Consider the following 72,089-nt stretch of genomic DNA (forward strand, 5'->3'; position numbering starts at 1 on the left):
AGAGGAGCCTGGCAGGCTGTAGCCACGTGGTCACAAAGAGTCAGACACGAAAGACACTCATGCACGCACCATGGACCAAAATATTTACCAATTTTCCATTATATTGAAGGACTATGATCATATCTCCATTCTCATGGATTGTCAACTTATTTGCCTTTTTGAATTAAAGCAATCATGTTTGGAACTAGAATTTAAAAATAAGCATTTAAAAAAAATAAGCATTTAACATACCTTTACTCATTACATAGCATGTGAAAGGAAAATAATTCAAGATCACAAGATGGTGTTCTTGATAGTTTTCCTCTGAGGATGTTTACTGGGTTTGTTAAGTAGATATTCTGTCTTGAAGCAATTGAGCTTCCAGATCTTTGGGAAAAAAAAAATTCTAGTCCCATTTCACATATCTCTTAATAGTTCTATGTGAAACAGCAACAGTAATATTTTTATTCTTTTGTGCTTCATGGATCTTTTTAATTACTTAAAAGATAGCACTGGGTACTTGTGTAAATAAATTTATTTAAATTGATTTAAATGTCATTCACTTAAGAAATGCAATCATATTTCTAATTACTGTTACACAGGATATAAGTTTTAAAAATTACTGCTTTTATACAGTTTTCATAGTGAAAAATAACTTGGTTTAATTGTAATGGAAAGGTTTTGTTTTTTTTTTTTAATCTTCTCTATCCTGGATTTTTGTGTAGTTGAAAACTATAAGCAATAAACAATACTTGAAAAGAGAAAGCCCCTCATACTTAGTGTTTGAGAGCAGTTCAGTTTTGCTTTGCTTCTTTCTCCTCTTGACTTTTTCAATTAATGCATGTTCTCCCATGAGTCCCTCCCATAGCACCACCACACCCATCCAGATTCTGCTGGCTTCAGAAGAGACCTAAAAATTGAACTGACAAATGTATCACTCACATCACAAAAGCTATAGGAGCTAGATAGGAGTTAATGATTTCCTTATTTCAGAGATGATGAACAGTTCAGAGTCAGACTAGGACTAGAACAAAGGGTCTTTTGATATCACATCTAATTTTCTTTCTGCTAAATCATATTTTTCTAGCATGAATGACCTGACAATGCCCTGAATGTTCTGTCCTTACATGATCTCCTAACTTCCAAAAGAATCTGATAAAAAATGAAAGGCCAGTCATTGTGAATATCATAAATTGGTGGGGGTTGCTCTGACATTAGGTTAGCTGTGGACATCTGCTGAATTTTCAGTGTACTCTCTGCTCACTCACCCCTTACACTTTACCCAGAATGTTTGCTGTTAAAATAAGGTCATGACTGTAAGGCAGAGGACCTAGAACACAGTTCCCACAGTTGTAGTTGCTGTGCCCAGTGGTATTTATTAAGTCCCATGTAATATTTCTAAGAGGGTAGGTAAACTCTTAGTCATATACAAGTGTTCTGCCCTAGGAGACTAGTGTGTATGTATCAAGTTTTAAAAATTAAACTTATTATTTAACATAGCATCACAGCTTTCAAAGCTAAATGATTATTACTTGATTTTATGCATTCTGATAATATAGCAGTATTTAAGGTGCAATTTGAAGGAAAAAATAATACCTAATTTTGTATTAGTACACTTTAATCACTTTCAAAGTATCGCATATTCCATATCTTTGTTTCCAGTGTTTGTGCTTGTAAACTTCAAAGCTATATGTTGTCCTTCTCTACATGTTTTCTTCTTTCCACTTTTTTCCTAGATTATATCTGATGTCTTGTTTGTTCTAATAACCCAATTGTTGGTCCACATGCAGAGATCTCACCACAATGGGTGTATAACTAAAGTAGTGTAGTATGTGTGTGGTCAAGATGACTTAATCAGGACAAGCGCACATCACCAAAGGTGCTCAAACGGCTCCAGATACTTACTGGTGTGCACTTGTTGTGTCTACGTCCTTGGGCTAGTTACCATTCTGAGCTTTATATGTCTAGTTCGTAAAGCTAGGATCATTCTAGGACTGTCTGCCTCATGGAGTTCTGAGGATAATATGGGGTAGGATATTCATACACATTGTAAAATAAACTGCGAAACACTAATAATTGCATTAAGGACTCTCTTCTAATAAGATATGAAAAGCAAATGGGAAGAGAAGTAGGGAGGAATGAGGGAATGAGAAGAACTAAAGAAATAAGAGATGGGGAGGACCAATGATTTAGGAAGAGTCAGGATTGTGGGGGCAGCATGGATTCTTTCCTTCAAAACTTGGAGTTTCAGCCCACGTGTGGCTGTGAAAAATGTACTGAAAGTTTTCTCACATATTGCAGAAGCAGTCTTTGATAGAGGTGTTGGACAGTGACATTAATTTTATTCTTGGCATTATTAAAAAGATTATGCATGCATGCACATGCATTACAATCATCTGGATTATCATTATTTTTGTCAAACGATGTGTATGGAAGTTTAGGTTGAATGCAACATGTATTCACTGGGCAAGGGGAGTCTTGTAGATTAAAATGGAGGGCTGCCTGTGACAGGTGATTCTGGAAAGCAACTGTTCCAATTGTTCAGATATCTTGATATTCCATAAAAGTCCTTTATTTTTATGTGTAAGTTTCAGGTAAAGGATAGGGGAAACAGAAAAAATTACTTACTTTAGTTGCAGGGTTGATATCCTGTGATAAACATTTGTGGGGATTTTTTAATTTGGTGTTTTGAATCCTAATAATTTAGTGGTTTCCACATATAATTTTATATTTCTATTGCTGTTATCATTAATCATTTGTTGGATCTTTCTCTTATTCTCTTTATAAAGTGTATTTCCATTTATTCTCCATTCTAGTTGGTTCCCTCTTTAGTCATTATGCCAGGTGACCTCTGAAAGTAGCCATAAATGAACATGTAAAAATGACATGTGAATAGAAGTAGTTCTGTCTAATATTTCCTTTCCCACAAAGTTTTCTGCAAACCAATAACTAAAGCTTTTTGCCCTTTTCAAACCCTCCAGTCCTCAGGAGGTTATTTTCAGTGAAGTGGTGAGAAGGAAGAGTTCAAATAGGATTGATTTAATAGAGCTATGATGTGAAAAATCTCACAACACACTGCCTGCCTGAAATGGCCAATCATGGAAGCATTAAAATCAGAGTGGAGAAGGAAGCTGAGGCATCCCAAAAGGCATCCGAATTAAAGAATGACAGCAGCTTGACATTCCCATATAGAGAAATGAAAGTATTACAGGACAAGAAATAGCCAGACACATTTGAAGAAATCATCATCTGTGAGCTACAAACAACCTCAGCCATAAATTTAAGGCAGGAAAATGTCCCCACTATTCTCCTGCAACCAATGACCCAAGAAATTAAAAGAAAACCTTCGTATTTATTTTGTTTATCTATTTCCACCATGGGATCTATTTTCTCTTCCTTACCTGTATTCTATTCCTATCCTCACAAAGTTCTACTCTCTTTAATTTTTTTTTTTAATTTTTTTATTAGTTGGAGGCTAATTACTTCACAAAATTTCAGTGGGTTTTGTCATACATTGATATGAATCAGCCATAGATTTACACTTATTCCCCATCCCGATCCCCCCTCCCACCTCCCTCTCCACCCGATTCCTCTGGGTCTTCCCAGTGTACCAGGCCCGAGCACTTGTCTCATGCATCCCACCTGGGCTGGTGATCTGTTTCACCATAGATAGTATACATGCTGTTCTTTTGAAACATCCCACCCTCACCTTCTCCCACAGAGTTCAAAAGTCTGTTCTGTACTTCTGTGTCTCTTTTTCTGTTTTGCATATAGGGTTTTCGTTACCATCTTTCTAAATTCCATATATATGTGTTAGTATGCTGTAATGTTCTTTATCTTTCTGGCTTACTTCACTCTGTATAATGGGCTCCAGTTTCATCCATCTCATTAGGACTGATTCAAATGAATTCTTTTTGACAGCTGAGTAATATTCCATGGTGTATATGTACCACAGCTTCCTTATCCATTCATCTGCTGATGGGCATCTAGGTTGCTTCCATGTCCTGGCTATTATAAACAGTGCTGCGATGAACATTGGGGTGCACGTGTCTCTTTCAGATCTGGTTTCCTCAGTGTGTATGCCCAGAAGTGGGATTGCTGGGTCATATGGCAGTTCTATTTCCAGTTTTTTAAGAAATCTCCACACTGTTTTCCATAGTGGCTGTACTAGTTTGCATTCCCACCAACAGTTTCTAACACCATACACAAAAATAAACTCAAAATGGATTAAAGATCTAAATGTCAGACCAGAAACTATAAAACTCCTAGAGGAGAACATAGGCAAAACACTCTCCGATATAAATCACAGCAGGATCCTCTATGACCCACCTCCCAGAATATTGGAAATAAAAGCAAAACTAAACAAATGGGATCTAATGAAACTTAAAAGCTTTTGCACTACAAAGGAAACTATAAGTAAGGTGAAAAGACAGCCCTCAGATTGGGAGAAAATAATAGCAAATGAAGAAACAGACAAAGAATTAATCTCAAAAATATACAAGCAACTCCTGAAGCTCAATTCCAGAAAAATAAATGACCCAATCAAAAAATGGGCCAGAGAACTAAACAGACATTTCTCCAAAGAAGACATACAGATGGCTAACAAACACATGAAAAGGTGCTCAACATCACTCATTATTAGAGAAATGCAAATCAAAACCACAATGAGATACCATTACACGCCAGTCAGGATGGCTGCTATCCAAAAGTCTACAAGCAATAAATGCTGGAGAGGGTGTGGAGAAAAGGGAACCCTCTTTAATATTTTAATGATGCATTTGGTTTCTTTCTTTTGTGCTATTATGGGCTTCTCCAGTGACTTAGACAGTAAAGAATCTGCCTGCAATGATGGAGACCTGGGTTTGATCCCCAGGTTGGGAAGATCCCCTGGAGAAGGGAATGGCTACCCACTCCAGTATTCTTGCCTGGGAAATCCCATGGACAGAGGACCCTGGCAGGCTACAGTCCATGGTGTTGCAAAGAGTTGGACACAACTGAGCAACTGACACTTTTTTATGTCATTAGCTACTCTCAAAGAGTATTGTTTATATATGTACTCTTTAAACCTGCTTATCAGGGCATGACAAATCATGGTATGACAAATCTTAGAAAGGGACTTTCTAAAAGACTGTAGAAGTCATCCAGTATTCACAGGGGATTGACTCCAGGACTCCACCCCCATATCAAAATCCTTGGATGCTCAAGTCTCTCATGTAAAATGGCATAGCATTTGCATATAACCTACACACATCTTTCTAGATATTTTAAGATCATCTCTAGATTACTTATAATACCTAATACAATGTAAGCACTATGTAAATAGTGGCCAGTATCAGCAAATTTGTTTGCTTTTCAAAACTTTCTAGAATTTATATATATATATATATATAGAGAGAGAGAGAGAGAGAGAGTTTAATTTTATATATATATTTTTAATATATATAATTTTATATATATATATATATGTATATATATATATATATATAGTTTGTTTGTGTGTTTTTGTTTTTTGATCTCTAGTTGGTTGGTTGAATTCAAGAATGTAGAAACCTCTGAGTAAAGAGGGCCGGCCGTACTGCCTCACAAGTATGGCAGTAATGAAAACTAGCATGCAGGATTGCAGCTCACTGAAATACAATATGAAATAACTAAATAAAATGCTATCAGTGCATCCTGCTAGAATTGTGGGAATAGACAGTATTGGTGCTTACCTCTGTACCAAGATCTCTTACCCCAATAAGACAAATCTGGAAACTTGGTTATCACTGGCATGACACGAATTCATGAAATGTTCAAGAAATTGCTTTGCAAATATGAATTCCAGCTTCAGCAATATCTTTATTATTAAAAATTTATGTGTGTATATGTACACAAATATAGGAAATGACTTCAAGCATAAAGAAAACAATAAATAGGTGTAATCTCATCACTTGGAGAGAACTACAGCTTTTCTGATGTTTAGCTTTACAATCTATATATACATCAGTATATCTTCTTTAAAAAGAAGGTGGTGTAATATGTACTTTGATTTATAATGTACTTTGTCTAGAGTACATTGAAACATGAAGGAAGGAATTAGAGGAAATGTGTATACAGATCTTTGAAGTGTGTCTGTGACTGAAGCTGGGGGGGAAGGAGGGAGAGGGAAGAACTGAAGAATGGTTGTCTGTGAGATGGTGAGAATGAATAGGATCCACAGAAACTATGGGCCTTGGTGGAATGAGGACCACCTCCTCTGTAATGGCAATAGCAAGAAGTATAGTTGCAGTGGGTTTAGAAATAGATAAATGACAAGAAAGTGAATAAAGTTTATTTCAGTGATTTATCCTTGTCTTCTCTAATGAAATCCAAGGACAAATCTTCAAGTAATCAAAAATGGAGAAGAGAATGTAGGGGTTTTGAGGGAAGAAGAGAATATATGAAAGTTTTTTTGTGTGTGTGTGTGAAGAAAATAGGGTGAATTTTCTAGTATACTATGCTGGGGTTGCCAGACAGTATTGAGCTCCTATTTGAAGTTCACGATCACACAGTTCAAAGGAAATCAGTCAGCTTAGCTTTTTAGATGCAAGTACAGAAAAGGTGAATTGTATACGATTGACCCTCAAATAGCACGAGTTTGAACTATGCATGTCCACTTAAACATGGATAGATTTGTTTCTTTCAGTAAATTCTACATCACGTACTACATCATCCATGGTTAGTTGAATCCTCAGGTGCGAAACCATGGATGTGGAGAGCTGACTATGGGACTTGATCATGAGTGGGTTTGGGGCTTTGGTATCCACAGTGGCTCCTAGAAGCAATCTGCAGATACCAAGGAATGAGTGTACTTCTGTCAGAGCTGGAGTTTTGCCAAGTGACTATAACAGAGGAAGCTAAGAGCATTTATGAGATAATATAAGTAATCATAGAAAAACAGGAAAGTAGAGACAGAGGAGGATAAATGGGATATCTTGGAAATCAAAGATTTGTGGCAGCTGGAGTGCCAGAGCAAATTGGCGGGGGAAGAGTTTAGCAGTCAAATATCAGAATGCTGAAAATTGAGTTTCTCATGAGCACAAAGTGCACAGGGTGTCTTTGACCATGTACTTGAATTGATGGGAGGCCATAGAGGAAAATGAAGACTTGAAGGAAAGGAGAAGCAAATTGAATGATTCATGAATGTGGACATTGAACTCACTGTGAATAATGGCAACCATTGTGGTGAAGAGGAGCTATATGGTAAAGTTTTTTGAGGAAATAAAGGAAGTGAAAAGAGATAAGGAGACAACAGCAGCACATAGGGTAAGACTGTAATTTATTGAGATGTTGTGCATTTTAAAGGAGCAGTGGTTTTTGTGAGGGGAGGGGTGGTAATAGTCTGGAAGCCACAAGGGGAAGCAAGGAGGGACACTAACCTCAGTTTCTGACCCTAACATAATAGAGTGTATAAGAAAACACAGTCACTACTTGAGAAGGTTAGAAAATAAATTTTGTTCTCAGAGGAGAATTTAGGTTAGGGTCAACTAATGTAAAGTGGTAAAAGGAAGGGCCTCTTGTCTCCAATTCTGAGAAATGAACAGGAGAGAGATTGTTAGGGGAGTGAAGAGGTGGGAATTGATTATGAATTGGAGATGAGCAGAAAAATAGGGAGATGGGTCTGGGTGAAAACAAATGTCCAGACAGATGTAGGTTACTGGTGGTGACTGAGGCAAGCAAGGGTAAGAGGCATTGAATCTGAGACAGTATTCACAGGACTGTCACTCTTTGAGCACAATGGGACTCCTTAGGCTGTAGAGCCCCTAAAAAAGGGGAAGGGCTGAGCCAGCACAGACTCACTTCATCTTTTTTTGTGAGTGGGCTTCCTCGTAAAGTTTTGTTTAAAGGGCATGTCATATGGCTTTAAACAATTTTAAAAACTACTGTCCCAGCCCATCGCTCATCAAGCCTAATCTAGACAAATCCCTACATACTCAAGAAAGGAACAGGTGAATGTTTTTTCTCCCATTTGCCCTTTCACGCTGAAATGGTAGATGTGATTGGGTCCTAGTTGGGTCTACAAGTGAGAGTTGAGGCAGAGGAAGTCAGAGTTATCAGGAGACAGGGAGTCAGGCTGAAGAGGCAGAGACTTCTGATTTTGTTTTTCTTGTCAGACAAGATGTTGGATCTCTTGTCATGGAATAGCATGGCAAACTGTAGAGACAGCCCTATCCATTAGGGAAGATTTATACACATCAACTTTCATTCCAGGCTGAAAAGAGGGCTGAGAGGCAGGACAGACACGTCTTAATGGTACTGATTCACAAGTAAGTTGAAATATGCCCCGTCCCCTCCCTCTCCACTCTGCACAGCAGATGACAGCAGCTTCTATTAGCTAACATTTCATTCAGTGGACAAAGGTTAGGCAGTAAGACAGGCCATTTTATTCTTCCCTAGTCTAGTTATTTTCCATCACAGAGGCTGTGCTGTCAGTGACATCAGGGCTTTTAGTAGCTCCCAACCTCCTCCTCCTCATTCTTTTTTTTTTTTTTTCAAATCCAAAGTAACAACATCTGGATAATTAGAATGATTAGCATTCCTTTTATAGCTAGAATTCTTGAACATTTGTGTTGGCTGAGATCATGGAATTTCCCCCTCACATAATCTCCTATCTTCAGCAATGCTCAGAATCATAATTTTCATATTATGAGAACTCAGTTCTCCCTTTGGGGGCAAAAATCCAAGTTATCTTTCAGCATAGATGAGAAGTAATATCCTAAACCAACACTCTTCAGCTAAGTTTCTCTGTTAAGAGGTCTTTTTTAATATATTACTCTGATTATTTTCACTATGATTACCTGATCATACCATTTAATCTATAATATTAGATATAATTTTTATGCTCCCTTCCTGTTATTCTATTGGACTGACTTCCTCCTCCCTATCCTTCAGTTCTTTCCAAGGAAATATGATGTGCTGTTGTCGTTTGTACCCAGAACAGTGCATTTTTTCCCTATCTCATCACTTACGTAATTTCTTGTTATTGCTTATTTTTGTTATCTGTATGTCTAAGAGGGAGGAACATATATCTTGTTCATTTTATATCCCTGATATGTTGTCTCAAATATATCATTAATGAATATTTATTGGATGAATAAATGACACATTTTTGAATTTGTAAAATTAGTAAGAATTCATCTTGAAATGGCTCATTAAATTACTTAAAACTAAATTCTCTCACCTTCAGTGTATTTATTTTACTTTCTAATACTAGGCTAATTTCAGTACCAGAATCCTGAAGGCATTCACTATTAGCTGACGAAGCAGTAGAAGCACATTTACAGTGGGTATCCCAAGTTGAGAAAGGTGAACTTTGGAAATGAAACCAATGGTATAGTTCTTTTGAAGGTTCCAAATAGTTCCATGTTTATGAGAAACTGCTTCAGGATTTCACTTCTATTCCCTTTAGTTCCATCCTCTTTCTTCCTCCATTGTGTGTAAAGAAACTAGATTTTTACTCTCAGAGTATTTTTATTATTTTTCTCCATTCAGACAGTGTGGAGTGAATATTTGTGAACAGATCAATTTTGATCAAGAAAGGTTACATTTATTCAGGAAACGGACCTCTTTCCTACCTTTCATAAACTTCCCATTGAACTTCAAGTCAGGATATAGTACTTAGGCTCAGAAAGTGAAATTGCTTACTGCTGTGCCAAAGGACAAATCAAAAACTGGGTTCCTTGTGGGTGTGAGGCAGTTGTTTCACATAAGGGACAGGATTATGAATGACAGTTGTAAGTCGTGGCAGTTGAGGTTTTAAATTAAAAGGGTAACATCAAATATATAATCAATATAAATCAATATAAAATCAGAATTCTGTGCAAATGTCCCTGTGGAAATGTAATTATCAGGTAAGGAACAGGCCTAGGTAAGCAGGTCAGATTTTTAAAAATGAAAAAAAAAGCACAAAGAACTTACTGTCAAATGAATGAGAGCCTTCACCTGCCTTCCTCTCTCAGCTGGAATCCGTAGTATGACTGAGTCAGGTATGATTTGGCAACAGATGATGTTCACCATACACTGGTCCTTGCCATAGAGTGTGTTGTCTTGTAGAATCTAGTCAGGGAAGAATATACCTGATGTGATGAGCTGTTTGATGTTTAAGTTCAGGATACATTTTGATAATTTTGAAATATCAGTGAGTATTTTAAATTTATGCTGGCCAATAAGCTTGTATTTCAGACTTTATATGTTCTTAGAAGCTATGCTATCCTCATTGTATCGAGGGCCCACTGTCTACAAGAGTACTGTATCCAAGGGTACAGTTTAACTAAGATCTTATTCTTGTGAGAACAGGTATGTAATCAGAAATTCAATATCATGTATAAAGAAAACATAGAGGAAAAGCACTAAAACCCAGTCTACAGCTTCAGAATAGGCTGCTTGAGCATGCTTCAGTTCAGTTCAATTTGGTTGCTCAGTCATGTCTGACTCTGCGACCCCAAGGACTGCAGCACGCCAGGTATGGTAGCTAACCTAATTGTTAAGAATCAATGTACTTTAGCCTTATAAAGAGGAAGGGAAAGCTGTTCTAAGTAGTGAGAACTTTATGAACTGGGTATGGAGATATGTGCATGTGGTGGTGTGTATAGGGTAATTAAACACCTCTTCAAAGACTATAGGAAAGGAAATGGTGAGTTAATCAAAGTTTTGTTATGAAGGTCTTTTATGCTGTATTAATGAACTTGGAATTTATTCCAAGACAATGATTTAAACATGAAGGATATAATATCAAATGTTTGTTCAGGAGACTCTGAGAAGTAGATATTTGAAGAATATAAGACAGTGTAGAATAGTAATCTAATGTAGTAATCTAGGTGAGAACTACAAACACTCCCAGTAGAGTTTTTGAAAAAGGGGTCAGTAGGAATGGTTGTGCCACCAATAATACAATTCTTTTGTCATTACTAATTAGTAAACTAATTATAAGAGATTTTTAAGACATAAAATACTAAAAATGTATTTAGGTAAATTGGATGAAAGGTACATACTGGGTTCTTAAAACAGCTAAGGTATTTGAGGGATCAGCCATTGGGATGTACATGAGAATCAAGCCAAGAATAAGTTATAACCTAAACTGAGATAGATGAGTTTGAATCTATGTGCCAGGAAGTAGATCATGGTGGTTTATTTATTTATTTATTTTCATGAATTCAGTCTATAGGTTGTTGCAGTTGACAGTTACTTGTCTGCATAAAAACTACTGTAAGCCGGGCGCGGTGGCGCGCGCCTGTAGTCCCAGCTACTCGGGAGGCTGAGGCTGGAGGATCGCTTGAGCTCAGGAGTTCTGGGCTGCAGTGCGCTATGCCGATCGGGTGTCCGCACTAAGTTCGGCATCAATATGGTGACCTCCCGGGAGCGGGGGACCACCAGGTTGCCTAAGGAGGGGTGAACCGGCCCAGGTCAGAAACGGAGCAGGTCAAAACTCCCGTGCTGATCAGTAGTGGGATCGCGCCTGTGAATAGCCACTGTACTCCAGCCTGGGCAACATAGCGAGACCCCGTCTCTTTAAAAAAAAAAAAAAAAAACTACTGTAAAACACCCTCTAATATTCCTATGGTACCCATTTATACCTATTCTAGTATAAAATTAACATTTTCAGTTTAGATACATGAAATTCCAGAAGAAAGTAAGTTTACTTTTACTGTAGTACCTAAAGACATTCATCCTATCTTCCATAATTTTTGTTAAAACCCCAGTAGTCATTTTTATAGTTATTCATTCAAATGCAGTCTATCTTTTTAATCCCCTCTTTGGGCTTCTTTAAACTCTTCTCTTTGCCTTTTGTTTTAAGTAGTGTTGCTGTTCTCTCATCAAGGTGTTGTTTTCTTTATATTTATCCTACCTGGAATTTGTATAGCTTCTTAAATAAGAGGCTTGATGTTTTGATCTGATTTGAAATGTTCTTTGCCAGTATCTCTTCAAATATTGCTTCCGTTTCTATTTTCTATCCATTACTCACATGCTAGAGTTCCATCGGCTGTTAGCCATATATTGAGCTCATAATTTCAGTTACTGAATTGTTTTTAATTCTAGAATTCCTGTTTCATTGTTCTTTAAAAATCCTGTTTCACAGGTGAAATTCCATTTTGTTCTGTTATCTATGTACTGGTTTCTAGTCTAGTTGTTTAAACCCACGCCTGACAGCTCTAGCTTTTGCTTTTCACCTGTGAGTGTTTCTGTCGTCTGTTCTTTTTATCTTTTTTATTTCTATATTATCTTTCCATTTCCTGACATAGTTGGTGATATTTTATTAAGTGCCAGACATTGTGAGTGGTGACTTTTGGAGGCTTTGGATGATGGGAGGTAAAAAATTGTCTTTCTTCAGAGAAAATTTAATTTTCCTCTGCAAGACAAACTAGTGTTTCTTAAACACCTTAAACTAGTCCCTTAATAAGAGACAGTTTGTTTCCTAATTATTCACCCATAAAATTGTAATAACTTAGGTATACTGTATATATATATATATTTATGAATGTCTGTATATCTATGTTTTATACAAAAAAAGAGTAAGTATATATCTTAATTTTATTATATACAAAACTAAAAATGACAATAAAAATTAAGAGCTAACATTTAAAAAGTTATTAATTTAACATTAACACTGGCAACTTTTAATATATTAAATTACAAATGCAAATTAGATATTTAGGTAAATGCATAATAACAGTAATATAATCATATTTAAAAATCATTTAAAGCTAGTGTTTCTTCACTAAAAAAATTGAACGCATTCATTTCTTAAAACTATTTTAGTAAATTTGATTTTTAGCTTTTGCATGATATAGGAAAATAAGTTTTAATAGATATCATTCTGATATTCTTGGCATTTGTTCTTTCAAGCCCTTGACATAATTAATGATGGTTGGATAACTTTTATAGAAATAAATAATAAAATATAAACAATTTTTATTTCATTTTCAAAGTGCATGTCACATAAAAATGTGCTGAGGATCAAACATAAAATAACCTATATAAGGTACTCATGTTTTAGACACATACCAGCTTCTTCTTAAAATGACTTCAGTATTGAACAATAAAGAGAAAGTCCTCTAATTATAACCATCTAGTCCCCATAATTTTATACTACTGATCTTGCATTCACTTTATGTATCTTTTGTGAACTCAGTGTCGATATTATTTATGCAATATTCAAGAAAACCAAATGACAGAAAATAAATATTAAAGAATAAGATTTTATTGCATAGAGTTGGGTTTTGGAGGAAAGTGAACTACTATTTAAGATTTTCTCTTACCACCAAAAGGGTCAATCTTACCTCCCTTCTGTTCAGTTTAGTTCAGTCATTCAGTCATGTCTGACTCTTTGCAGCCCCATGGACTGCAGCCAGGATTCCCTGTCCATCACCAACTCCCGGAGCTTGCTCAAACTCATGTCCATCGAGTCAGTGATGCTGTCCAACCTTCTCATCCTCTGTTGTCCCCTTCTCCTCCTGCCTTCAATCTATCAGGGTCTTCAAGGAGTCAATTCTTTGTATCAGATAGCCTAAGTACTGGAGTTTCAGCTTCAGCATTAGTCCTTTCAGTGAATATTCAGGACTGATTTCCTTTAGGATTGACTGGTTTTACAGTATTAGCCTTGTTGAGAATGCATGGATTAGAGAGCTTTCTTAATCCAGTAAGGCACTAAGATGGCTTGAGGCTAATTTTCAGCCTTTGTGACTAAACTGTATACTTTGAGAACTCCTGACAAAAAACATAGGGTATTGATTAATGATCCCTCTTTGACTGGTACTGAACTCCAGTTTTTGTCTCCACATTACCTCGAGACTGTTGAAAGCTCTCCTTAACTTTGTAGACTCTTAACATGCATGCATGCTAACTCACTTCAGTCATGTCTGACTCTTTGTGACCCTATGGACTGTAGCCCACCAGGCTCCTCTGTCCAACAAGATTTTCCAGGCAAGAATACTGGAGTGGGTTGCCATGGGGATCTTCCTGGCCCAGGGATTGAACCCACGTCTCTAATGTCTCCTGCACTGATAAGATGGTTCTTTACCACTAGTACCACCTTGGAAGCCTGTTGTGGACTCTTAGTTGCATTTATTTATATATGGATTCTCAGTCACTTGCCTAGTATAATTTTGAATCTTCAAATGACTCAAAGGAAAAAGTGGTACATAGAGAAGGCTTCCCTTCTCTGTGGTTCCCTTTTTCCTTCAATCTCAGCCCCTAGTGCTCTGACTTCCTTGGTAATTTTGAACTTTGTCTTCCATCTCCTTGATATCATAAAGTCAAAAGTTTTGAACTCCTACTTTCAGTTTTTCACTCTCAATCCTGCACAGTTTACAAGTTGGCCAATGCCTTGCAGGGAAGAACAGTGGAGAAAGTTGAATTTTCCTTGACATGTTTTTCTTCTCAGGATCTTGGATCATTACATTATGGCTGCCTTGGTTGCTCTCTGATCCACTTACTTAACTTTTTGTATTTTATTCTGGGATTCCCTGGTGGCTCAGAGGGTAAAGCATCTGCCTGCAATGCAGGAGACCCAGGTTCGATCCCTGGGTCGGGAAGATCCCCTGGAGAAGGACATGGCAATCCACTCCAGTACTCTTGCCTAGAAAATTCCATGGATGGAGGAGCCTGGTGGGCTACAGTCCATGGGGTCACAAAGCGTTCAGTTTTCACTCTCAATCCTGCACAGTTTACAAGTTGGCCAATGCCTTGCAGGGAAGAGCAGTGGAGAAAGTTGAATTTTCCTCGATATGTTTTTCTTCTCAGGATCTTTGATCATTACATTATGGCTGTCTTGGTTGCTCTCTGATCCATTTACTTAACTTTTTGTATTTTATCCAGGTTTTGTAGTTGTTCACAGTGGGGATAGTTAGTCTGTTACAAGATACTTTATCATAGCTGGAAGTAGACAGCTCAATCCAATGATGTAGATTAGTGACAGGATTGATTAGCTTCTGACAGAGGAGAATGGGAAGATCTCAAGGCTGGATAGACAGATATTAACAAAGGTTCAATGTCAAAATAACTATTATATTTTATGTTTAGTTTTTCTCTTACTATGAGCCTCACATACTTTTCATGGTGTTATTTATATGCTGTATTTTAATAGAAATCAATGGAGAAGTGGAATTAATGTTAAAAAATTTGCTTTCTATGTACCTTTAAAATATATTGAATATGTGAAATGAAACCTTTGTCTTGTTGAAGTGATGCCTCTATTTTCATAACCAGCCCTGGAAAGCTAAAGTTTTCTTGAATTATTTGGAGTGGTACTCTAAGAAATAGCGTGTTTATATCTGTTACCTTTTTTTCTAATAATTTGGGATTGGATCTATACTAAGACCTTTTCAGTTCTACCGTTTATTACTTTTTTCTTTTCTTTTATGCCTCTGGTCTAATTCTTTGTCAGCAGTCATAAATGCAAGGTTCATTTTATTTTAGTTTTATCCCATCTCCATCCATAGCTGAACTACAACACTGAATTGTTCTCAAGTCACTCACAGATGCTATTATAAAACTGTTTCATCTCTTCAGTTCCTAATGTTGTCTCTTTTTTTTTTATTCTTTTAAAGAAGATGGTACTGTGTGTGCTCCTGGTCAGTCATAAAGGTCTAATGCTGTTGTCTTCTCTTTGAGGCCTGGTTATAGCACCTAATTCCACTGATAAAATGTGACCTCATGTGTTGTTATGAAAGGCATTGTGAATATAGCTTTTACTCTTTTTTTTTCTTTGTAGTTTCCTGTGAAATAAGACAAGAGTCCAACTTATTTTCTCAGTGCTTTGCCACTTTTGGAGAAGGAAATGGCAGCCCACTCTAGTATTCTTACCTGGAGAATTCCATGGACAGAGGAGCTGGGAAGGCTACAGTTCATGGTGTAGCAAAGAGTTGGACACGACTGAGTGGCTATCACTCATTCAGTCACTTGCCACTTTTAAAGTTGTTAGTATCTATGTGTATATCTAATTAAAATATTTAATAGTTTTGTTATTTAAATAAACCAGAGTTGCTAGCCTTTTCTCTAAGTTCTTTGTTAAATAATTTTAGGTTTTTCTTCATCCCTTTAACATTATAAATTAAGCAAGTTAAGGAGTTGCTCTGTTTTTTTTTTTTTTTTTTTTTTGAGTTGCTCTGTTTTAAAGGTGGCTACCTTGGTAGCTCACATGGTAAAGAATCTGCCTGCAATTCAGAAGACCCAGGTTTGATCCTTAGGTCAGGAAGATCCCCTGGAGGAGGAAATGGCAACCCACTCCAGTATTCTTGTCTAGAGAATCCCATGGACAGAGGGACCTGGCAGGCTACAGTCCAGGGGATCACAAAGAGTTGGATTCGACTGAACGACCAATACTTTCACTTTCTGTTTTAATATCTTCTGCTCTAGTGGTAAACACAACAACATAGATGCTGCTCTTGGAGAGAGGAGACCAAAGACCCTGACTGTCTGGACAGCCTAGCCTGCAGAAAGGAGGCAGGAAATGTCCCTCTTTGATTATTTTCTTTTAAGAGAAATGGATTAAGAAAAAAATGTATGAAGTCAGGACAGGAGGTGATTTGAACACATGCCGATGGCCTGGAGCCATTTAAAAGACAATTATCTCCTAGTTCTTGGAGAAAATGGACCAGCCCCTGTTTCTGCTGCCTGTGCCTGCTTGATCTCGGAGTACAGACTGTGGTGGGAAAGTGAGGGGTGCTGTGGACTGGGTGTTTGAGTCCCCACTCAAACTGGATATTGAAGCCCTCATCACCAGTGTGATGGTATTTGGAGGTGGCCTTTGGGAGATAATAAGGCATGAGGGGAGCAAGGAATAGTATCACTATCCTCAGAAGGAGAGACATCAGAGAGATGCTCTATTCCTTGGCCATGTAAGGAAGCAACAGAAAGATGGCCATCTGCAAAGTAAGAAGTGGGTTCTCATTTACTACCAGGTCCCCCAGCACTCAGCTTTGGACTTCCCAGCCTCCAGACTCTGAGAGATAAATGTCTGCTGTTTAGGTCACCTATTCTTTGTTTTGCTATAGCAGCCTGAAAAGCTTAAGATAGCGAGAGACAGCAAAGGACATCCTCACAAAAGGAGAAAGAGCAAAGAGAGGAAGGAACCATTTCTCAAGAAGCATGTTGTGTCAGGATCCTTTTGAGGTGTCGGAATAAAATAGACTGGCCTACGGAATAGAGTCTCCCTTATTGAGAAATATCTGTTCCACTAAGTCACAATCTCATTAACAGAGTGTGTGTGTGTTTGTGGAGGATATGTGTGTGTGCTGAAGGAATACTGGTAATAATTGGGTCTAATTCTTTGTTTTCACAGAGATTTTATAGCTCTCACCATTAGCACTCCCTTAGCTGTGTCTATTCCATCATCCATTTAGATGGTGAAACACAAAAGTTGAGTTTGAACTTCAAAGTTCAGTTTCAGTATATAAAACATAATCCTTTACAGAATTACATGACAATGTGAGGAAAAAAAAATGAAAGAAAAGTTGCTTATTCATCTTTTCTATACTTTAATCATAGAAGTGACTTGAGTTTCTATACATGCAAAAAAAACTATAGAATATTTAAAAATATGTATGCTTATAGCCATTGAAATTTGTAGAGATACATAAAACACTGTTTCTAGAAAACCATAAAAAATCATAATTTCTAATTATAAATAAGAACTTCTTTTTTAAATTATTTTAATTGGAGGTTAATTCTTTTATAATATTGTGATGGTTTTTGCCATACATAAATTTGTGTTCACCATTTACAGATCACAAGGATGCTCCACTGTTAATGTCATCCCTTCTAAGATAGTAGAAAACATCAGAAACTTATATTCTATTTACTTTATTCAGTGTATTTCTAAGATGAACTTTAATATTTGTCCATAGGATTTATTCCAGATTTTAAAAATCTAGTGAGAAACATACATTCTGCTATTTGCATCTTAATTATCCAGCTCTCTGACATTGGCTGAAATTTCAATACCAAATGTCTCATTAACAGTATCTGTTTTTCTTCAAGGCAGAATTATTTTTGAAAAGCATTGGTCCTTTTAATAGCATTTGCTAATACACCATAAGTAAACCAAAAGCGTCCAAAATGTTTTTCCTCTAGAACTGTTGTCTCAAATATAAGTTCTGTGTTAAATTGTCCCATTCTTTGCCCTTGTCCCTCCAAATCCCCCCTTCAGTTCCACTTCATTTAAATAATGGAAGTAATGCTTTCTCATGTGTCTCTGCAGTAGCTTTCATGAACTTCTAACGTAGAACTCTAATAATTTACTGCCCTTTCTTGTTTGGGGGGTCTGTTTACCACCTGTTCCAAGAGTATATATTTTTTGAAAGCAGGGGCTATGTTGCGTTTATCGCAGTGATGTACAGTGAGTAGTGTGGTTGGAACTTGATTAGTTCCTCTGTACTGGTCCTCTCCTGTTTCCTTGTCCAAAAATCTTTCTTGAGCCGAGATTTGAAGCAAATCAAACAATACAACTTCAGGCAAAGTAATGAGAAAATACATTTCTAGGTCAAAAGGCAATGTGTAAAGCATTTTTAAGGACAGTGTTCTGTGTTGTTCCTCTTTGATGCAGGCAAATGGTAAGGACATGAGAAATAGCACTCTGATCATCCAGAGTGGCTTCTCGCTTAGTCTCCACTGAGAGGCCGTGCATGCGTTCCTGGGATATATGGATAATGGTTGGGTCCATGTGAGAGGCCTTGTGGTCACACTTTAGGGAGAAGGGGCTATAGTGAGAAAAGAAGATAGAATCTTAAAATGATAGATGCATATAAAATAATTCTTGTAGTTGACTAAGGTTAACAACTTTATTTCCTTCTTTTGAGTTAAGAATAATGCCTACATCCCTATTGAGTCTTTATGATGATTCTAGGGTTTGCAATCTCAAGTTTGAGGATTCTTGTGCAGGTGAGTCTTTCACTTCTCTTCAGGATTTTATGTGTATAATAGGGTCATTAAAATGCTGAGAACTTTCTAAATCATGTATCATTAATGGGGGGAAATGCATTATGTAGGTAATCCATATGAAGCATTTGTAGAATCTTAGCAGATTGACTAAATAGAAAGTGATATTATTTATTTATGCTGAGACATGTGGAAGCCTGTTCAAAGCATACAGTCCAGTGTTAAATCCAGGCCAAAATCTGAACAGATTGGCTCAATCTAAGAGAAGGGCTCTGCCAGGGAAAAGAAGTCAGCAAAATGTTGTACCCTACACTGACAGGGGACTTCCAGGTGACTCCAGTGGTAAAGAATCTGCCTGCCAATGCAAGAGATACAGGAGATGCAGGTTCAATCCCAGGGTTGGGAAGATTCCCTGGAGGAAGAAATGGCAACCCACTCCAGGATTCTTGCCTGGAAAATCCCATCCCACCAAAGAGCCTGGTGAGCTACAGTCCATGGAGTCACAAAGACTCGGACATGACTGAGCATGCATGCAGTTACACTGATTGGACAGTCACTGCCTGAGATCCCATACTTTCGTATGGTTTTCCTTCAGACCTTCCACTGTTGCCTCATCCACTACCCATTTCTTTTTCCTCCCTGCAGTCTACTTCATTTTATCAGTTTTTCAATTATTTTCTCATGATTTGTGTCCATTGCCTCATTTTTTGGTTTCCAGTTTCTTTAAACTCATTTTTGCCCTTCCATTTTATACCTTTATTTCCCTTTCCAACCATTGAATTAATTCTCCCCTGTGACTCTTCTCTAACATGACTAATCTTAGGACTGCATTATAATTTGTGAACAAAGAAATCCCCAGCAACTCCTTTTTTCATAAATCGGATGAGTAGCAGGACCCAGTGGAAAGAAATCTACTGGGCTTGTTCCACCCTTACTCCAGATGGCTCTTGGGCAGCTTCTTCACCTCCCTGGGGAGTGTCCTCTGTCCTGAAGCACTGGCTCAGAGAAAACAAGACCAAACCCCCTCCTATCCCAGTTACACTCCTTTAAAGGAGACGTGGAATATGCATCAGTGTCTTTTTCAGAACCTCTAAAATTGCGTCTTGTTTCAGGATAGCTGTTTAAATATCAGCTTGGAAATGCCAGGCCTTTCCTAAGGACACAGCGGTGAGTGATTCCAAAGCAGAACAAGATGGCCATACATCTTCGGTCATGCTGCTTGACAAAAGTAAATCTTGCTTTATGGATCTAAACTTCGCCTTTCCAAATACACGCGTCTGCAGACACTGGTGATTAATAGATGACAGTGAAGCCTGGCACCACAGGGCCCGATTAATGGTGGTGACATCATGACTTAAATATGCTATTAACGCTGGCTCCTGTGACAAATGCAGATGTGACACGTGTATTTTCATGACATTTGCATAGATGCAGAAAAAAATTTTCTGATGACCTTTCCCCTTAGATTAATCAGTGATATGTGCAGCAGCACCAGAGGACAGTGAACTCTACCTCTCCTGGCTTCCTTGGAGGAGATCTTAAGTTGTTCTCATGGTGTTGGAGTGTCTTCTTTTCACACCCTGAGGCTGACTAGGACACGAATTTATCTATAGGATTCCCAGCAGGTGGATGCGCTCCCTGAAATTTAGTATCCTTGGAATGTGAGTGCTTGTACTGAGCAAATTATGTCAAATATACTAGGTGTTGTCTAATTTATTGTCTTTCTCTATCCTTACTTGCTTGAAAGAGGAAAGAGGCAATAGCAGGAAATTGTTACTCCCATATTACCAACTGAAAGATAAGTGCCCCAGTCTGTTCTTACTGAGGTGTGGGGTGTGGATTGTTAACACTGAACAGCTTACAGGATATGGACTTAGCTCTTCCTTGGAATCCTTACAGGGAACCTAGGTCAAGTTCAAGGGTTCCTTCCTCACTCAGATACATAACCATATGGTACATCTGCAGATCACATGCATATGCTCACCCACAGCAGTCAGATTCCTGCAAACTTGTACCTTATTCTATAATGGGGTACAGCTGCCAGGAAGGTCCACTGTATGTTAAATGAGTTCTTAGACGTGGCCGAGGGCAGTGGTGGCAGTTGACAAAGGATGCCTGAGAGCTTCTGAATTCCCAGCCTGATCCCTTGGGAGAAAAAGAATGCCTAAGGATTTGGGGCCCTCAGGTTGAGGAAGATATATTAACTGGTTAAGAAAGCTTGAGGTGGTTGGAGGACAGAACTGTAGAAAGCATTATAAGTGGGAACAGATTGGAGGAATGCTTTAAACATAACTACACACAGCAACTGTAAAGGATACTATTCAAGTGTCTTCTCAGTACCAGCTGATTACCTCCATCAGCAATAAACCTCATAGCTCCCTCAAGGTAGGTATGGTCATCCTTATTTTTCTGTGGAAAATGTGTGATCTTGAGAAGGTATTTAAATTGCTGTAGATTCCAGATCTAAGAAATGGTGAACCTGGGCTTCATCTCTAGATTTGTCTGACTTTCCCAACATCCTTTATTATTTTTGCTTTTCCATTACATTCTTGCTTGCAGAATATATGTAAAATTGAAATGATATTATATGATCCATATAAATTCCTGAGTCATCAGCTGGGGGTGGGGGGTGCATCCTGTTTCCAATGTCTAGGTCAGGGTCAAAGATAGTATTTCTGACACCATGACCTCTAAGATCTTATTTAACTCTAGCATTCTGTAGTTCTATGACCATTTCTCTTAGTGAATACTATATCCTGACCTTTCTCTCACCCCGCTGACAATATCTTTCACCTCCTGCTCAACCTTTAACTGGCTGCTTCCATTACCTAGCTGCACTCTTCAGTTTGACTACAGGACACGCGTTATTTTAAGAAAAAAATAATTGGCTTCTAACTGCAAGTGTAGTAATTGGCATTCACTGCGGCCTTTGCCAGTTGGGATAGTTGTAACCTTATAAGCTGAGGAACCTGACCTCTGATTCTAGAGAAGAACAAAAGACCTGACAAAGAGGGTTTCTATGCAAAAAGTCTACATTGTAGGGACAGAAACAGGAGGCCAGGGTTGGGAGGCCTATATATAGCCTAAAATGCAAGAAATTGAATTTTGCCTCAAAGGATTTAGCATTTCACATCCTCTTGCCTAAACTTCTTGAATAGTAGCAGACCCCCAATGGTATTCACAAACACAAAATGCTAAAAAGAAAAAGGACCTTGGAGATAGTTTAATCCACCTATGTCACTTCTGATGAAGAGACTGATGCCTAGCAAAGTTATAGAAACAAACAACAGAAAAATCAGAGCCCTAATGGCGACTGTACATCTCAGATTCTTTTTAAATCATAGGTGAAATATTATAAATTAAGTCATAAATTTAGCACTAAAACATAGTTCTAATAAGCTCTTTTGACAACTTCAGTAAAACCTTATGCCTGCTCTTTGGCAAAAATGGATGAAATATCAGTTATTTTGATTCTTAGACTATTGTTTAAAAATACTGTTACTTGCTTAGAAAAATATTTTTTGATGTTTTGTTCTAGAAAACTAGCTTGTCAATTTAGGCATCTGTTTCTGGGATCTCTCTTACAAAGACAGAATAAAAGTTGCTCATTGCCAGAGTTGCTAAGGAACCACTGCTTCTAAGTAAATATTGACTGGAAAGAAAAAGGACAATCTTAGAATTCCCTTTGAATATCTTCTGTCTGGCTTTCATTTTGTTTTTCTCCCCACTTTCTGCTCTGTAAACAGATAGAGAAATGAAGAGATAAAGATATAGCCTTGATCTGGGAGGAAAATTGGCATGCAATGTCAAGAGACTTCTCCTCGTGGAGAATGAGGTGGAAGACATTGATGAAACTGAGAACCCAGAGACGAGTTTAAAGGCACATTAAAAAGAAATAATAAAGCATCTGTGAAACACCTGAATGAGTGGTACTGAGGTTTGCAGGCTTGGAGTCAGGACTGGGGTGCTGCAACCTGGAATTTTCCTGGCCTCTCTTTCTCCTGCACTCTGCTTGCCTTCTGTTAGCAAAGGGACTCGGCTTAACTTCCAGATGCATTCTGGACCTGACGATTTCTCACCACCACCACCAGCACTGATTACCTGGTCCCAGCTACCATCATCTTTGACTTTGATTGTTATGGCACTTCATAGCTGCTCTCTGGTTCTGCATTTGCCTCACAGAGTCTAGCCCAGGGGTGGCAAATTTGTCTGTAGAGGGCCTGAAAGTAAATATTTTAGATTTTGGGGGCCATGTGATCTTTGTCACAACTACTCCTATCATGATTGTGTGAAAATAGCAATAACAATAGATAAATGAATATGCATGGCTGCATTCCAAAAAACCTTGACTAAAATACTGAAATTTGAGTTTCATACTACTTCCACATGCATGGAATATTATTCTTCATTTTATTTCTTTTTGGTCAACCACTTAGAAACATGGAAAACATTCTTAGCCTGCAGATGACACAAAACAGGGAGAAGGCCAGAATGATCTTGTGAAATTATGAGTAAGTTCATATACTTCTATTCCAGACAATCCGTGTTTTAAATATCTCATCTAAAAGCCAACATTTATGATAACCTATGGTTTTTCCAGTGGTCACGTATGGATGTGAGAGTTGGACTATAAAGAAAGCTGAGTGCCAAAGAATTGATGTTTTGAACTGTGGTATTGGAGAAGACTCTTGAGAGTCCCTTGGACTATAAGGAGATCCAACCAGTCCATCCTAAAGGAGATCAGTCCTGGATGTTCATTGGAAGAACTGATGCTAAAGCTGAAACTCCAATACTTTGGCCACCTCATGTGAAGAGTTGACTCATTTGAAAAGACCCTGATGCTGGGAAAGATTGAGGGCAGGAGGAGAAAGGGACGACAGAGGATGAGATGGTTGGATGGCATCACTGACTCGATGGACATGGGTTTGGGTGGACTCCGGGAGCTGGTGATGGATGGGGAAACCTGGTGTGCTGTGGTTCATGGAGTTGCAGAGAGTCGGACACGACTGAGTGACTGAACTGAACAAGGTTCTACTTAGGTAACTGGGAAAAAAAATGTCCCTATAAACAAATGGTGCATATCTCACCATCATGCGATTCACCTCACCTGTAGCCCCAGCTCTCCTATCCATGTTACTGATAGGATGGATTTAAGAAGGTTTCCTTCTGATCTAGTAGATCATCACCTCATAACAGCCTTATGGGGGCTGACACCAAGCAGAACTATGATGTAGGTGAATGGCCTGAGCACCGTGCTCCTCTGATGTTCTATTGCCCTAGAAATTCTCACTGTGACACTTTGCTTTCCATGTCTTCACAGTCTTGCTCTCTGAAGCTCTTTCTAATTGTAGCTAATCTCTTCTTTTCAAATGGTTGAAAGCTTCCTTCTCAAAGAACAGTGACCCAATCCACCTAATATTTGTGGACTCGGAAGGATATGAGACCATTGGGGATAACATCTTTGATTGGTGATGGTTTGGTTTCTCCATGAGTAGAACTGTTGATAGCCTCATCTAACTCATATTCTGTATCCACTGAGTAAATAACATAATAATTCAATGCAGAACTCAATTTGCCAAGTTTCTATTAAAGTCCTTGTGTGGAGTTTCTCCCTGAATTCTCACCAACATTGGGAAGATACCGTTAGTATCACCATCATACAAGAAACGTGATTGATGAGATTAAGAAAGTTCAAAGACTCAATAAGGAATAAAGCCTGGACTGAGGTGAGAAACACATGTCTAAAGAAGGAAATCAATGTGTGACAAATAAATTGAAGTAATTGAAGCAGAGGTACATTTGCTCATGTTATTTCTTTTGCCCAGAATTCTTTTCTTTGCCTTATCGTTTCCTTGTATCCACCTGCAGTTACCAGCTCTCATGGCCTGATTTCTGACTATCACTCTTCCCCCTTACTGTGTATTCCCACAGGGATTCTATCTTCATCGATTTTAAACCACTCACTACCTGTATCCAGAAAGATTACTTAGACACCCATGAGCAACAGAACTTGAGTTCCCTTGACAGACAAAAATAGACCCCCTTATTTTTACCCACACTCCATCTTTATAGCACTTTTTACATAGCAGGTGTTCTTTAAAACTTTTAATAAGTGAAAGAAGTCCTAGAAATGAATTTTAAAGTACAGACAATGACATAATGAAAATGCCCGCTAATATTTAAGCCAAAATGCCAGGATTAAAGAGGGTCAGATGTCGTGTGACCTTAAGTGTCTAGCAATGATTAGCAAAAGGCATTTTAGCAGAGAAAAGACTTTTATGATACATAGGATTGCAAGTTTTTTCTTCTGCTGTGTCATTATTGATAAAATTGTATCACTCTTTATGGAAGCAATCAATTCCATTTCTCTTGCTGCCCAGTGGGCTGCCTCAGTTCTTCAGCTGACCTCTCACTCTATGCAAAAGGTTCTACTTTGCATTAGGACCTCTTCAGATAAACTTGCAAAGTGTCTGATGATTAGATCGGCAGGCTGATTTCAAGTGTTCTATTTTTATCTCCCTTGCTTCCTTTACTGTGTCACCTTGGACAAAACACTTAGTCCAGGTTTATGTGTAAGGTTATTTACTTTAAAACAATGCCTCATGATAAATTCACATCTAGACAGTAGAAAGCAATTTTCCTAAGTACATTACTCATTTGGTTTCCATCTACACGTGAAGTTCCAAGACTCTACTTACATATCCCATCATGCAATGTTGCCTCCATAATTCTCTGCCTCTCAGGAAGGTGCATGTCTCTTGTCATTTGTTTGTGGCTGCCAAGATCATTCACTGATGCTTATGCATTATTCCCTACGCTCCATCCCTGTTAGGCAGACAGCAGTGCATTGCTTACTAGGAATATGGGTTGGCCCTTAAAGTGTATTGAATACATATATAGCACTCTAGCAGTGCTATAACTGGTCAGTTACCTAAAATTAAAACACAATCTAAAATTCTGACTGATGAAATGTTCTCTTGAAGTGGAAAATAAGATCACTTTCTGAAGAAGTTGCAGGCCTTCAGGGTTGTAGACTAAGCACAGAATTGTGATGGGGAGATAGCCTTGCTTTTATTGTTAAGTCATATATTGAATGTAAACTATTTTCTGGGAGAAAGAAATATGGAACCAGTAGTGTGTTATTTCTGCTGCTTATGCATGACTTAAGTGCTAACTTGGCTGAATATGTCTATGGAGGGTAGGGACCTGGGAAGAGAGACATCCTCAAGGAGGTAATGACCATTTGAAATGAAGAGACTTTCTAATTTTTGTTAACCTTGCAGTTTTTGGGATCTATTTGCCTTGAGTATAAACCTTAAATGGTTTTTCCATTTATCTGAAGGGGTTTCTTTGTAGGGGTTTGTCATCCAGCTGCCTGAGTTAAGAATTCAGTCCATAGTCAAAGAACAAAACAAAGATGCACAGCCCTGCCTGTTGCTATATTTACTCCAGTTCTCATAGTCAAGTGAAAGAAGTTTGTTGGTAAGAGCAGTGAATAGTGAGGGCTTCGTGAGGCCTACAAAGAAGGAGTTGGTATCAGAGATATAGCTCATTTTGTCCATGTGATTAGGAAATGTACAAATTGAAACAGAGCAAATGGAAATATATTTCCTTTTGTTTATTAAGCTAAGACTGTATGGAAATGGATGTTCTTAGGAATAGTCAGAAAAATTCCAATTTGTTTCCAAAAAAAGTTTCTAGAAAGACTGATAAAACTCCTTATATATGGCAAAAAAGACTATGGCCCAAATTTACATTGCTATGTTGTAGTTTTCTTTTAAAAAAAAAAATAGAAAAAGCAAGGGGAATCCTGACTATATCTATAATAATAGTAAATTTATATACTGTTCTCTGCTCTGATATTTTTGAATTACCTTTAGGTAGCACGTTTTGTGAAAGTGTTCAATATTTATCTTCCACTCACCAGTTTCACCTGTATAGGTCAGCTGACCATATCAAAAAAGTACATTCTGGTTCTGAGTTCATCCTCTGACCTTGACTGGAGCAGCTGGAATCTTTTGCCCCGTTTCATTTGGTGGTCCCCTTGATAGCACCTTGGTTAATTCTTTTGAGGTCCTCATTTCTGGAAGGTGATATTTGAAAGCACTCTTTGCCACTTGTCAAATGTTTGACCTCAGAGGCTGATTGATGAGTCTATTCTTGTGACTAATGGAGTTATTTACTTCTGATATATATTTAATCCTGTTCTTCCACCTGATGGATGGGAAAGTATATTTATTTGAAAACTAAAGAAACTCTTGTGACTTTTACTGAGTTGGAAAGGATAGACATTATCTTGTGCATGCTTCAAAAGAAGAAGAGGTAAACTCCATAGCAAAGCCAATGAGTTATGGTTAGAATTGAACTTGGGAACTATAGCCACTTGGTCTTCCCAGGTGGCACTAGTCATAAAGAACCTGCCTACCAGTGCAGAAGGCATGAGTTGCAGGTTTGATCCCTGAGTTGGGACGATCCCCTGGAGAAGGCCATGGCAATCCACTCCAGTATCCTTGCCTAGAGAATCCCACTGGACAGAGTAGCCTGGCGGGCTACAGTCCATGGAGTCAGACATGACTAAAGGGACTTGGCACTCACTATCACTACTTAGAAAAGTACTGAAACACGTATATGAAATAAATAAGTAAAACACATTTTTTGAAACTGAATTGCCTTTCTTAAAGAATATTTTTCCCTCTGAGGAAACGGCTGATGAAACTTAACTTGCATGGGGTTTTAAAAGGAGTCATCTAAATGAAACATACCTTGTAATTTTAATGTTTCAGTTAAAATATGAACTATAAAAATAATTATGTCTCTATTTTTACTTCAGAGGAAATATATTTCCACTTTACCTTAAGGACGAGACAGACCATCTATTCATTCTAAATTCATATAATGATCACTCAATAAGTGATAAAAGAAACTATATTACCAAAGGAGGAAACAATCCCTGCATTTAATGAAGGAGTAGTCTAGTGAATATGTAAGAAATTGTAATTTGTACGAGAAAGGCATGAGTGCTATGACAGAGTCACTTGAGGGTTCAGACGATTTCTCTAATGCCTAAGGGGTGTTTTAAGAAAACATTGACTTGAAACTAGGCTTTGAAAGAATATAATTTGAAGCAGCAGGTAGAAAAATAATCTAGAGAGATAGATGAGATTGGATCTCAGGGTACTTTTTTTTAATAGACCCAAGTGATTGAAAACATTTGGTACACGTTAGAAAGCCAATGCATGTGCTTGAGAGAAAATGATCACAGCTCTAGTTAAGGAAATTTAAGTGAATATCTTATTTTGGTTAAATTTAAAAACAGGAGGACCTTGAAAGCATAAAGAATAGCTATTAAAAGATCAAAATAATCTAGTGATAGTTGAAAAGGCCTGACTTTGGGTAATTGACTTGGGATTGATGGATTAGTGAAGGACTCCAGGTAAGTAGGAACATGGCAGCTCACGGAATGGAGGAAGCAAAGGGCACAGGTCAAGGATGACCCAGACTGTGATCCTGTGTGGAGTGGTTAGTAGTAGAACACTTTTAACAGTAAACCTATGAGAAGTAATTGCTTTGCTTTGACCTGTGCCACCCATTTGGGCATCAAAACATACAGTATTGCCAAAGAGCTAATAGATGCTAGATATCACTGAAATAAGACCATTATGTATTTTTTTTAACTTCTGTAAAGCCTTTGGCAGTTAGAGCCCATCTCTGATTTTATACAAATAGCCTCTGATGTAAAATTTTCAGGAATTGTTTTCCAAAATCTCTTATGTTTTCCTTTGGACAGTTTAAACAATATAATTTTAAAGTTGTTTTTGTTTTTTTTAAAGACAGGTTTGAATAAGCTTCATGACGTGTATATATAGATTTTGAAAAGCCTGGAGGGAAAGTGGGAAATCACCTAATTTAAAGCTTTATTTTGAAGTTGTGGGAACTGAGTCCTGGAGAGGTAAAGAAAAATAAATGCATACAGTCACTCAATGACAGAAATTAACTCATGGCTCCTAACTTCAAGTGTTGTGCTCTTTCAGGAAGGCATATGTGAGATTTAACCATACGATGTAACTGTAATTTTTAAGGGTCAAAATCTTTAGAATATCAGAAAGTATAGTAACAAAACAATTGATAAAGAGTAAAATATGTGACTACTTATATATCAGGCTGCGATTTCACTAATAAAGAACTGGTTCATCAGTATATTTATTTAGGGTGTAATTTCAGTGACAAATGGTAGGCACAGATTAAAGTCTTTATTAGAAACCTGGAAAAGCAATAAGCAACCTTGGTGGCACGTTTATTTGAAGGACACTGACCAAGAAGTTATTGCAAACACACTGAAGCTTGAGAAAGCAAAAATTATTTAGGATCCTAGACCAAATAGAATAAGATTTTTTAAAAAGCAAGCCAATGCATTTGGGAAACGTTTTACTTTTTGGTCTGTGCGCAACAGGGAGATAAATGCGTGTTCTAAGAAAAAGACAAAATAAGTAGTTTTTATAAATGTCCTAATATCAGTGTTCAGTAGGCAATGGGGTAGGCCCCCAAGTCACTTTTGGGTGGTTCGTATATGACTCTTTGCATCCACATGGACTATATCACACCAGGCTTCCTGGTCCTTCACCAACTCCTGGAGCTGCTCAAACACATGTCCATCAAGTCGGTGATGCCATCCAACCATCTCATCCTCTGTCATCCTCTTCTCCTCCAGCCTTCTGTCTTTCCCAGCATCAGGGTCTTTTCCAACGAGTCAGTACTTCGCATCAGGTGGCCAAAGTATTGGAGCTTCAGCTTCAGCATTAGAGCTTCTAATGAATATTCAGGACTGATTTCCTTTAGGATGGACTGGTTGGATCTCCTCGCAGTCCAAGGGACTCTCAAGAGTCTTCCCCAACACCACAGTTCGGAAGCATCAATTCTGCAGCACTCAGTTTTTTGCTTTCCTTATGTATGTGTATAAATACATGTAGAAAGAAAACACTCATTGTTCATTCATTCATTCAATGAAAATTTATTATGCATCTAATTTGTACATTTTTGTTTCATTTAATCCTAAAAGAAACAAAGGCAAATTAACCAAACTAAGAACCTGAGAAATGTGTGCTTATATTACAGATCAGGAAAGTGAGTCCCACAGTGAAGATAAGGGTACAACTCCACATGCCTGCGAAGGACAGAGCCTTTCTTTCATAATTACTTTACACTGAGTCACGTCCCTAATGGAGTTCTCTGATTTTTCAAAGAGAATAGAATATGTTGTAGTCAAACACAGTGTAAGCTACTGGGAAGTCCTGGGGTCAAAGGAGCATAGCCTGGGGCTAGTTGAAGAGGCTAATCATGTAGTGCTTTGTTACAAGAGCCTTAGAACAATCTGTCCAGTTATGACTTTGCATCTCAATGGAAAAAGAAGGCTCCCTGAAGCAGGGAGAAAATAAGATGCTGCCTTCATTCTTCCAAGAAGTAAGGATCTCTCAGAATTGCACTTGTTGCAGGGGTACAAGGACTACACTGGCTGTGGATTAAAAGACTAATGTATTAGTACTGGCTGTACTTCCTAGATGGCTCAGTGGGTAAAGAATCTGCCTGAAGTGCAGAAGTCTCGGGAGCCATGGCTTCAATTCCTGGGTCAGGAAGATCCCCTGAAGGAGGTCATGGCAACCTACTCCAGTATTCTTGTCTGGAGAATTCCCCAGAGGAGGCTGGCAGGCTATAGTCCATGAGATCCCAAAGAGTTGGACATGACTAAGTATGCACACCGGCAATCAGCTGTGTGGCCCTAAATGTATCTTTTCATCTCTTTGAGCCTTGGTTTCTTCCTCAAGGAGATTGGATTGAAGGAGTTTTAAGGTTCCCCGTAGCTCTGAGATACCTCCACCATAGTCTGGCCTCAGGTCAAGCAACAGAAAGGGAACACAACCCCGCCTAGCAATAGAAAATTGGATTAAAGATCTACTGAGCATGGCCCTGCCCATCAGAACAAGACCCAGTTTCCCCCTCAGTCTCTCCCATCAGGAGGCTTCCATAAGCCTCTTATCCTTGTCCATCAGAGGGAAGACAAAATGAAAACCACAATCACAGAAAATTTACCAAACTGATCACATGGACCACAGCCTTGTCTAACTCAATGAAACTATGAGCCATGCCATGTAGGGCCACTCAAGACATCCGGGTCATGGTGGAGAGTTCTGACAAAACGTGGTCCACTAGAGAAGGAAATGGCAAACCACTTCAGTATTCTTGGCTTGAGGACCCCATGAAGTATGAAAAGGCAAAAAGATAGGACACTGAAAGATGAACTTTCCAGGTTGGTAGGTGCCCAATATACTAATGGAGATCAGTGGAGAAATAACTCCAGAATGAAGAGATTGAGCCAAAGCAAAAACAATGCTCAGTTGTGGATATGACTGGTGATGGAAGTAAAGTCCCATGCTATAAAGAGAAATATTGCATAGGAACCTGGAATGTTAGGTCCATGAACCAAGGCAAATTAGAAGTGGTCAAAAGGAGATGGCAAGAGTGAACATTGACATTTTAGGAATCAGCAAACTAAGATGGACTGGAATGGGTGAATTTAACTCAGATGACCATTATATCTACTACTGTGGGCAAGAATCCCTTAGAAGAAATGGAGTAGCCATAATAGAAAAAAAAGAGTCTGAAATGCAGTACGTGGATGCAGTCTCAAAAACAACAGAATGCTCTTTATTCATTCCCAAGGCAACCCATTCAACATCACAGTAATCCAAGTCTATGCCCCAACCAGTAATGCTGAAGAAGCTGAAGTTGAACAGTTCTATGAAGACCTACAAGACCTTCTTGAACTAACACCCCCAAAAGATGTCCTTTTAGCTATAAGGGACTGGAATGTAATAGTAGGAAGTGAAGGGCTACCTGGAGAAACAGGCAAATTTGGCCTTGGAGTACAAAACAAAGCAGGTCAAAGGCTAACAGAGTTTTGCAAAGAGAACTCATAGGTCATAGCAAACACCATCTTCCAACAACACAAGAAAAGATTCTATATGTGGACATCACCAGATGGTCAATAGTAAAATTAGATTGATTATATTCTTTGCAGCCAAAGATGGAGAAGCTCTATACAGTTAGCAAAAATAAGACCAGGAGCTGACTGTGGCTCAGATGATGAACTCCTTATTGCCAAATTCACTTAAATTGAAGAAAGTATGGAAACCCACTAGACCATTCAGGTATGACCTAAATCAAATTCCTTATGATTATACAGTGGAAGTGACAAGAAGATTCAAGGGATTAGGTCTGACAGAAAGAGTGCCTGAAGAACTATGGACAGAAGTTCCTGACACTATACAGGAGGCAGTGATCAAGACCATCCCCAAGAAAAAGAAATGCAAAAAGGCAAGGGAGAAAAGGAAAGATACAGTCATTTGAATGCGGAGTTCCAAAGAATAGCAAGGAGAGATAAGAAAGCCTTCCTTAGGGATCAATGCAGAGAAATAGAGGAAGGCAATAGAATGGGAGACTGGAGATATCTTCAAGAAAATTAGAGATACAAGGAAACATTTCATGCAAAGATGGGCACAATAAAGTACAGAAGTGTTATGGACCTAACAGAAGCAGAAGATATTAAGAAGACGTGGCAAGAATACACAGAAGAACTACACAAAAAAGATCTTCACCACCCAGATAATCATGATGGTGTGATCACTCATCTAGAACCAGACATCCTGGAATGCAAAGTCAAGTGGGCCTTACGAAGCATCACTATGAACAAAGCTAGTGGAGGTGACGGAATTCCAGTGGAGCTATTTCAAATCCTAAAAGATGATGCTGTGAAAGTGCTGCACTCAATATGCCAGCAAATTTGGAAAACTCAGCAGTGGCCACAGGACTGGAAAAGGTTAGTTTTCATTCCAACCCCAAAGAAAGGCAATGCCAAAGAATGCTGAAACTACCACACAATTGCACTCATCTCACACGCTAGTAAAGTAATCCTCAAAATTCTCCAGGCCAGGCTTTAACAGTACCTGAATCGTGAACTTCCAGACATTGAAGCTGGATTTAGAAAAGGCAGAAGAACCAGAGATCAAATTGCCAACATCCGTTGGATTATCGAAAAAGCAAGAGAGTTCCAGAAAAACATCTACTTCTGCTTTATTGCTTATGCCAAAGCCTTTGACTGTGTGGATCATAACAAGCTGTGGAAAATTCTTCAAGAGATGGGAATGCCAGACCACCTGACCTGCCTCTTGAGAAACCTATATGCAGGTCAGGAAGCAATAGTTAGAACTGGACATGGAACAACAGACTGGTTCCAAATAGGGAAAGGAGTACACCAAGGCTGTATAGTGTCACCCTGCTTATTTAACTTATATGCAGAGTACATCATGAGAAACACTAGGCTGGATGAAGCACAAGCTGGAATCAAGATTGCTGGGAGAAATATCAGTAACCTCAGATAAGCAGATGACACCACCCTTATGGCAGAAAGTGAAGAAGAAATAAAGAGCCTCTTGATGACAGTGAAAGAGGAGAGTGAAAAGGTTGGCTTGAAACTCAACATTCAGAAAATGAAGGTCGTGGCATCCAGTCCCATCACTTCATGGCAAATAGGTGGGGAAACAGTGGAAACAGTGACAGACTATCTTTTTGGTCTCCAAAATCACTGCAGATGGTGACTGCAGCCATGAAATCAAAAGATGCTTGCTCCTTGGAAGAAAAGTTATGACCAACCTAGACAGCCTATTAAAAAACAGAAACATTACTTTGCCAACAAATGTCCGTCTAGTCAAAGCTATTGTTTTTCCAGTAGTCATGTATGGGTTGAGAGTTGGACTATAAAGTAAGCTGAGCACCAAAGAATTGATGCTTTTGCAGTGTGGTATTGGAGAAGACTCTTGAGAGTCCCTTGGACTGTGAGGAGATCCAACCAGTCCATCCTAAAGGAAATCAGTTCTGAATATTTGTTGGAAGGACTGATGCTAAAGCTGAAACTCCAATACTTTGGCCACCTCATGTGAAATAATGTCCCATTTGGAAAGATCTTGATGCTGGGAAAGATTGAAGGCAGGGGGAGAAGGAGACAACAGAGGATGAGATGGTTGGATGGCATCACCGACTCAATGGACATGAGTTTGAGTAAGCTCCGTGAGTTGCTAATGGACAGGGAGACCCGGTGTGCTGCAGTCCATGGAGTTGCAAAGAGTCGTACATGACTGAGTGACTGAACTGAACTGAGCTTAGCAAAGTAGGTTGGTTATATGGTAGGTACACATTTAATTTTATAAGAAACTGCCAAACTGTTTTCCAAAGTGGTTAAGCCATTTTACATTCTGACCAGCAGTATATGAGAGTTCCATTGTTTCATGTCCTCACCAACACAGAGGATTAGAATAGGACCCAGAGTCTACCTAATATTCTTAATGCTGAGCTGTTTAATATACAGAGAACCAGAGAAATGCAACCAATATTGAAGGGAAAAGACAGTAAATAGATGCCGACCTGGAAATGGCTCAGATATTGGAATCAAAGTCTTTTATCATGTTTTCTAACTATGCTCCATGAAGTCAAGGTAAACCCATTGCAAATAAATGGAAAAATAGGAGCTTTCTGCAGAGAAGTAAAAATATAAAAAAGAATCTAATGGAAATTTTAGAAGTGAAAAAATGAAATAGAAAAGCTCACTGTATGAATTCAATAGTATAGTGAAGACATAGAAACAGGTCAATGAATTTGAAGGTAATCTGAGAAACAAAGGAATAACAGATTGAAAAGTTCACAGAACCTCAGAGACTTTGGCCACCTGATGCTAAGAACAGACTCATTTGAAAAGACCCTGATGCTGGGAAAGATTGGAGGCAGGAGGAGAAGGGGATAACAAAGGATGAGATGATTGGATAGCATCGCTGACTAGATGGACATGAGTTTGAGTAATCACTGGGAGTTGGTGATGGACAGGGAGGCCTGGCATGCTACAGTCCATGGGGTTGCAAAGAGTCAGACACAACTGAGTGACTGAACTGAACTGAATTGATAGCTCTAAGATGCTAAGGATTCAGAAGCAATAATACATCATCCTTGTTGAATCTTTTCGGTCTTAATGAAGTTGATGCAGCTGGAGTATAAGCCTGGGACTGACACTAACAATCAAGTGTCCTGGGTCCACTGGTGCACTTTTAGATTAGACTTCAAAGAAGAAAGTGGTGCAAGTTCTGTCTATCTGGGGATAGTCTATTTTCCATGACCAATATCAGAACCAATTCCAAAGTGTGGTTGGGCATGTTTTGCCAGGCAATCTTGAAACTTGTTCTCCAGCCTTATCCTCCATTATGTTAGCTGCTAAATTTAGTTTTTATTAATCACCAAATCTTGTCCTTTAAGACTTTAAGTTTCCTTTAAGCTTTGTTATTTATTTCTTTTACATCACTTGAACATTTACATGCTCACAACTTGTTTAATCTCTCCTTTTTTTTTTTTTGACTAACATATTGCTAATACTTAATTTTATCCTATTTTTGAAAAGTGAAAATGTTAGTTGCTCAGTTGTGTCCAGCTCTTTGTGATCGCATGGTCTGTACCCCACCACGCTCCACTGTCCATGGGATTTTCCAGTTAAGAATACTGGAGTGGGTTGCCATTCCTTTCTCCAGGGGATCTTCTGGAATCAGGGGTCAAACCCGTGTCACATGTGCTGCAGGCTTTACCATCTGAGCCACTAGGGAAGCCCTGTTTTCATTGTTATCTAAATAAGCAAGTAGACTTTAGTTCTAGAGAAAGTTTTTCCTAGGGTATCTAAGTTGATGTTTTTTATTCATTCATTTATACCTCGAGTACTAGCACCTCTGTCACTTTGTGATCAGAATAAGGAAAATATGTCTTCAATCAGGGAACTAGAGGCAAGAGGAGTTTCCTAAATCTGGTTTTTAAACTGATGGGACTCTGTCACGGTCCTCAGTGTCAAAACTGCGCTCAGCTTTTGCTACCACATTTTGTTCTTTTGTCCTTTAAATCTTAGTTGTCCCCTATAAAATAGTAAAGACTGAGCAAGAAAACTAATTATCAAAGCACTTGATAGAGAAAAGCCTCAAATCAATATTATCATGGGGGCTTTGTGAACAATTATATTTTAAACAGAAGCAGATAAGTTTATCAGAGGAAAAAAATCATGTAGAAATGGGAAAAGTGACTCCATGGAACCTACTAAAGAAAATATATTTATGTAACTTGACTCACTGAAAAGGGTAACTGGGTAAAATGTTTCAAATTGATATATAAATCTTTAAATGCTAAAATGAAATAAAGTAAATAATTCTACCCCACACAAGGGTACACAATTATATACTTAGAAAATAAAATGTATGCAATATGACAGCAATGTATTCGGATTGAATCTCTCAACAAACTGGAAGAATGAAGTGAAAGATGCACTGTGTATTGCCACACGAGCTTTCCCTGATAAATTTCTCCACATCATCAGAATTCTTAGACCACCCCCTAAAGAAATTGCTTCTGATCCTGATTTATAACAGGGGAGTCTGAGGTGCATAGAGATTGTTATCTGACTAAATTCATGTCCGAGTAGATCCAAGATTTCCTGACCCTAAGGTCCACTATTTGTCCATGGGGATAATCTCCCTTTCTCAGATGGGTATCTAGAGACGATGTATTGTGTAGCCATGATCCCTGCCCTGGAGGAGTTAGTGACTTAATGTGAAAGGCAGGACCAACATACAAAAACCTCTCTATTATTCACACCAGGGAGAAACAGTTAAATGGGCACACAGACAAGAAACTGTAGGTCTTCCTCAACATCTGTGTCTCTATGTGAGTACTTTTGTTAACACACTTATACAAATACACTGACTTGGAACTTTTTTTTTTCTTTTAATGAAACGAACATAATTTTAGAAGACAGGGAGAGGTACAGTGGGGCCAGAACCACATTCTCTTTCAGAGGTCCAGGGATCTAAATACTCTTCAGCTAAGCATTTCCTCCACAGCACTCTATCCTCCTGGATCTCCTTGTCTGCCTGCTGGATTGGAGGTGATGGGGAAACTCAACTACACTCCTGATTTCTGTTTTTGTCTTTAAGTCTCCTGAGGTGCTTCATTCTCAACCCCCTTCCACTGCTCCATGCTTGTTGTATGTACCTGAATGTGATGGTTTATTAATTTAAGGTAGGTGAGAAGAAACTGGGTAGTTCTATGCACCAACCTACGCGCTTCAGTGCTTGCATTCAAAGGAGGCCTGCAGCGACACTGCAATGTATTGATGCATGTCCACTGATAGATGACATACATTGTTTTCAAATGTGGTTTTTTTATGGACATTTTTCAAGCCCCAAAGACAACCAAAGAGCATCCACTGAGACGTAGCTGGCAACTTACTTTACTCCCTTTTGGTATGGGGTCGAGTTTCAAGTGAACTCCAGACAGTAATACTGGAATGCAGCAGCATTTTATTGCAAAATGGATGGTTTGGGATGGTTCATAATGCTTTCTAGAAACTAAAGGAAAAGAGGAAATGAATTGTGTCATCCGTGAGAGACAGTAGGTCGATGCACACCCGCAGAGAGTGATGCCCCAGTACTTGTCCCAGTCTGACCCTAATTCCTCTTCTCTTCAATCTCCTCCCCACATGTAACTACCAAAGGAGTAATTTTTCTCCACCAATGTGGCAGACCTAAAGAACTTGAAAAAGAACCTGTGCCTGGGTACACCAGATCAGGTGGCAATTCCACCAACCCTGGCAGGTATTGGGACTTTGTGACTGAGAAGTGTTGTAAAGCTATCACCATGTGAAGGGTGGGCTAGAAGTGCTGTATAGGCTATAGTGCATTGTGGAATATGAAGTGGGGAGAGGAAATGAGACTTCCCTGTTTTCTAGGATCAGCATTTTCCCAAACAGAACCCAAGATATGAATAAAATGACTCATGCATTTTAAATCAATGTTAGGATTTTGATGAGAGGCATGTGGGTGTCGAGGCATTCTCGTCTCAGAATGCAATTCAGAATGAGGATAGTTACGCGCACATTTTGTCAGCTAGGGGCAGAGAGCCAAAATGAAACACAGAATGAGGGGAAAGGTGTGTGATAGCTAATCTTTCCTGCATTATCTCAGAATCATCTTGGACTTCATGGGTGTCTGATGACTCACTTTCTGCACAGTGCAAAGGGGTAGCTCTGCAGAGCCATAAATGATGGGATTGTTCATAAAGGTACAGATCTTGGCAGAGATATAAGGAAATCAGTGTAAAGTTAAATTGAGAGAGAAGCCATCTTAGGAATCCTCAGATGTGCTGATATCAAAGCAATGAGTTGAAAAATAAATAAAAAAGCAAATGTAGACCATTCTGTCTGTAGAGACTAAAGCTGAATCACTATGTATGCCCTTACTTTCTATCAGAAACACGAATTTAAGTACTTTGGAGATTGAAGCTTTGTCTTGTTAACTTTAAATCCTCAGCCCTCAGGACAATCTGTTGTGTTAGTTCAGGTCGTCCCAGAAGCAGAGATGCCAAAACAGGATCAGAAGTGAAGAGATTTATGTGGGAAAGGTCCATGTGGATAGAAGAGGGGAAAGGAGAAAGTAGGCAAAGTGTGCTTTCGGTCTGCAGTGCTGAAGGACGACATGTGAGGGAAGACTTTGTAGGAAGAGCCCTAGACTGCTGAGAAATCTTGGCCAGGCTGATAGAGATCCAGAAGTTGCCTATTAGAGAAATCCAATAGTAATGAGCCAGAATCAGTACCCCAGCTCTCCTCATGCATCAGCTAGGAAGAACCTGAGGGAAAGGAAATCTTGGCAAGAATGAAGTGGTTCAGTCAAAGGGGTAGCAACCAGGGCTGTTCATCAACTCTGCTCTCTAAAACGGCAGTTTCTCTAGAAGGACATCTGAGTGACAGACTTGTGGCTCCCAGATTAGTGCTCATTTCACTTTGACTTGATCTTAATTTGACAAATTAAGACATTTCAAGCCCATGTCTGAAGGCAGGTCCTTCTGTAGACACACACTCTCCCAGTTCGCTGCCATCTTGAGATGTCATCCATTCCATTTAAAGACTGCTATCAGTTTAATTTCACTTATAAACAAATATTTATGGTAGAAGGGTTGTGATTTAACCCAAGACTGGAGGTGGCACTGTAGAGTGGAAGGGGTCCCTTGGTCCCTTGTCACTTCTAAGTAGTTGATTCATAAGTTTTGCCACATTTCTACATGTGTTTTAAGAGAGTAGTTCCTTTTTTTTTCTGTTTATAAATATGTTCAAGTGTTCTTTATGTTGTTAAATAATAATCCTAGCTCATTCATTTTTTATGCTGTCATCACATTTTAGCCCTTAAATGTTGGAGCTATCCTGGGATCAGCTTTGGATGCTCTTCTATTCTGTGTGTGGTTATATGTTAATGTACATGAAATTATCTCTAACTGTTAATTCTTTGCTAAACTTAAGACTTTTATATCCAGTTGCCACCTGAACAATTTCATTTGAATAGCTCACAGAGGGCTCGAAATCAGAATGACCAAAACTGAATTCATCCATTCATACCCAAAAGCTTCACTTCCAATTAAAAAAAAAAATCAAGCCAAGTTTCTGTATGTCCTAAATAGCTCTGCTCCATTTTCTTTGCTCAATTCCTCCTGCTTCTGACTTGGTTTAGTCCCTCCTAATTCTGCACCAGTGTTATCGTAATATGATGCTCAGGGTCCCTTACTTTTCTGCCTGATGTGAGCAGTGCTCAGCTCTAACCCATCCTTCACATAGTCATCAAAGGAACCTTTTTAAACAAAATGTTTATGTCACCCCCTAGCTTAAAACCATCCAAAGACCCAGGGTAAGTTATCATTCCTTAACACGACACAGGGGGCCCTGGTTCCTTTGTCTCAGCTCCTGCCTCCCTCCAGATGCACTGTGCACCCATCCTTATGGAAATGCTCACAGTCCTCTACATGGTGGTACATGGATGCCTCTATTCTTGGTAAGCCACCCATGAGAGTTATGCCCCAGTACCTCTTTAGAAATTAAATTACTCTTAATTTCAGATTGCTTCCCCAGATCATGACAGGGATAGCTATTTAATAAGGCCACTCGAAGATATATTAACTTGGAAAAGAAGTTGGTAGCCAAGCCAATCAAAACTGATTAATCAATTGATTGATCAATAAGCCTGATTAATTCAAAACTTATATTCATAATAAAGCAAAAAAAATTATAAGCTATTAGTTTTAGCCAAGGCCTAGTGCCAAGTGATTTTTATCTATAACATCTAGTCCACATAGCAAACATTTTAGTATTTATTAGGGTGTGTATGTGCTGAGTTGTTCAGTCATGTCCAACTCTTTGTGACCACATGGACTGTAGGCTGCCAGGCCCCTCTCTATGGGGATTCTCTAGGCAAGAATACTAGAGTGGGTTGCCATGACCTCCTCATATATTAAGGTAAGAGAATGTTAATATCAACATAGAATCGAAAGCTCTTCAGTTATCCAGAAATAAGTGAGATTTTTGTCCTCTGGTCCTCCATTCATCACCAGGGATTTGACATAATAGTTACCTAAATGGCAGAATGGTTTCAATCTCAAGATATCTCAAGATACCCTTTTGCTACTACCTTTATTCTGGTTCAGTGGTTCTCAACAATAAATGTGCTAAAATTATTATACAGGGTGATATAAATGAAAAAAATTATATTCCTTTTCATGGGAAATTTTTGAGATTTCCATAGGTAATTTTTACTGCATGCAAATTTTCCTTACATTCTTTGACACTAAAGAAACCTTAGATTTGTCTCCATTTGATTTTTATCTGCTGGGAACTCTCTACCATTCATGCCTGTTCCTCTACTTTGCCCAAATAACTTCTATTCAAATAGCACCTTTCTTGGATAGTCTTACTTGACTGTTTCTTCCCTTTCTCCCACCAGCCTGAATGTTTTAACTGTCCCCAACCCCACCCTTGGTTTCCCAGGTGGCTCAGTGGTAAAGAATCTGCCTACCAGTGCAAGAGACATGGGATCAATCCCTGGTCCGGGTAGATACCACATGCTGAGGAGCAGCCCGTTTCAGTGAAAAAGCAAGGAGTTCCAGAAAAGCATCTACTTCTGCTCTATTGACTATGCCAAAGCCTTTGACTGTGTGGGTCACAGCAAAGTGTGAAAAATTCTGAAATAGATGGGAATACCAGACCACCTGACCTGAGAAACCTGTATGCAGGTCAAGAAACAACACTTAGAACTGGACTTGGAACAACAGACTGGTTCCAAATCGGGAAAGGAGTACATCAAGGCTGTATATTGTCACCCTGTTTATTTAACTTATATGCAGAGTACATCATGTGAAATGTTGGGCTGGCTGGATGAAGCACAAGCTGGAATCAAGATTGCCAGGAGAAATATCAATAACCTCAGGTATGCAGATGACACCACCCTTATGGCAGAAAGCTAAGAACTAAAGAGCCTCTTGAGGAAAGTGAAAGAGGAGAGTGAAAGAGTTAGCTTGAAACTCAACATTCAGAGAACTAAGACCATGACTTCTGGTCCCATCACTTCATGACAAATAGATGGGGAAACAGTGGAAACAGTGACAGACTTTATTTTTTTTGGGGGGGGGGTCTCCAAAATCACTGCAGCTGGTGACTGCAGCCATGAAATTAAAAGACACTTGAAAGAAAAGTTATGACCAACCTAGATAGCATATTAAAAAGCAGAGACATTACTTTGTCAACAAAGGTCTGTCTAGTCAAGGCTATGGTTTTTCCAGTGGTCATGTATGGATGTGAGAGTTGGACTATAAAGAAAGCTGAGCACCAAAGAATTGATGCTTTTGAACTGTGGTGTTGGAGAACACTCTTGAGAGTTCCTTGGATCATGAGGAGATCCAACCAGTCCATCCTAAAGGAAATCAATCCTGAATATTCATTGGAAGGACTGATGCTGAAGCTGAAACTCCAGTACTTTGGCCACCTTATGCAAAGAGCTGACTCACTAGAAGAGACCCTGATGCTGGGAAAGATTGAAGGCGGGAGGAGAAGGGGACAACAGAGGATAAGATGGTTGGATGGCTTCACTGACTAGATGGACATGAATTTTAGTAAGTTCCGTGAATTGGTGATGGACAGGGAAGCCTGGCGTGCTTCCCTGGGGTCGCAAGGAATCAGACACAACTGAGCAACTGAACTCTGACTGAACCCAGCCCTACAGCAGTCCTGTAACTGTCTACCAATCTGTCTCATTGTTACCTTTGATTTTCTTACTTCTTCTCCCAAATGGGCTGTGAATTCTTTGCAGGTTGAGATTATGTGTCTATACTGTTCTCTGACATATAGGTTGAGGGTTGAAATCATGGACCTAGACTGTTCTCTGACATGTAGGATGATGCGTGGGATATGTTAGTTCTCAGTTAAAGGTTTTTTGAGTGAAAATTAAATAAAAATCCATTTAAGAAGAATACTATTTGGTGATAGTGAGACGTGAGGAAATCGATTGAAACAGGGCAATAATCTCCCTTAAATTCCATAGGTAACATAATTTATCTAAATGGCAGAGCTGAATAATGCTGGCAGCAAAATATCATGCTTTAAATTTTGCCTTATAGTCACCTAGGAAATTATTTGCCAGGAGGAAGTAGAAAAGATAGAAAAATTTTCCTTTGTGAACAGAATGCCACTCATCAGGCACCCTCTACTTTCCTCATTTAATAGAGATTGTATATAGCTGGGGAAAATATCAAAGGGAAACAAGAGAGTTTGATATAAAGTGAAACTTATTAAGGCTCAAGGTTACCCACTAAGATCTGAGGTAAAATGTATAAAAGGGACACAAAATACTCTGAGCATGAAAAAATGCTTGTACAATGAAAGAAAGGGTCATACAGTATTGTTAATTCACTGTCAGTGTTTGTTTACACAAAGTACACTGAATTTGCAAATCAAAGTAAATTTGAAGGTGGTTTAGAACAAACAGGAGTATTTTCTTTAACTCAAAGAAGTGATACCCCAGAGAACAAATTGCCCTTCAGTTATAACTGTATTTGATTATAACACATTGTTAATCAAAACAGATTCTTTTCTACATATTAAATACGATTTATTAGTTCTTTCAAGACTTTGAGGCATTTAGGTCTAACTCTCTACCAGGAACAAAGACTTGAGGTGCACACCATCCTTTTAATGAAATGGCAACACAGAGCCTGTGCAGGTGGAAGGAGGTCAGAGCTCAGGGTGTAACTCCGGGTGTATAGGAGGAAGTCAGGTGTTGTCATTTGGCTAGTTGTAATGTTCTCTCTTTAGCCCTCCAGGCGTGGGAAAACCCAAAGGAAAGAGAGCAAACCCTCTGGCCCCCAAAATAACAGTTTCTTATGGTCCTAACTCAGTTCTCTCCTCCCGGCCCTTTCAGGACTTTTTGCTTTATCTATCTTAGGTCTGACCCTAAGAAAAGCCGTTCATGTCTTTGGGACCCTGATGGTCCAGGAAATTAGACAGTAGGACCTGAGGTTAAGAGACTGTTTCTTGTTTGTTTATTTGTGTAGTTGTTTTATGTGGGTTTGTTTAAAACAATTTAATGGAGATACTCACTCTACTTCTCTCTTCTCTGTGGTCTCTTTTTTCATTCTCTCTTAACTTTTCCTCATTGTTTAATGAAGAACTTTAATTTGATGAGCAGAGGATAATTATTGAGGATGTGCAGAAGGGAAAGGGTGAGGGATGTGGAGAGGGTTGTGTATTTCTGTCTTAAAACTGAACTCATTCATCTTCTTAATCCTCAGTGAATAAAAGAAGCCCTTCACAGTGGGCTTACAGAAGTTTAATCTGTGGGCCCACAGAATTTAAATCTCCACATCAGTTTAAATACTTGAATTTGGATATGAAATGTCTGATAATTACTGTATGTTTGTTTACAAAGGTAACTAGGAACTGCACCTGGTTACTTTTGTGGTTCTCAACCCTGGCCATAAATTAGAATCGTTGGAGAGCTTTCAAAAATTCTGATTTTTTCAGCCATTCCAAAGATGAATTAAATCAGAAACTCTAGGTCTATGATTGAGATATCAAATTTTGTCAATATCTCAAATGATTCCAAAATGTAGTCCTCGTAAAAAGCCACTGTATATGATAAAGGTTTAGGTTCTTTTCAACAAACACACTTAAAATACCCTGGGGCAGAATCATATACCTACATTCCTTACTTTATTAACAACATAAAAATCAGAAAAAAAATCAATCTCTGTTTGAAACACCTAGTTTTCTATAGATATGAACATGAAGACATGGTACATAAATACCAAAATGATATTAAACTGACTGAGGAATAAGAACTGGTAAAAAATATCTTTTAGCTAAAGATTTAAAATATTTGTATTCATATGATGAATATACAGTATGGGCTAAGACATGGATGGATAGTTTGTTTCCAGTTTGGATTAACTCTAATCTATCCATGAACATAGGACTCAAAAGTCTTACACCAACATCACGTTCATATTCTGTTATTTGAGCCTTTTCATTTACGTATTTCACAAGCATATTTATGTTCTGTGGATTTATCATTGATGAAACAAGATAAACAAAGCTTTTATTATCATGTTGCTCATAGTATAAGGCATTGTTTTTCAAAGTATGGTCAGAATAACCTGGCAAGATATAGATACATAGATTCCCTATAACTTTACAGATTCTGGTTAAAATTCAGGGTAGAACCCAGGAATCTTTATATTAACAGGCTCTCATGGAGTCAGTGGGAAATACATATTAAAGATTCAGAAATAATGTTGCTATTCATTCCAGTCAGTACTTCTCAAACTATCTAAGGTGAATAATCCATGTTCTTTTCCTTTTTCATTTCTAACACATGAATGACTAAGTAAAATCTAGTAAAAATGAACTTCTAAGAAAAAAAATGAAGGGAAAATAAAAATATAATCCCTAATTCTTTATTGGATTCAACAGACAAAAAGCATTCCATGTAATTGCTATAAAAGTTTTTAAATACTTGATTTGACTTTTTGTGCTTATTTTATTGTAGACCAGTAAATAATTTGCAGGCTTAGCATTGGTCTTCAAATGAAACATTGAATAGCAATATTACCCATTTTTGTTCAGAATAGCAATTCTATAAGATAGTAATAGGATAGAAACCAAAGAAAAGGAGTCCATTGTCAATCAAGTTTGGGAAATAGTGGGGAAATAAAATTCCCTTACAATGAAGCATCTTGCAATATCTACTACACTGGTGTGTTTGTGAATGTAAGAGAAGGAAATAACATGCAGCTTTTTCAACAGTTATTCTACCATGGCTTTCTTTTCAAGGGCACTGATTAGCAACTTAGTAAACCAGTTTTTAGTTGAATGTAATTAAGGAAATACTGATTTAGGTAAGTTTCTTCACTTTATCCTTGAGGAAACAAAACCTAGGTGTGTCAAGTGACTTGTTTATAGTCAAACAACTATTGCATTTATTAGTTAACTAATACTTAAACAAATACTTAATGAATGTTTACCATGTGTCAGAATGTCTACCAAGTGCTTTACTTTCTAGGATAACAGAATCATTTGTAGACATGAAATGACTAATCATTCATGTAGGGTACCCTTGGTTCTAATTTTCCTGCAGGCATGTATATCGCCAATATTTCTGTGCTTCTCTATTTTGTGTATTTCCATTACTCTTTCTGTTTCCCTGATATTTATAACTAAGGATATTTTTCCTGGGTGATATTAACCTAATCTTGGCCAACTATGTTGAAATTAAGTAGTCATGAAGTCTAGTAAGAAAGTTAGTGTAGGAATTTATGCCTTCATTCAGAGAATGTTTGCATAGCAGTTAATATGGGTCAGATAATGTTCTCAGCATTTTACATATGTTACTTGATTTAAGTCTATATCAATGGTTTGAGGTCAGTATTTTTATGTTGATTTTAGAGATAAAGAAACTGAGGCATAGAAGTATAAACTGACTTGTTCAGGGTCACAGACCTTGTATAGACCTAGAAGTCAAATAAGCAGACTGGTTCCAGAGTCCATGTGATACCAAGTAGAACTGTTCATCTATGTTATGAGAGTACCTGTTATGTTGGGTTAAGGTAACAGAAGAGAATTATTTTAAGGAATTCAGAGTGGTTATTGAAACCAATATTAAATGTTTAGAGGAATGGAATTTTCTACTGTCATTCATTTTGGTGACTGTTTCCTCAGGAGATATGCTAGGGGGCTTTTCAAACACAGTAAAATTTGTATGGTATTATCTTAGTGGATCATGATTCTGAAAAATCATAATAACCAGAGTTCTACATTTTGTTCTAGGAGTTCAACCAACTATAGATTTCCTATCATAAAATAATGGTTGTATTACCTACATGTGTGAAGGCATTTAAGTCTTACAAGCAGAATGAACCATTTTAAAGCTTTTCTCCTGTGACTTTTTTTTCCTTTCATACTCCATGTACCATGAAAAGTGCTATAGGTACAATATTGACTAAAACATATTCTCTGACCCCACTTAAATCAGTCTACTGAGAGAAGAGGTTTTAAAACACATAATTAAACAAACAAGTGTGCTACATATTACTATTTATCTGCACTACAGTTTGTCACGAGGCAGAATATGACAACATAGCCTTCAATATAATAATCTTTTGTTATGTTTCTCAAGAGCACCGTGACTTCTGGGTTTGAGAATCACTAGGTTAGTCCTTACCATCTTATGAGGCCTTTCAGTGTGCTCCCACACTACCATTGCATAGCCCTACAATGACTTAGATGACATAGGGAAGCAAACATTAATTGTATTTGTTTCTCTTTACTTTAAAACTGTGCGCTCTTTGAAAGAGAATTGTGTCTCATTCACCACTGTTTTCCCTCCATGGGACAGAGAACCTGGCACTGGGTAGGTAGCTCCTTGATAAATATTACTTGATTGACTGACTGATTGACTAAATTACAGTATTTGTTCATGCAATGTGTGCCGATTTTTTTTCATTTTTGCTACAGTTCTAGCATTGCATACCACCTCTGGCAAGCTGATCTATGAAAGCAAAATGTTAACATTTTGTGGCAGGTAATTTTTACCTTAATAGTCAGGGTTTAGGTACTAACTTCTTGATAGAAAGATCATTTCCCTTTTCCTGTTAAGTTTACAGTGGATACCTCAGAATATTTCTCCAGAGCATAAAGAGACCCCACAAAAATATTCATTGTGGCTTTGTTTATAATAGGGAATTGTTCAGATAGCCAAATCAGCTGTATTATGTCAAAACTATGAAATACTATGCAACAATTAGGAAGAACAAGGTATATCTCAGTCTAGTAAATTGATATCCTGCTATTAAAGAGGGCTTCCCTGATAACTCAGTTGGTAAGAATCTGCCTGCAATGCAGGAGACCCTCATATGATTCCTGGGTCAGGAAGATCTGCTGGAGAAGGGATAGGCTTCACTCCACTCCACTTCAGTATTCTTGGGCTTCCTTTGTGGTTCAGCTGGTAAAGAATCTGCTTGAAATGTAGGAGACCTGGGTTCAGTTTCTGGGTTGGGAAGATTCCCCTGGAGAAGGGAAAGGCTCCCCACTCCTGTATTCTGGTCTAGAGAATTCCATGGACTGTATAGTCCACGGGGTCTCAAAGAGTCACTTTCACTATTAAAGAAACAAAAACAACCAGCTAAAAGATACTTTCAGTACAATACTTTTCTTCAGAAATATTACAATGTCTTAGTAAAATTACAGTATATTTTCTGTGGGTACACTTATGATAAAGTTATGTAAACAGGTAGAAAATAGCCCTTGCGGACTCATATCAAACTGAAGTCAGTGGCTACGTTAGAAAGTAAGAGAGGGAAGTAGGTATAAAGCCTACTAATTTGTTCATCATTCATTCATTAATCTCAGTTATCCATTCATGAACACCAGTACATCAATAATACAAGAGAGAATATAGGTGAGATGGAGAGAGAGGGTAAGGGGTTGGGAAAGGGAGAGAAGAAGGAGAGACATACTTACATACTAAGGCTTTTCAAGGTGTGATTTCTAACAAGGTCTGAAAAAGGTTTAGGCATTGAAACCAAAATCTGCACATGAAATGGAAAAGAAATTCCAGGCAGAGCAAATATTATGTGCAGATAAATAAAACAAAGAGCTTAAATATTGTGGGAGCAGCAGTAACTTAGTACTGCTAGAGTGTAAGTATTAAACTGTAGGGTGAATTGTGAGACATACAGATTTTACTAATGTGTAGTCTTTATTTTAATGCTATAATTTTGATGACATCAGCCAAAAGTATTTTTTCACTTTTATATTATCTCACCCATACTTAGTAAGTACCTGATCCTAAGTCATTTATTCAACATTTAAGAAATATTTGATAGCCATCTGTATTTCTTCTTTGGAGAAATGTCTGTTTAGTTCTTTGGCCCATTTTTTGATTGGGTCATTTATTTTTCTGGAACTGAGCTGCAGGAGTTGCTTGTATATTTTTGAGATTAATCCTCTGTCTGTTTCTTCGTTTGCTATTATTTTTTTCCCATTCTGAAGGCTGTCTTTTCACCTTGCTTATAATTTCCTTTAGAAAGATGGTAACGATAACCCTATATGCAAGACAGAAAAGGAGACACAGATGTATAGAACAGACTTTTGGACTCTATGGGAGAAGGCAAGGGTGGGATGATCTGAGAGAACAGCATCGAAACATGTATATTATCAAGTGTGAAATAGATCACCAGTCCAGGTTGGATGCACTGGGATGACCCAGAGGGATGGGATGGGGAGGGAGGTGGGAGGAGGGTTCAGGATGGAGAATACATGTAAATCCATGGCTGATTCATGTCAATGTATGGCAAAAATGATTACAATATTGTAAAGTAATTAGCATCCAACTAATAAAAATAAATGAAAAAAAAAAAAAAAAAAGAAATATTTGAGTTGTAATTGAGTGCAATATGATGTCCAGGATGTTAAATGCAGATTTCACTCAATGGGGAAAATATTTCTAATTGAGTAGAATTTTTATTAGTTCAGTCTCTCAGTCTTGTCCGACACTCTATGACTCCATGGACTGCAGCATGCCAGGCCTCCCTGTCCATCACCAACTCCCAGAACTTGCTCAAAGCTCATGTCCCTCAAGTCGGTGATGCCATCCAACCTTCTCATCCTCTGTTGTCCCCTTCTCCTCCTGCCTTCAATCTTTCCCAGCATCAGGATCTTTTCTGATAAGTCAGTACTTTGCATCAGGTGGCCAAAGCATTAGTGTTTCAGCTTCAACTTCAGCATCAGTTCCTCCAACAAATATTCAGGACTGATTTCCTTTAAGGTTGACTGGTTGGATCTCCTTGCCGTCCAAGGGACTCCCAAGAGTCTTCTCCAGCACTGCAGTTGAAAAGCATCAATTCTTCGGTGCTCAGCCTTCTTTATGGTCCACCTCTCACACTTGCACATGACTACTGCAAAAACCATAGCCTTGACTAGACGGACCTTTATTGACAAAGTAATGTCTCTGCTTTTTAATATGCTGTCTAGGTTTGTCATAGGTTTTCTTCCAAGGAGCAAGCGTCTTTTGATTTCATGGCTGCAGTCACTATCTGCAGTGATTTTGGAGCCCAGGAAAATAAAAGTCTCTTACTGTTTCCTTCTTTTGCCATCTATTTGCCATGAAATGATGGGACCAGATGCCATGATCTTCGGTTTTTTAATGTTGAGTTTTAAGCCAGCTTTTTCACTATCCTCTTTCACTTTCCTCAAGAAGCTCTTCAGTTCCTCTTCGCTTTCTGCCATAAGGATGGTGTCATCTGCATATCTGAGGTTATTGATATTTCTCCCAGCAATCTTGATTCCAGTCTCTGCTTCATCCAGCCCTGCATTTTGCATGATGTACTCTGCATATAAGTTAAATAAGCAGGTGACAATATACAGCCTTGATGTACTCCTTTCCCAATTAGGAACCAGTCCCTTGTTCCATGTCTGGTTTTCTGTGTTGTTTCTTGACCTGCTTACAGGTTTATTAGGAGGCAGGTAAGGTGGTCTGGTATTCTCATCTCTTGAAGAATTTTCCACAGTTTGTTTTGATCCACAGAGTCAAAGGCTTTGGTGTAGATAATGAGGCAGAAATAGATGTTTTTCTGGAACTCTCTTGCTTTTTCTATGATCCAGCAGATGTTGGCAATTTGAACTGTGGTTCCTTTGCATTTTCTAAATCTAGCTTGAACATCTGGAAGTTCTTGGTTCACAATACACTTCAAAATGGAGATGTAACAAGGAAAAGAAGGTAGTGCAGACATAAAAACAGGAGCCAAATTCAACGTCTTTTCCAGGAAGAAAATTAAAAATTTTACGGTTGTTTTATGGTGTATGTTCATTGTTCATAACATTTCAGAAGAAGGATAATTAGTTGGAGGGGGAAAAAAAAGGCTACTGCTAGTTTTACAAACCAAAAAATTAAATAGGAATATATTTTGCAATGGAATTTTTCAGTACCCTGTTAATTCCATCACTTTGTGTGGCAACCCAAATCATAGGTATCAAATTATTCAGGTAATTTAAAATATACACTTTATTAGATTTATTTTTTTTTCTACTTTTTCTCTCTTTCATCCCTTAAGGATATCTCATTATGTTACATCTTAATGATTCTTTAATTTACATTTGGTCAAATAAAATATGAAACAACAGTATCACAACAGTCACTTCAGTAATCAAGATGATCATGTAATAATGGGATGGTAAAATATGGTTTCACTTACAATAAATGTAATTTAAAATATCATGTCTCTAATTCAGATTGTTTCCAGACATCCGCTTGGACACCTAATTAGAAAGTATGTGGAATGGCTCAGTGCATATCATCATGAGAATGTTAGAAAAGGAAAAAAAAACAAAAGTGTTAAGAGCAGCAAGGAGAAGAGGTTTAAAGGGCTGAGTTTGAGCCTGTTGAGTAGTGTATTTGAAGTGACCTAGAACATACCTGTAAACATCAAGAAGGAATTCATTCACTTCACAAGTATTTATTTAGTGCTTGCTTGGTACCTGGCACCTTTCTAGATGCTTGGGATTCATCATTGACTAATTCATCTTTGACTAATTAGGAGCTATAAGTTCCTTTTGGATTTGTGAAATTATTGTCAATAGACAATCCCCAGACAACTTTGTTTCATTTTTAAAATTTTCTTGCCTCTGAGGGCCAAACTGGGACCATGAGCTCCGTGGAAACAAATGTGATTTGACTGATTGACAGGATTTATACTTAATATTTCATGTCCCAAAAGCTTAAATACATTAAATTTTAACTGTAATTCTGCTGATCATGCTTCAAATTCTTCTTGGTTTAGGCTAAATATTTTGTTTTATTCACTCATTTATTTTTTAGAACTTGTGCTTCCAACTTTTTGCATTGATGCAAGTTTTATTCTCAACAAAGATGACTTACTTTTTCTTTTCCATTTTCATTTATTTTACTAAAATTGTGGGGAAATGAGGATTGGGTTTAATTTTAAAACTCTTTATCTAAGTGAAAGACTACAGTATCTTATCATAACTTCTTGAGAGATTTGAGCACAGATTTAAGTTCCAACTTCCTGCAACCCCCTCCCTTATGGCATTTCTCTTCAGACTTCACATGGTAGAGGAAGAAAAACAAGGGAGAAAGTGGATTAGTAGGAAGCTTAAGGGAAAGAAAAGTGTGGAGATCCTTCAGGCATAAAATCAGATTTGGAACACTTGGAACTCCTAAGAGGATAGAAAGCTAGGTAAGGGTCTAAGGTTGGATACAAAAGATATAATCCATAAGAAGCTGTAACTGGAAAGAAACATAGTGTCATAGGTAGAGGTAAAATAAGCTGCACATAATAGGAAGTTATATTAATAGAAAAATAGTAGGGAATTATCTCTTTAAGGAGTTATCGTACACATCAAATGTACACAGACACCCCCCTGCAGTGATGTTCAATGGTAGATGGGTTCTTTTATGTTTCTGTTTCTTTCTCTCTTGCTCTCTCTCTCCCCACCTTCTCCCTCCTTCCCTTGCTCCATCTCTCCTATATTCTCTCTTGTATTATTTATGTCCTGGTGTTTTAGTCTGATCCTACCTGCTCAGTTATAAACTGTGTTAGGATGAAAGCCAAGAAAGGACTGTGTCTATACATTCTCTGTCCCTGGGGAACCCAACATGTTACCTTACACACATATATGTTAAACTTACTCTAAATATTTTTGTTGGAGGATGAATGAAGAACAAACGAGTAAGTGAAAAATTGAATAACTTAGTGTGTCTTGGAAGCAAGGCAGTCTGAATTGATGGAAATGCTATTGCAAGTCCAGTTTCCTAAGTAGCATACTCTGAGACAAAAATCAAACTTTTTAGAAATGCTATTGAGATCAATGCCTGTGGAGAGTGGAGGAAGTGTGTTTGGACAGATGGAGGGGTTGACCCACAAATCATTCACAACAGTAGCCTCAGCTGACCTCATTTGGCACCAGGACTTTATGCCCCTACACAGACAAGTCACTGGACAAAGGCTGTCCTCAAAGAGAGGTCATAGATTTAGAGAGTAGATCAATTGGTATCTCAGTGAGAAATGTTTAGTAGCAAGGAAATGAATGTTCCTGGAGATGGAAGACATAGACATGTACCATAGCATCCATGAACACCATAAGACAAATGATGTTTAACCATTTCTCTAGAAGGCAAATTTGGGGCTAGGAAATGAAAGGAGAAAGATTTCAGCTCAAAATATGGGATAATTAAATAATTTTCATCTTTTAAAAAATCCTTAGGATGGCAACATTGAACAGAGTTTCTGTAATATTTTTTGTTTAATGTTTTATTTAATTTTATTTTTTTATTTAAGTATAGTTGATTTCCAATGTTTTGTTTCAGGTGTACCACAAAGTGATTCAATTTTACATATATATTCTTTTCCCTTATAAGTTATTACAAAATGTATAAATATATATTTTGGATATAGTTCCCTATAATATACACTAGATTCTTATTGGTTATCTGCTTTATATATTGTGGTGTGTGTATGTGGGGAAATGTGGGACTAACACTATGTATTTCTCCCAAGGGTGGTAAAAGTCTAAGGTAGGCATATAGGAGAATTAAAGGAGTAGGAAAAATGAAAGGACATTGGATACTGAGTGAGTTTAATTCAGCTACATTTTTTTCCTGAGGAAAAGCAGCCTTGCCTTTCATATGAGGAAAGGGAACTAGGAATTGTTGAACTCTGTTGAGTTCCAGACCTTGACTTCATCTATATTATCAGTATAGTAGAAGTAAGTTGTTATATAGCATGAACTGATTACTTACATTCTTTTAAGCACTGTACACATGTTCATGTATACATGGCTCCAAAACCTTGTGAGGTACATGTGGTAATATTATTCTCATTTTAAACTTGGGGAAACTGAGGCACAGAGAGTTTCAGCAACTTGTCCAAGGTCATGGTAAGTAGAAAATGATAGTGCTGAGATTTGAATCCAGGGTAATATGAGATATTGCCTCTCATCTTATTTAAGAGATTGGTCTTCATCGTTGGCTGCAGAATAATGTGAAGTATATTGAATTGAGAAATAACTCCAAAGTGCTGATAAAATTGCCAATCAAAATGAAAGTAGTCCAGAATGAAATGAAAAATTCCTCTTAACAAGGATTTTTCTAAAGCAACTTTGACACATCTCCATTGGTAATAAATCACTTCTTGTGGTTTTTGAATATGCAGCTTGCATCCTGATAGATTGTATATATCAAATCTGCCTATTTAGGGGTCCCTAATATAAAAACTGTATTGCTCTGGTCTTCAGTGTTCTCTTTTGCCTTCAAAATAGAAAAACAGTTTAAAAGTTAAAATGATGTTGTCTAGAAAAGAAGAATTGTCTAGTGAAGTTGGTGAGACTGAGGTTTTATTCTGACTTCACCATTTGCTAGCTGTGAAAATTTGGCTAAATTACTTACTCTTTCTGAGCCTTGGCTTTCTTGCCTGTTGAATGGATTGTGATACCCCTTTTTAAAAAATGTCATAAAATATTCAGTGAGGTCACATATCCATAGCTCTTAGCACGTCACAAGGCTGAATACATACTGTCTTAAATCTGTTTTATCTCTCAGTCCTGTAACTTGCCTCAATCTTTAATTCATAGAAGGTGGCACATAGATTCCTCTAAAAGGAATTCTAATTCAATAGTCTGAAATATACTAACTCAGCATAATTTTCTAAAGTATACCCTACCTTTCTGTTTCTTTTGTCTATTTCGGTCATTATTAGTTATTTTTTCCCCCTTTGAAAGCTTATTATAAAAGAGAAGAGAAAAATAAAATGCACTATATTTTTCTTTCATCATCTTTTTTTGTTTGGTAGAAAGCTAACATTGTCAAAGGACAAAGTGGAAATTCTAAGATTACAATGGTTAGCTAATGTAAAACTTCGGCTTTTTTCTATAGATTTATTTATACCATCTCTACCCTTCCCAACTGCAATAAATAAGAAATGCTTGAGGTTATGTTTAGCAGGACAAGTAGATATATTTTATTGGACAGCTTGAACATGGGCCAGGAAGACCTTGCATGGAAGCTCCACACTTTTACGGTCATTTAGTTATTTTTTGACAATGATAGGAAAACTGATGGAGCCACTGCTTTCCCGTTAGTGAGCTATTCTAGGCTACGGTGAGTTTATAATTAATCAGTTGACATTGGATGAATGATAACCTTTGTTTTTAACACTTGACTTTTTGGTCTCTCATCAAATTACCTATTTCAAATGTTATAATTTTTGTTGTAGACCTATGCATTTTTTTTGGTTAACCAGTAATTTATACATACAATCAACTCTCACTCAGTGTAATAATTACCCAAGGTTCTCTGGTTCCAGGTTTCCCCTTTGCTTGCCCTTTACTAGCCATTCATCAACAGCTGTACCCCAGGGGAGAGTGAGGAGGTAGGTTATTTAGGTGAGTCTCATATGAGATGATTGGACATCAGGGTTTTCAAAGGTCCACTAGTGAAAACATCCAATGCAGGGCTAAATGGTGAGATCACATTTTCAGTGGAGGTTACTTTTCCATGTCAGTATGGAAAATAATATGCAGTCTACTTGCTCTTAGTATTTAAAGCCAAATTCATAGTTACTACAACAACATCAAAACCCGACATTGTATATTTGTGTCGGTGTGTATGTGTATCTACACGTGTGAGAATACATTTTGCCAGCACTTTGTTTTCTTCATGGAATCTTTACAGTCCTGAGACTGCATCATTCTGATGTCTCTTATCCCAGATATATTATTTGTAAACATAGCTCACACGTACACCTTTGACAGGGCAATTGCACCTTATTCATCTCAACATCTCCATTCCCTAGAATTTGTCTGACAGTCTTTAGAAAGAGAATGTTGCTGCTGAATGAGTAAATGAATGAATGATGAATGTAATTTTAAAGAACAAAATTAGAGCACAATTTAAATCACTCTTCATATCACATCTGAGATGCCATATTTCTGTTTAGTATTCCAAGCTGAAAAGTTGACTCAGTGGAATTGCCAACATTAATCCTAGAAAACAAACCATTAAAGTAGCAACCCTCTGCAGAAGTGCTCTGTGTAATTCAACAATGCGTGCTCTCTCTTAGCCTGAGTGTTGGCGCCCGATGCAGAGTCTTGGCATCGCCAGGAAGCAAAGAATCCATCAAAAGCCTAGAGACAAGTTTGATGTATGCAGTTCATTCCTCATCTTGCAACATCACTGCCAGTCATGTCCTCACAGCTATGGGGGATTTTGTTCATTTTCTAGCACCTACAACATTACTACACAAGCTTTCATAATCTGACTGTCAGACATATCTCAGGGTGAGCATTGTACCTCGGAAAGATTGGCATAGCATGGCCAGGGACACAGCAAGTGATGCATGTGAAACAACGGTCAGGCCTCACTTGTGCAGCCTTTTTTTTCCCCTCTTCCTCTGTGTAATCAGGTCCAGGGGCATGTCTGTACTAGTCAGACCCAGTTATACTATGCCAGCCCTTTCTTTTAAGGTTGGATTCTGGTTCCCCTCACCCAATTAACATATTTAGAAATAAAGAAAAAGGGTTTTGAAAAAAATGAGGAAAATAACTGGGGACATTTTTGGATGCTATTATTTTAACTGTTTTCATAGTTATATCACACAAGTTACTTGTCAGAAGGGAAAGGCACCCTTGCACACACACACACATACAACTTCAAGTTATATCCATTCCTGTATGTTTATGGAATTCTTGGTCTTCCATGAGCTATGAAGGGAGCATATGGCAATGCAGCTGCTCCCCCAACATATCCCCACTGAGAAGCCAGAGTGATAATAATTCTGACTATTTTGTGCCAAGAATTTGGTTCCTGGTTTTACACTGTTGTGAAGGTTCTGGGCCTTTCCATCTGCCCTTGGACTGCTGACTATCCACAGTGGGAAAAATTCGTGGTGGGACAAATACAACACGTGCTGGGTGGAGCCGTCCTACCATCTCCTTCTTCACCCTCCACTCTGTTCAGGGTGAATTGCCACCACCCACAACTGGAGTAGCTTTGGTCCTAGGCGTGCACCAGCACAATAACACATACTGCCTCATTGCAGTATGATGATTGAAGAGTTTTAATGAAATTGGCCCAGACTGCTCTGGCAAGCTGCCTTATTTGTGTGTTTTAAATGGGAGTGATCCATCAGCCATGTGCAGCATCTCTGTCTCCACATCCCTCCTTGAGGCGCTTGCCAGTCCTTCTCACCGAGCTCTCTCCTCAGTGCTTGACCAGCGGGTCCACGGGTCTCTGCAGCCTGCATCCCACTTCATACCTCTCATCACTGCTAATGTCCTGGGTGCGCAACTGCATGGGCCTGTGCAGGCCACTTCCAATTTCATTCTCCCCAACCCAGGATATGCAGGCTAATGTGGTACCATGTCTGGCAGGTATTAATTACACTTGCCAGCTGCTCCCTCTTAGAGTTGCTGATCTCCCCCAAGAGCGGTTGTAAATCAAACTGTGATTCATGACTTAAAAGAAAAAAATGGGAAAAGGTGCACAAACCCTAAAGGGGAAAAAGTCCTCCAAAAATAATAAATATAAACGAAGAGGAGGGATGACACCTTAATCAACCTGGCTGGGAAGAGGCAAACAGCTCAGTATTTGGCTAGAGTGGAAATGGGAGCTTTGTTAGATTGTTCTTTCTCCTGTTGTTTGTTTCATCATTTAAAAAACCAAGGAAATGACAAAGTGTGTGACAGGAAATGCAAGTTCAGGGTAGTACAATGTGCATAGTTGTGTGAATAATCACAAGCTGCCTGGAGTTTCATTAACCAGGAGCTTAAGTGAAAGAACAAGAAGAAAAATAAAGGGAAAAAACTGAAAGGCTTGATGTTTCTCTCGCAGTCAATTTTTCTATAAAATACCATCTCCTGAGAATCATGGGCCTGAAATACACTCCAAAGCTTTATTAGACTACCTTCTAGTTCATCCCAAACCTTCCATGCTATTGTAAGAATTTCCATCTCTCAGAGAACTATAGGATTACATAGCATCATCCAAGAGAAAATATGGTTTAGACCCTAACATCATTATTCACATGTTTGTATGTGATTTTGAGATGGAGATATCCGGCCAAATAATCAGAGCTATTTCATTTTCTTTCGGAAAGTAATGCTCCTTTGCTCAGCCACTGTACGGTCCAGGGCACAGCATGCTGTGAAGTGTACCTTTAAATACAAAAAGTTAAGGTTGTCTTTATTGGACTTGACTCTGATGTAGGAGGAAAGTCCACTGAGACTGAGTGATACACTGTCGTAAACAAGCCTCACAGGAATGCAGAGGTTAATGTAGATTGGTTTGGTTGGGGAAGGGTCTATGTAGAAGGTAGGGCTGAATGTCTTGGAGGATGAGGGTTGTACCATGAACAAATCAAGTGGCAAAAAGGCCTTAGTATGTTTGAGGAACAGTGTGGAGGACAGTCCCTTGGGCAGGACGGTATAAAATAAAAGAGGAGACTACTAGCTGGCTCTATTACATGAAGGAGAGTTTTCAAGAAAACTCCAGCCAGCACAGGGATTCTAAGTAAAATATATATTATTTATAAGTAAAAAATGTATATATACCTGTTTCATTTTGTTTTGTCTTATTTTGTTTGCTGGTAGAAATAACCACACTCAGGTTATTGGCAACATAAGAGGGAAAAGAAACTCTAGGCTCCATTGCTGTTTTTCTGTTAAATTTTGGTTGCATGTGGTGGTGGTAGAAATTATTGCTAGGCTTCTTGGTGTAAGGAAGAGACACTTGGGACTTGGAAGGCTGGCCATATTGCCCAGGACACAGTGTGTTTTCTCTCTTCCACCTCTGTCTTCAGTTTGAATGGTCTAACTCTTTCCCATGGTTTCCTGGCCATCTGCCTTTAAAAGAACCGAGGAAAGCATTAGGCAGAGAAGGGACCACCAGTTGGGTTCAAAGGAGGTTGGTTTGCTAGTGTTGCCATAACCAAGTATCACAAACCAGGGTATTTTATGTTGTCAGGATTGGTTTCTTCTGAGAATGGAGGGGAAATCTGTTCCTTGGGTTTCTCCTAGCTTCAGGTGGTTTGCTGGTCATCTTCAGTGTTCCTTGGCTTGTAGACATATCACCTAAATCTCTGCCTTCATCTTCACCTGGCATTCTCCCTGTGTCTGTGTTCATGTGCTTCCTTTTTATAAGGACAGCAGCCATACTGGGTTAGAGGCTCAACCTACACCAGTCTCACCTCATCTTAACTAATTATATCTCCAGAAACCCTATGAGTTACTGGGGGTTAGAACTTCATTGTGTTAATTTTGGGGGTGCATGATCCAACCTGTAACAGCAAGGGTAAGCAATATTATCCAGTTACTCTAGAGACAAAGTTTTAGTTTTCTCTACAAAATGTAGTGATTAGAGGTTTGTCGATTAATCTGATATGATTTTTGTTAATTATTTAAGCTCATATTCTGGGGGATGGAGGTGGTCAAGAAGACCTCCTTCTTAGTAATCTCACTGAGGTTGCTGTAATAGGACCTCTTTTCTGGAAAGAGGTATACCTTCATTTTTATCTGTAACTGCATATCCTCCCTTCAGACTGTTGGTTGTCTCACTCGCTGAGACTTTCTAGGAAGTACAGTTTTGTTTGCACTAGCAGGAAAGAAGGAATGAAGGAGGGAAAGACCCCAGAGTAGAAGAAAGAGAGAAGGAAGGAGAGGGGGAGGGTGGGAGAGAGGGGGGAAGAGAGACAAGAGAAGCAAGGAAAGGAAGAAATGGCAGGAAGGATGGACTGAGGGAGGAAGAAAAGATGCCCCTCTGCCCACCCATAAGAACATTCTGCCAGAATGTCCTTCTCTACTCTTGTGAAGTTGAAAACTGCAACAGCATTTCTGCCTGCATCTGTGCAACATTTAAAACAAGGGAACACATTCTAAATAGTGTGGGATGATTAGAAAGAAGTAATTTTTTTTCAAGACATTAACATTGAAAAAACAGCTCTGGGTGTGCTTTTTGTAAAAGTAATATTTTCAAATCACATCTGCCTATTGAAGTCAAAACATGTGGCAAACATTTTCACAGTTTTCCACCAGGGGGTGCTCCCCCCAACAGAACGAAAGAGAAAACTTGAAAACATTTGACTGTTTGAACAGCCCCAAAGAAAACATTTGTTTCTGCCAAAATCATGGAAACAAACATTTCCCACCCTCCTTTGGGAAACGAGCATATTGGCTCATGAAATGAGGTTTGGGAGGGGAAAAAAAGACAGCTTCTTTTTTTTTTTTTTTAAATTTTTTTATTAGTTGGAGGCTAATTACTTCACAACATTTCAGTGGGTTTTGTCATACATTGATATGAATCAGCCATAGATTTACACTTATTCCCCATCCCGATCCCCCCTCCCACCTCCCTCTCCACCGATTCCTCTGGGTCTTCCCAGTGTACCAGGCCCGAGCACTTGTCTCATGCATCCCACCTGGGCTGGTGATCTGTTTCACCATAGATAGTATACATGCTGTTCTTTTGAAACATCCCACCCTCACCTTCTCCCACAGAGTTCAAAAGTCTGTTCTGTACTTCTGTGTCTCTTTTTCTGTTTTGCATATAGGGTTATCATTACCATCTTTCTAAATTCCATATATATGTGTTAGTATGCTGTAATGTTCTTTATCTTTCTGGCTTACTTCACTCTGTATAAGTGGCTCCAGTTTCATCCATCTCATTAGGACTGGTTCAAATGAATTCTTTTTGACGGCTGAGTAATATTCCATGGTGTATATGTACCACAGCTTCCTTATCCATTCATCTGCTGATGGGCATCTAGGTTGCTTCCATGTCCTGGCTATTATAAACAGTGCTGCGATGAACATTGGGGTGCACGTGTCAAAAAGACAGCTTCTATAACATATATGTATATATTTTAAGCCTGCCTGAAGGAAGATAAAACTGAGAGTTGGCTGATGATAGATCTGATTATTTAGGTTGAAAAAGGAATCCCAGTGAGATGTCTCAGACCATTTCCAGCTTAAGAACTTTTAGAACATTAAATGCAAATGGAGAGAGAGAAACCAATTCTCATGACTCCCATAAAGCTCTTAAAAACATGCATTCTATATAATGTATAGAGTTAAACCTCCTTATAAGCTATATAGAAATTACTAGTAACAAGTGAGCATTCCAAGATCTGATTTTACCCAACTCTTTTGAACTGTGGTGCTGGAAAAGACTCTTGAGAGCCTCTTGGACAGCAAGGAAATCCAACAGGTCCATCCTAAAGGAAATCAGTCCTGAATATTCACTGAAAGGGCTGATGCTGAAGCTGAAACTCCGTACTTTGGCCACCTGATGCAAAAAACCGACTCATTGGAAAAGACCCTGATGCTGGGAAAGATGGAAGGCAGGAGGAGAAGGGGATGACAAAGGATGAGATGGTTGGATGGCATCACCGACTCAATGGACATGACTTTGAGTAAACGCCGGAAGTTGGTGATGGACAGGGAGCCCTGGCGTGCTGCAGTACATGGGGTCACAAAGAGTCTGCCACGGCTGAGCGACTGAACTGAACTGAACTAAGTGCCATTTTATAGTGTCATATATCTGAGACCCTGTTCTTGAGAAATATTTATGCAGGCCACCAACAGCCATACTTTTAGGCACTTAATCTTAAAACTTAGAACCCAGAATTTATTCCTATGGTGTGGAGCTCATGGAACAGATTTCTTTGACTCAATTTACATCATGAACCTTACTGTTTTTGTAGAAATTGTTTTTCTTTTTATTCAAGGAATAAGATAATACTTTCTTGGGAAAATTACTATAAACCACATCATCCTGCCCTCACCAAAGAAGAAAATGGAGTTACTTAAGCTTAAACTTAATTGCACTGAAATTTCTAAGGCTGAGGTAACAAGTGGTCCTTGCCTCCTTTCCTGACTGCTCAGACACACATGGCCATTCTTGTCCATGAGTCAGTTCTAACGAAGGAAAGGAAAGAAAGAAAGATAATGCTTTTATGGCTAAAGGAATCTTGAGTTTCCTTTGCTCTCTATAGTAGAATAAGTTAATCATTCCTTTCACATCTCATAGATGTGATACATTTAACCTTACTACCTATTGATACAAGAAAACTAAAGCCATGCCTACTTTTATAAATATATATTTTACAATTTCTAGAAAATTCACAGCAACCATATTGCCACAGTGAATCATCATGGGGAGCAATGCTGATTTCTTTTCTGGCACACTGTTCCAGAAAATGACTCTGGTTTTTCGCTAGCCAGATAGAAGTTCTATACAGAACTGTTCATATCATCATGTGGAAAATTATAACCCTAAAAAATTTCCCCAACATGCTTCTTTATTGGATTCTGCTTCCTAAATTAAGGGCAAATAAATAGGTACCTGAGAGAATTAGAGGGGTGAGCAGGTGAGGCTTAATTCCATATTGCATGTAGGTGATGCTCTGCTTTTTATAGCTGCTGCTTAAATAAGCTTGAAAATAAAGCAATGGATCGATGGCCCGAGATGTATCATTACTGAGAATGCAACCCTGGGATTAACTTAACCAACCATTCTTCTATGCAGTGAATAGGGATCTCAGACATATGTTCTGGCCTGGTGAGTCCTCTTTGTATTGTGTGCACCCTAACGTGCGTCCTGCATCACCATGCAGAGAAATGACAAAAACCTCATTGCAGTAGGAAGAAAAATTCAGAGCAATAGTTTTAGGTGGCCTTTTGTAGTTAACTGATTTTAATCCTCTCATCAACAACTCTCTGTGAGTGACTGGTATGTTCCAGGTACATGCACCTCTCATACATTATTTTTGATCCTTGTATCACCTCTGTGAATGCTAGCTCCATTTTTAGGGATGCCAAAACTTCCAGTCACAAAGAAGTAAATTGTCCAAGAATCATGCAGCTAGTCTCTGACTGAATTCTTATTTGAAACACAGGCCTCTTGTCTTCACCATCTATGCTCTTTCTCCCATGACCAGTTCATGTTTCATGGTACTATCATAGTCTTTTATGTTCTGGTGCAAGAGTGGCATTTCATAGAGTGACTCAGTCACTTATTCTTTGTGTGACTCTGAACAAGTCACTTATCTTGGCATCTTATTTCTCATATATAAAATGGGGACAATGATATCACCCAATGCATAGAGTTATAATCAGGGTTAATGAATAAACATATGTGAAACACTTTTGACAGTGCCTTGAATATACTAAGCAATATGTAAAAGTTAGTTATTGTATTAATAACACTGTTGTCATAATTCAATATTCATGGAAAGAGCCTTCTTGGAGACACTTCAGAAAGGAGTAATATATCTGAATTATAAGGTTTCCCTGGTGTCTCAGATGGTAAAGAACCTGCTAGCAATGCCAGAGACCTGGGTTCAATCCCTGGGTTAGGAAGATCCCTTGGAGAAGGGCATGGCAATTGATTCCAATATTCTTGTCTGGAAAATACAGGCAGAGGAGCCAAGAGTCGGACACAACTGAGCAACTGACACTTTCACTTGCACTTGACTTTCATAAGCTCCCAGAGGACAGGTATGGTAGGAGAGTTAAACGGACTTGGGTCCACACCACTTAGTTGAAAAAGTAGTTAACTGAGATCAAGGTGAAAAGAAACTTCATAACAGGAGTGAAACTCTGATATTCTAGGAACTTGAACAAGTGTTCTCTGAGTCTATTAAATATTTCACATAACAGTTGCTTTCCTTTGTTTCTGGCAGGATCCACCAAATAGGCAAAATCTTTTATTCTGAACCTAGACGATTGGAGGAGAAAAACAGCATGGCAGAGTGGCGAGGGGTTGTGAGACTGATGTCTCATGGTGAGCCAATAGAGAAGGAAGAAAAAAGAAAAACATTAGTACAGTATCACTTATTTATAATGTAAGTTTTGAGAAACTTCTCACAATTCGTGTTTGGAGACAAGCATCTTACCCTCTGACTTTTCCTTCTTACCTGCCATCTGTGCTCCCTGAACTCTGGTTCTTTGTCTCCTCAAAAGGTAGCTGGTTTGACCAGCTTTCCCAATGTTTTCTTTAAAAAAAAAAAAAAAGTTAAAGCCACTCTCTCATGGAGAGGTGAAGATATGTCACTTTCACACGTCTTCCTTGTTCTCTCCTGTTTAAACGGTGGTACTTGTGAGGTGATGGGCTGAGAGTGCATCTGCCTGTGTGACCAGGGAGGGACCCTGCCCTCAACCCTGTCCCCTCTCTAGCAGCCTGACTTAGAAACCACTCCCTAGTCACCTCTTTGGCCACAGCTTAGCTGCCTGTCACTTCTTTCCAAGACCTATATTTCAGCCTTAATCTGCAGCAGCTAGTATTGTAGAAATCCCACACTTCTGTACATGTGCCCTACAATATTTCATGTTATTCCATACGGTGACCACACACAAGCTTGTCCTCCAAGATGCTCTAAATTTTGCCCAGACAATCGGGTCATGATTCTACCCTGACAAGTCCATAGCCCTGCAAGTGCAGATTAAAAACACAGAATGTCACCACTGAAAGGAAGTCTGGGTAGCATCTTGTTTACTAGCTATTGTTTTCAGATGAGACACCTAATGTCCACATCAATGTTTGTGGATAACCCCAAACCAGAATCCAGGCTTGCTGTAATGGATGTACTGTTTCTTCCTTTGTGACGTGACAGAACTTCCCATTAATACTGTCTGCTTTGTTTTGATCATTATGACACATATTGCTGTCTGAAGTATCTTGCTTTTAACTTCTAATATAACTACTATTTCTTTTAAAATCTCCCCTCAATGTGCCTGTGGGTAGTCAAAATGGGTGACATTTTACATGGAATAATTTAAAAAGTTCTAAGAAATTCCTGCTGCATATATCTTCAGGGACTGGCTAATTCTTGGGAATTCAAAAACAATTCAGTCTTTCTAATCTTAATGATTTTTAACTGTGTAAAATATAATAGAATTTTGAATTTATAATCGATACTTGGTAGCATAAGATATTTATTAGGTGCTTTTTATTAAAAATTTTTAGATGTGTAAGTAAAACCACCAGTAAGTTTTAAAACTTGTTAAGAAACCATGAAGTAATTGTGTTCAGCTTCTCATGAGGAGGTAGTGCTCCAGAGAAAACATGCATTTTCTTATCTCTGAATAGAGAGATAATACTATGGCAATGTATCTATTATATAATATACTTATTTTGAACAGAGTAACTTAAAATGAAAACAATAGCTTCAATGGGGAATTGACATCATATACTTCAGAATAATTGTAGATGTTTAAATTGAGATTCTTTTTCCTTGATTCAGCCCTGGTAAATCATCATCGTTAGGGATGGGGCCCTGGAATATGGATTTTAAACAGCTAAGCAGTTGCTTTTACTATATTAGAAACTCATTTTGATAAAACTTGGTTTAATGATGTGTTTGTCCAATGACAAACGTTTCCAAATATCACTCAGTTCAGTTCAGTTGCTCAGTCGTGTCCGACTCTTTGCGACCCCATAAACTGCAGCATGCCAGGCCTCCCTGTCCATCACCAACTTCCAGTTTACTCAAACTCATGTCCATTGAGTCAGTGATGCCATCCAACCATCTCATCCTCTGTCAACCCCTTCTCCTCACGCCTTCAATCTTTCTCAGCATCAGGGTCTTTTCAAATGAGTCAACTCTTCGCATCAGGTGGCCAGAGTATTGGAATTTCAGCTTCAGCATCAGTCATTCCAATGAATATTCAGGACTGATTTCCTTTAGGATGGACTGGTTGGATCTCCTTGCAGTCCAAGGGACTCTCAAGGGTCTTCTCCAACACCAGAGTTCATTCAAAAGCATCAATTCTTCAGCACTCAACTTTCTTTATAGTCCAACTCTCACATCCATACATGACTACTGGAAAAACCATAGCCTTGACTAGATGGGCCTTTTTTGGCAACTATAATGTGAACTATTCTTGCATCTGTTATCAATGACTAGTGGAGGTTTTTGCTTTTAAAAAAGAGTTAGGAATATGACCCCAGTTCCTACCTAAAGTCCTTCTAAAAATGTTGCTAGTCAAAAGATTGAAGAGCTGGTACTCACTGTGACCCTGTCAGCTTGCCTCTGGAGCCTCACGTGTTTATGTAGTAAAGTTGAGTGCTAGGACTGGGGCAGCATTGGCAGTGGGAAAGGAAGGGTTAGCTTCCTTAGCCTCGTCTGCTCCATTGGAACTCCAGATTCTCTGAAGCAAATGTTTATCTTCTTCATTCCTTTCAGTTCTGTCACTGCATGGAGAGTTTGTGAAGAGCTGGGGGAAGGCAACAGATAGGATTGTGTTGAGATCATCCTTTGGTGATGATCTCCAACCATGTTGAAGCCTAAGTATTTCCATCCCAAGATTGGCCAACATAAGTATAATGTAACATAATTTTAACATAATTTTAAATTTCTTTGTACATGTAAACTATAAAAATAAATAGGTGAAATTTTATTATGTATTTTGACTATACAAACTATTATCATTTCAGTGTGCAGTGAATACAAAATTACTGAGACATTTCACATTTTTTTCCATAACAAGTCTTTAAAATGCATGTATTTAACACAGCACAACTGAACTTGAACCAGTCACATTTCAAGTGCTAAATAGGCATATGACACCAACAACTACTGTATTGAACAGTAGAGTTCATAAAGATTAAAATCTGCTTTCCATAATTATTTTAGAAACACTAAACACTTGTCTAAAGTAACTTTGGGGCCTTGAGAAACATGACTTTTTAATAACTGATATAGACAATACTTAGCCAGTTAAATGGAATTACTAGTGGTGCTTCCCAACTGTGCTTCTATTTTATTTGCATGAACTTGTCCAAAATATGTGCTAGCAGGTGAAAGAAGGGAAGAAGGAAGGCGAGGAGGCAGGGAATCTATAGTTGTTTTTAACTGTCAAAGGGGAATTTTCACTTCAGGTGCTAGCTGCGTAAGATCAACAAGCTCCTATCAAGCTCAGTAGTTCTTTTTGAAAATCTTTGGTCCCTTTACATTTTCAAAACCATCAGAATCCCCTGGGAATTGGTTGAAAAAAAATTCAGAGTAGAGTCTGAACAGAGCAGCAAGCAAGCTGTTTCCCAGAAAGGGTGCTGAGATAGTAAGGAAGGGCCATTTCTGTAGATCAGATTGCTAGAGAGCTAATCAGACATTCCATGGGCAGTGACAGCAGGCAATTTATTGTGATGCTTCTCAGCTCATGGGACTCAGCAGGGTGTGACAAGAAAGGTTTGCCTGAGACACACACATCATAGTTTCTCTTAGGATTTTTAAAATAATATTAATAATGTTTATTACCAAAGAAAAGGGCAAACTCAAATATTTTGAAACATTGACCTGGGTACACATGACCACTAATTGAGGATTCTCCACTGGACTGATCTTGAGCAAACTCTAAGGAGTCACTTCAGATTTGCTCCCTTGGTTGGTGTCCTAACAAAGGTGACATATCAAGGGGAGTTCTGTGGGGGGAAAATACCTTTTATTTTCTCTTGAAAATTGTGGGACAGGGACGGGTGAGAAATACAGTGTGTAAATACAGTATTTAGTCACTCTAGGAGTTCTTCATCTGCTCTTCATTGTTGTCTTACATCCAAGAGAGACGTGGTCTCAAGGAAATCTTATTCTAAACCATTGCCTGTCTTACAAATTAAGACCATCACATTAACTGGGCTAATTAGAAGTCCATTACAGCATGGAGAAGTCAGGTTGTTTCAACTGGGTCTATTACCTCTTATAAAAGGTTTTCAGCAGAACCCCCAACAGAAGGGGTACCACAAAATGTCTCTTTCATTTGAAAAGGTTTCGGCAGGAAAGAAATCATTCTCTTCAAGGAAGGTTTCCTAGATCATTTTCCATTCCATTCAAACTGCCTTTTCTGTTCTATGAGTCCTTAATGCTAACTCTGTTTAGAATGGATTACTTTGTGATGGTCACTGCCTAGCCTTGCTGCTGTCCTGAACCATAAAAAACAACAATAAAATCACCACCATAAAAATATAATAGACTGCACATTTTCCTCCAACAAAAATTCTAAGTAAGTATGTCTTTCTATTTATCAATAACTTTAGCACATATTCTGTACCAGGCATGATACAAGGCACCAGAAATCAACAGTGAACATGAAAGGCATAACACCTACCCTCAAGGGGCTTACTATCTAGTTGGGGACATAGCATTAAACATAATGCCACAAAAGTATTTATTACTACAGTGAAAAATCCTACCAAAAAAAATCATATCCAAGCTTATAAATGAAGGTTCCGATAAATAAGTAAACATTCCAGAAAACACACAAGGAATGCTTCAATTCACCAGGAAACAAAATAGACAGTCATAAAGTTAAATATATTTTCAACTATTAAATTGGAAATACATACTCTTGCAATTTGTTTGTCATGCATTTTTGGAGGTGTTGTCTATTTGTACAACCCCTTTCATAAGCAATTTCACAATATACCTAAAATACCATAATACCATAAGCATGTTCGCACTCTCTGACAACCCACTTCCAAAACTAAAACTGTGTGTAAGTCTAAATATGGAGGTAAAAATTCATACATGAAACTATTCACCTATCTTATAATGGTTGGAAATTAGAAATGCTCTAATTGTCAAAAGTGGATTAATATGTTGGGTAAATATGGAAAATTGCATTTATAAGAGCACCAGGCACTAAGATTCAAGTAGTTCTAGTTCAAATCCTAGTTCTATTTATTAAAAATTTCATTGTCTGTAGAGTGGAGATATTTGTAAAATGCTTATGGAAACAGTACATTTAGAAAACTAGTTTATAGAAGGATATCCCCTCCTCCTTGCTGCTCCTAAACTAAAATCTGTTCTTTTAGAGTAAGCATGGAATACTTGATTTTTTGTTTTTACCTTAGGACATCTAAAACAGAAAAGTTAGGGGCCAAGATTTATCTAGAGCCTATGGGACAGGTACTGGGCTAGGCACTTTCATTCTTGTTTTTGACTTATTTTATTTCATGAGAAGGAAGCATTCTTTACATCAATGTTAGCATAACCTATATGCTACCCTAAATACAAATGGAAAATGATGCTCTTGGTGAAAGCTTCTCTTAGTTTTTTCCACAGAAACCAGTGCACATGCTGACATTTGGGCGAGAGGCAGATAGACATCTGAAATCACTGGAAAGCATTTCCTTGCCTTTATCCCATTTTGGTTGATTGTTATGGAAGAGCAGCTTCTGGAGGGAAGTCAACACTGCAGAATCTGACTCCTCTCTGCCTTCTCTACAACTTCCTTTCATCTAGTTTTTGCATTCCTCTCTGCCCATCAGGATGACTTGAGAAGTGTTTTATATGAGTGTTTTCCCCTCCCTCCCCAGCCTGGAGAGATTCTGATTTCTTTAGTCTGGCATAGGCTGTGGGTACTAGATTTTTATTTATTTATTTCTGAAGCTTCGTGAGTTATTCTAACTGCAACCACATGGCAGTTAGCTTTGCTTCAAGACTCGAGAAAACGGACAATAAGAAAATTTTCTTTTTCCCATTAGTGAATGTTGAAAATATGTGGCTTCTTTCCTGCTTTTATTCCTAATGAGGTGAGTAAAAGATAGACAGTAATTAGCTTGTTTCTACATTTCTGTTCACCCAGGCACTCCAGACTCAGAAGACTCATGACAGACTTTTTTTCTCTTTTGAAGTATCATACATCATTTTTTCTATTCCCTTCTCAATGAGATAAATTCTACAGTTCATGACATACTTTCCCCCATTCTTGTCAGATGTTTTAGCCTGCAACATTTTCTTTTGTTCTTCTGTCTTCATAGGCATTTCAGTATTAGCCCATCCTCTTCTAGAAGGAAGTGAAAATGTTTTGAATTCTAATTTCCTCTCAGATATGGGATGGTGCCATTTAATGATGCAAACCATTTTCCAGAATTTGTGACAATTTACCCATAGGCTTTTATTTATTTGTAGATAAAAGATATTTGATGTTTGTAATATAATATTTTGAGCATACTTTTTCAGCCATTTAGCACATAAACTAAATAGGCAAGTTATATCTGCCTGACTTAGAATATATTATGCTGCTTTGCACTAAACACATTTTATGATCTTGGGGCCTAAACACACTAAAAAGTCCTTTTCATTGTCCTGGAGCAGGAAAAGTCCCTCCCCCTCCCCACTGAAGAAAAGCTATTTGGTCAAATATTTAGTGAGTGCTATGATGTGGTAAAGTCATGTTAGATGGAATGGATAGTTGAAAGAGCACCTACTTTTATGGTGCTTGAACTTTAGTATGTCCTTAGGTTAAGTTCCTGGAAGTGGGATTATATATAAAGAATTGACTATGAACAGTTAAAATAATTTCCTTCAGACAGATATATAATGAAAACATAAAACTTAATTATAAAATTAATTAAAACATTCATTTTAGATTATAAGTTATAGGTATCAGCTGTTCGTGACATAACTTTTTTTATCAACTTTTCTGATGTCTGGAAAATTTAATAATGCAATGTTGTTTTCTTTTTCCCTGACATTTTAGGGAAAGAAAAGCATATCCATCAAAATGAAGATTAGTGTTTAAATTAAACAAAATCTAAAGGTGAATTTCAGTCTAGGAAAACTTGTCTAGCTCATGTGGTAAATAAAATATATAGCCAGATCACAGGAAAAATATTAGTCCTCCATTAGAAAAGGAACCAAAGAAAATAAGTCAAAAGTGTAAAATGAGCAATGAGTAAATGAACAGGAGCAACCTTAACAGTAATTAAATATATGCAAATTAAGAAGGAATTTCTTTTAGAGTTTTTTCACTGGGGAAATACTTAAGCAAAAAAAATTAGTAAGGCTTTGGTGTTGAATACAATGGGGTTCTTCTTTGATAGGAGGGAGGGTGATGGAGTTTGAATTAGCATTTCTGGAAAGCATTTGGAAAAGATATATATATCATGAGATTTAGAAATCTTTATTCCCTTTGACCCTTTCATTCCACTTCTAGAATGGGTTCTTACAAAATAATTAAAAATGCAATCCAAAAATCTACATAGAAGACTGTTTTAAAACTCCTTGTAACAGCAAAACAGAAGAAACTAAATGTCCAATATTACAAAACTATTTAAACAAACAATATAGCTTTTTTAATAAGATATAAAAAGCAATTATTAACCATTTTAAAGAAAATTTGAACTAATGTGTAAATGTGCATAATATAACATTAGGTGAAAAACACCGTATAGAAACCATGTCAATTAAAGAAAGAAAGCATGTTTATTTCTAGGGAAAAATGTAAATATGTGTTTAAGAGCAGAAACAATGACTTTCATTAGATGATTTTAAATTTAGTCTTTATAATTTTTTTGCTCAATAAGCATTCATTCAGTTCAGTTCAATCACTCAGTTGTGTCTGACTCTTTGCGACCTCATGGACTGCAGCATGCTAGGCTTCCCTGTCCATCACCAACTCCCAGAGCTTACTCAAACTCATGTCCATCGAGTCAGTGATGCCATCCAACCATCTCATCCTCTGTCATCCCCTTCTCTTCCCGCCTTCAATCTTTCCCAGCATCAGGGTCTTTTCTAGTGAGTCAGTTCTTCACATCAGTTGGCCAAAGTATTGGAGTTTCATTATGGAGAGCATTCATTATGTTGGGGAAAAAAACAAAAGTACTATTTTCAGCAAACACACATGTAAACAATGAACTCAAAGAGAACAGATTCTACAATATTGAACAGATATAAGTTACCACTGCATATTTAGTACTTGTTTAATAAAGTACACAAGCATTTAAGAATGCTACTCTTCTGTACAACTGACAGGGGATGAGGAGAGGTGAGAAGTCCCCACCACTTCTGAGATACAGGGTGGAAATCACAAATCTATAATGTGGACCCAGCCAACAGATGCACTCAGGTGGCCTCCTGAAAATGAGGGGTTTTCTCTCTGCTGCTGCAGAGAAGATCCATGGTCTAAACAAGAGGCCTTGCTCCCACCACATGCACCTCTCATGCTTTCTGTATTTTGCTGCAGTTCTTGAGTCAGGATGAATAATGCCTCATACCTCACCCTGCACTAGGCTCTGTACATTAGCCTGCAAATTAGATATTGTGACTCCCCCCACCCTGCATCTTTTTAAAGGAACAAATTCTCCTACATTTTAGGTAACTTCTTCATGCCCACCAGTCCATTAGTGTCAAAGTTTGAACTTGAGCTATAAGATTCCCCTGTTTTCATACTAGGCCATTTTATCTGCAAGACTATTTTCTCAGTCAGGGAGAAATCATTTAGAAAATGAATGTATTATTCTGTAGTTTACATTTCTCAATGTATGAGTGCTTTAAATAATGAACATGATTATAATCAAAGAAAAACACTGAGGAAATACTATTACGTTATTCTCTGAAATGTGCTTTTATCCATTTAAGGAAGTGCTGTTAACAGTTTAGAGGAAGTTTCATCTGCTTTCCTAATGGTTAAAGTATCTGGTGGAGCAAGGATAGGGATGAAAACAGCTTATTAAACAGATTCTCAGGTCACTGCTCTTGGGATTCTTCTTACTTCAGAAGATCTGACAGAGCTCTGGAAGGTATCATCTTCATAAGGACCTCAAATGATTCCCATACATAGGCGCCATAGGGCAAATATGTTTCTAGGCCAATCGGTTTCAAACTGTAAGGTGCCTGTGTATCTCCTAGTAGCTTAAAAGAAAAGCTTCTACTCCAGCAAGTCTAGAGTGGAGCCCAGGATGTGCATACCACATACGTTTTTCAGGTAATTCCCTTGTGGATGG

General features: G+C 38.2%; 1 long non-coding RNA gene across 1 annotated transcript; it reads left to right on the forward strand.

Annotated features, from left to right (window-relative positions):
• The first annotated feature begins 11,211 nt into the window (after nucleotides 1-11,211).
• On the forward strand, nucleotides 11,212-41,327 carry LOC122675628. Its single transcript, XR_006335303.1, has 4 exons — nucleotides 11,212-11,499; nucleotides 14,686-14,694; nucleotides 26,003-26,008; nucleotides 41,317-41,327. It is a non-coding gene; the product is annotated as an uncharacterized LOC122675628 (long non-coding RNA).
• Nucleotides 41,328-72,089: the final 30,762 nt, after the last annotated feature.

The sequence above is a fragment of the Cervus elaphus genome, chromosome 19 (genome assembly GCF_910594005.1).
Source record: "Cervus elaphus chromosome 19, mCerEla1.1, whole genome shotgun sequence".
Taxonomy (NCBI): Eukaryota; Metazoa; Chordata; class Mammalia; order Artiodactyla; family Cervidae; genus Cervus; species Cervus elaphus.